At 46.8% G+C, this 72089-nt stretch overlaps 2 protein-coding genes across 3 annotated transcripts; one reads left to right on the top strand and one right to left on the bottom strand.

The window, feature by feature from the left end:
• Positions 1 to 17583: 17583 nt before the first annotated feature.
• LOC127584881 (zinc finger protein Gfi-1b-like) lies at positions 17584 to 39081 on the top strand. Its single transcript, XM_052041849.1, has 8 exons — positions 17584 to 17671; positions 18281 to 18535; positions 25125 to 25256; positions 27888 to 28145; positions 29352 to 29602; positions 32268 to 32411; positions 35176 to 35341; positions 38353 to 39081. The coding sequence occupies exons 1-8, from the start codon at positions 17584 to 17586 to the stop codon at positions 38541 to 38543; spliced, it is 1485 nt and encodes a 494-aa protein (XP_051897809.1). The 3' UTR covers positions 38544 to 39081.
• A 21567-nt stretch (positions 39082 to 60648) lies between these two features.
• Positions 60649 to 70898, bottom strand: trappc5 (trafficking protein particle complex subunit 5). 2 transcript variants are annotated; one of them, XM_052042246.1, is made up of 2 exons: positions 70742 to 70898; positions 60649 to 61566 (listed from the first exon to the last, which is right to left on the bottom strand). In XM_052042246.1, the coding sequence occupies exon 2, from the start codon at positions 61564 to 61566 to the stop codon at positions 60994 to 60996; it is 573 nt and encodes a 190-aa protein (XP_051898206.1). In that variant the 5' UTR covers positions 70742 to 70898; the 3' UTR covers positions 60649 to 60993. The 2 variants fall into 2 exon arrangements, with proteins under 2 accessions (XP_051898206.1, XP_051898205.1); XM_052042245.1 differs by lacking the exon at positions 70742 to 70898 and adding an exon at positions 64772 to 64890.
• Between the last annotated feature and the right edge of the window lie 1191 nt (positions 70899 to 72089).

Below are 72089 nucleotides of genomic sequence, written 5' to 3'. Positions count from 1 at the left end.
GATTCACCAGGACAGCAAGGTTCGGGTGGAACCATCCCAATGGAACAGCTCTTTCCTCCCTAGTACTGGTTCCAGCGTCCCATGAACCAGAACCCACTTCTCCCACACCAGGTTTTGAGTCACACATTTACCTCCCTAATCCTATTTACCCTTTGCCAATTTGCATGTGTCTCAGGTAATAATCTGGAGATTATCACCCTTGTGGCTCTGCTTTTTTAATTTTGCCCTGAGCTCCTCATAACCCTTCAGCAGAACCTCATTCCTCATCCTAACTGTCGGTAATGCCTACATGGACCACGACCACTGGATCCCACCCCTCCCATTCCCAGTTCTTCTCCAGTCCACAAGAGACGTCCTTAACCCCAGCACCAGGCAGGCAACACAGCCTTCGGGGACTCTCTGCTGTAGAGAACAGTATCTGTTCCCCTAACCACGCTGTCCACTGTGATACAACATTTCTACTTCCTCCCCCCAACTTGAACGGCCTCCTGCGTGATTGTGCTCTGGAGAGATAAGGACAGATAAAATCCTATGGAAAAGTTTGGAAACCGACAACACAATGAAGGACTTCACAGAAGAACCGTTGGTTGAAGTTGGCGATGCAGTTTACAAGGACAGAAAGACCAAGCGCTTGATTTCTTTAACTCTTCCTTAGCTGATTATTAGATGCTCTTAGCTTACAGAAAGGTTCTTGTTTACATTTTATTTGTCTCAGTACTTACAAGTTGGCTTTTTATCATCCCATCTTATGACTTTGGTTTGGAATTGAGCAAAGTGATCCTGGAAAAAGAATTTGTTGATGACACCAAAACAAGAGACTTGGAAAGCAGTGGTGGGATGGGGAGTTGGGGGGTCAGGGTAACTGGAACTGACCAGCAGGATTTGGACAAGTTGATCGACCGGCTAGGGCAGGAGGCAGACCTGGTTTCAATGCAATCTCATTGTCTGATTCATCCACTCTGTAGGTTACCCATGAAACCATTCACAGATCCAGCAAGCATGCTTGCAGCTGGTTTTAGGGAGTCGATCCCAAACCCATGAGGGGCACCTGCCCATAACTGAGCATTCTGGAACCTTCTGCCACATTCTTCCCTCCAAAACCAGAACATTAATTTCTCCTTTATGAAAGCAAGAGTAAAAGAACCTTGGCAAATATCTCTCATCCATATTCTCTGTTTTATTGACCATAACTGATTAAAATTGAACGTGGATCAGTGTTCAACACGCTTGAATCCATCTCTGAGACTGTGCACTCACTGCACTGACACCTCCAGAGTGTTTGTGATGCTTGATTGTTTGATAAAGGTTTGAACATCGGGTAATGTGATGGATCAAAATGAAAAATACCATGTATACTGTTTATTCTGTGAGCTTCACACGGGCAAGGAATTTCTTTGCACGCTGGTGTATATGACAATAAACAAATCTAATCTAATCTACATCACTATGAACTTTTGTTAAACCTCCAGGGAGTCACAGGGAGCCCTTCCTGCTGACTACAACAAACAAGTTGGCATTTCCAGACCGTAAGGCTGCTCCCTCTCACTTGTGAAGATGAAAGATGTCTTGTGACGGGCACCCGTGGTGAGCTGTTGCTCTGGAAGGGTGGACTTCCAACCGTAGCATGCCATGGGATTGGCTGCATCCTGGGTCAGCTGACCAAGGCAAGAGGCAAAGACATGGCCTGGAAAGCAGTGGTGACGTTGTAAAGGAGGAGAGCATTTCTGCACTCTGCAGGAACTGTGGAGCCCTCCGGGGATTGGGCAGATGATGGGCCATGAGTCCACTCTGACCACGTAGACACCGCGGTCAAGAAAGCTGACCAGCACCTCTGCTTCCTCAGGAGGCTAAAAGGATTTGGCATGTCCCTGTCGACCCTCACCAATTTTTATCGATGCACCACAGAAAGCGTCCTATCCGGATACATGGCTTGGTACAGCAACTGCTCTGCTTTCTCCGCAAGAAACTGTAGAGAGTTGTGGAGACAGCTCAGCACATCACGGAAACCAGCCTCCCCTCCATGGACTCTGTCTACACTTCTTGCTGCCTTGGTGAAGCAGTCAGTATAATCAAAGACCCCACCCACCCCAGACTTTCTCTCTTCTCCCTTCTCCCATCGGGTAGAAGATACAAACGCCTGAAAGCACATACCACCAGGCTCAAGGACAGCTTCTAATCTGCTGATAAGAGACTATTGAATAGTCCCCTAGTATGATAAAATGGAGTCTTGACCTCACAATCTACCTCATTATGACCTTGCACCTCACTGACTACCTGCACTGCACTTTCTCTGTAACTGTAACACTCTATTCCCTTTTTCCCTTGTACTACCTCAATGCACTGTGTAATGAATTGATCTGTGTGAACAGTATGCAAGACAAATTTTTCACTATACCTCAGAACAAGTGACAATAATAAACCAATTCCAATTCCATATTGTGCAGCTGCTGAATTCAGAAGTCCACCCTCCAGGGCAGGGCCAACACTTGGACTCTCCCTCAGGTGATGTCACACAACAGCTTTTCTTTATCTCTTGCACAACTGCAGCCCAGAATTGCTGGATTCCTTCCTTGTGAAATATTCCCTTCATTGTCACAGTGTCAGCTCTGCGCTGTGCTTTGTGAGGACGACGCAGAATCCTCGTCTTCATTAAACTCCTCCTCTGCACTTTGCCGCCTTCTCACAAAGAGTCATACAGCACGGAAATAGGCCCTTTGGCCCAACTTGTCCATGCCAACCAAAATGCCCCATCCAAGCTAGTCCCATTTGCCAGTGTTTAGCCAATAACCTTCTAAACCTTTCCAATCCATGTACCTGTCCGACTGTCTTTTAAATGTTGTTATTGTATCTGCCTCGACCACTTCTTCTGGCACCTCATTAGTTGTTTCTCAAGTTCCAATTAAAATCTCACCCCCCTCACCTTAAACCTATGCCCTCTTGTTCTTGATTGCCCAACTCTGGGAAAAAGACTGAGTGCATTCACCCTATCTATGCCCCTCATGATTTTATACAACTCTTTAAGATCATCTCTTAGTCTCCTACACTCCAAGGAATAAAGTCCTAGCCTGTCCGACCTCTCCCTATAAGTCCTGACAACATCCTTGTAAATCTTTTCTGCACTCTTTCCAGTTTAGTAACGTATTTCCAACAGCAGGGTGACCAAAACCGAACACAGTAGTCCCACTGGAGGCATTGGCACTGAATGGAGTGTGTTGTGCAAGTCTCTCCAGACAGCCTGCAATGTTAAAGACCAAAACAGCCTGATTATGCCACATGGGTGGGTCTTTATGTGGAAAGGGCTGGCACACATGCAGTTAGATTCAGACAGAACAGTCAGGTGAACTAGTTTCATGGATCATACGTATATGGTCTTATGGGAGGCAATTGACAAGGTTCCACATAAGGTCAGAGGGCAGGATGCTACTTACCCACTTAATTCTATTCTTTCATAGACCATTTGTGACACTAGTTCCATTTCCCTGTCTTTATCCCACATTCCTTATCACCTTTAATATTTTTAATTAATTATTTTGAGTTTTAAACAATTGGCTCAGTATCAGTTAATATCTGATGCTGTGTGCCTGTGATGCTGTTGCAAGTTTTTCATTGCACCTGTGTACACATGTACTTGCACAGATGGAAACAAACCCGACTTTGACTCTGACTTTGACAATTGCCATTTGCAGAGTTCCAAACACCTTCCACCCTTTACGTGCCGGGGTGTTCCCAGAGGGTTGGGTATTTATGGTGACTGTACAGTAACAGAACTGGACTAGTAGTCGAGCAATAAAAGCAGAAAATGCTGGGAACACTCAGCAGGTCAGGCAGCAGCTGTGGGAAGAGAAACAGGGTTAATGTTTCAGGTCGAAGACCCTCCGTCAGACTGGGAAGGAGACAAAAGAAAGTCGTCAAGCTGCAGGGAGGGTGGGAGGTAAAGCTGGGGTGACCATGTGAATAAGCTATAAACAACACTACCAGGTCAATGAGTGAGTGGGAGCAGTTGGAGAGTGAGAACATGAACAAATGAATGTAGGAGTCGTGAAATGCAGAGCAGGGAGACGTGCCTGGCAGGTCAGGGTGGGCAGGTCCTCCACTCTCAGAGGAAAAGAAGAACAAGTTGAGCCAATATTACAGAAAGGCAACTGAATCAGGCTGAGAAATCAAGTTACCTGGTATTGGTATTGGTTTATTCTTGTCACTTGTACTGAGGTACAGTGAAAAACTTTTCTTAGAAACCGATCGTACAGGTCAATTCATTACACAGTGCAGTTACATTTAGCACAGAAGTTGTACCTGAATCTGCCACCTATGATATTAGTTCAACTTGTTGTTTTCCCCTCTGAGAGTGGAGGATGTGCCCACCCTGACCTGCCCGGCACATCTCCCTGCTCTGCATTTTACAACTCCTACATTCCTTTGTCCTTGTTCTCACTCTCTCCACTCACTGACCAGATAACCTTGTCTGCAGCGTATCCCCAAGGTCAGCCCGGTTTTACCGCACCAGAGACACCCCCTCCTCTCCCACCCTCCCTGCAGATTAACCATAGAGCCATAGAACCATACAGCACAAAACAGGCCCTTCGGCCCACCATGTTGTGCCGTCCATCAAACCACCCTCACACTACCTAACCCTTTCCTCCCGCATATCCCTCTATCTCACGTTCCTCCATATGCCTATCCAACAAACTCTTGAACCTGTCCAATGTATCTGCCTCCACCACTACCCCAGGCAGTGCATTCCATGCACCAACCACTCTCTGGGTGAAAAACCTCCCCCTGACATTTCCCCTGAACCTCCCACCCATAACCTTAAAGCCATGCCCTCTCGTCTTGAGCATTGGTGCCCTGGGAAGGAGGCGCTGACTGTCTACTCTATCCATTCCTCTCAATATTTTATATACCTCTATCATGTTTCCTCTCATCCTCCTCCTTTCCAGTGAATAAAGCCCTAGCACCTTAAGCCTCTCCTCATATTCCATACGCTCTAATCCAGGCAGCATCCTAGTAAATCTCCTCTGCACCCTCTCCAACGCCTCCACATCCTTCCTATAATGCGGCAACCAGAACTGAACACAGTACTCTAAGTGTGGTCTAACTACAGTTTTGTAAAGCTGCATCATTACTTCGCGGCTCTTAAACTCAATCCCATGATTTATGAAAGCTAACATCCCATAGGCCTTCTTAACTGCTCTATCCACCTGTGAGGCAACTTTCAGTGAACTGTGAATATGAACCCCCCAGATCCCTCTGCTCCTCCACACTGCCAAGTACCTTGCCGTTTACCCTGTACTCTGCCCTGGAGTTTGTCCTTCCAAAGTGTACCACCTCACACTTCTCCGGATTGAACTCCATCTGCCACTTGTCAGCCCAGCTCTGCATCCTATCAATATCCCTCTGTAAGCTCCGACATCCTTCCACACTATCCACAACACCGCCGGTCTTAGTGTCGTTGGCAAACTTGCTAACCCAGCCCTCCACCCCCTCATCTAAGTCATCTATAAATATCACAAAAACTAGAGGTCCTAGAACCGATCCCTGCAGGACACCACTAGTCACTGCCCTCCAACATCTTTGTCTCCTTCCCAGTTCTGATGTTCTTTGACCTGTAACTTTGACTCTGTTTCTCTTCCCACAGGTGCAGCCTGATCTGCTGAGCATTCCCCACATATCCTGTTCTTGTTTCAGATTTCCAGCATCTGCCGTTGTCTTGATTTTCACTCAGTCTCGATTGCAGATCAGAAACCATGATGGTACCTGGAAAATTTAAATTCACTTGTAAAGAGCTAACAGCAGTTACAGTGACTTCGAATGTATTAGTTTGTTGTTGTAAAATCCCAGCTGGTTCACTAATATCACTTCAGGGAAGGAAGTCTGCCCTTCTCTGGCTGGATGTGACTCTACTCCGACACTAATGTGCTTCACTCCTAACTGCCTCCTGAAATGCTTTGCAAGTGGCTGGGTTGAAAGGCAAGTAGGCATGGGCAATAAAGGCTGCCCTGTGCCAGTTCTTTGTTTTGTGTTGCCGCCCGCCTCTCTATCTGTCTATTTCTTTTGGCCCACTGAACTCTTTTCCCTTGGGGATTTGGTTCCATATCACATTAACTTCTTAACTGAAGACCTCTCATTGTCATTTTACCCATTAGCAGGTCTCTCCATTCATCACACTGCAGGTTGCTTTACCCAAATATAGAACCTGATCAGTTGTTCACATTTTCCCCTTTCAGTCTTCACTGAACTTGGTCAAATCAAGATCCTTATCAGAGAGCTGTTTGCAGAATGTTGGGCTAGGAACTAATCTGTATCATTACTCATTCTGAAATCTAATGATGCATCCTCCAGGCTGGGTCTAGAATGCAATGTCACAGGAAACTATCTGAACATAATTGAGTTGGATTGGATTGGATTGGATTGGATTGGATTGGATTGGATTGGATTGGATTGGATTGGATTGATTAGATTGGAATTGGTTAGGAGGGAGGGATGAGAGCCAGGATAATGCTCCGATCAGCAGGGTTTGTCCAGAGGTATAACATGTGGTGAGGCTGACACCGAAATTTGCTGGTGATGTCAGTGTAGGTGGCTCAGTCAAAACTGTATATTGCAGCAAGAAGTTGCAGGATGACTGGGGTGAATGTTTGAAGCTGTTAAGGTGGGGGTGGGGAAATGGAAATGTCACGGCTGCACTTGACATTTTTTTTGCTGGATGAGCTCATCAAAAGACAAGGACCTATATATAAGATACATCAGCTGTCATCTCGCTGCATGATGGAAAGACCTTGAGGGGCTGAATGGCCTCCTCCTGTTCCAACCAGTTTGTAAGCTTCATGTTGACGTCACCGGATCTGGGACAGGTGCCACTCTTCAGCGGGTTTTGGGCTTCGGGGGATCAAAGAATAAGCTCTCGAAGCAGAGCATTAAAGTCAATTTCATGCAAATGAAACCACAATTAATTTTTTAAAAGGAAGAAAGCAAGGCAGAGAGACGAAGTGAGGGGAAAGAATGAGCTCTGCTAATCTGTGAGCTTTGTTTTGTGGTTACAGCGTACCACAAATGATTTTAAGTCTGCCTACATCCTACCACAGCTATATCTAAACAGATCAAACGAGTTGAGTCATTGGGAGGTATGTCAGCATACAGATCTCACCGATCTTAATCACCTCATTTTATTTTTGATAAATCAGTGTCACGAACATGAATCTGTGCAAAAACAAGCCCCAGGAAGCTGGAGAGAGTCGGTGAATGCTGAGAATGTCTCGGTGACATGTAGAAATTCAATCAGAAAATGTCATGGATAATGAGCTGGATATCAGTGAATAAATTAAACCCCACAGACTCGTTCAGTCCTAAAAGATAAACCTCACCACTTGTCACAGTCCTCCAGAAATGTCTCTTTTTCTCCCCCTGGACATCACACAGATGGTATTTATAGCTCGTTCTACTTTCAAACACTTTATTGTGTTCAGAAAATGAGAATATCCAGTTTACGCATTGCAGAACCCCAGCTCGCCCATTGGGACACTTCCCCACTCCCTTCCATCTGTGACTGAAACCTGGCTTCCTGATTCATTCTTGTTAAGGCTCATTCCCACTGACTCCACCTCTAAGGCCCATTTCCTGTTTTCCTGATGGAACCCAACTCCTGCTGACTTCGTTCTCCCACCAATGACCACCCCCAGTGCTCTCTCTCTCTCCCATCACTGGCTATTCCCAGTGCTCTCTCTCTCCCATTAATATCCACACACACACACACACACACACACACACACACACACACACACACACTCTCTCTCTCTCTCCCTCTCCCCTCTCTCTCTCCCTCTCCTTCTCACTCACCCCCCTCCCCCTCTCTCTCTCTCCCCTCCCTCCCTCTCCCCTCTCCCCTCTCCCCTCTCTCCTCTCTCTCTCCCTCCCTCTCTCTCCCTCTCTCTCCCTCTCCCTCTCCTTCTCTCTCTCCCCCTCTCCCCTTTCTCCTCTCTTTCTCTCCCTCCCTCTCTCTCCCTCTCTCTCTCTCTCTCCGTCCCTCTCTCTCTCTCTCTTTCTCCCTCCCATGAAAGCCAACTCCCATGGTGCCTTAAGCAATGTGGTTATGCAGGACTCATTACTTCTCATGGAATAGAAATAGGTTGGGCTCAGATGAGGAGCCACGCTGAGGAAGTTTGCCACAAGACTGGTGGTGTGGTTCATAGTGAGGAAGCAAACTCTTGGCTGCAGGAAGATGCCAGCTAGACATAAAAGTGGCAAATGGAATTCAGTCCAGAGATGGTGCATTTGGAGAGGGCAATCAAGGCAAGGAACGGCACAATAAGTATGAGTTTGCGAGGAGGGTGTGGCGAAAGATGCAGGGGTCCTTGTCACGTTTCATCCCCAGCAGCAGTGTAACAGAGGATTCTCTGATCTACGGGCTGTTCCCAGGGACACACACAGAGACGGACATCAACTGCTGCTGGAAGGTCATCAACTCGGTGAAAGACGCCCTTTGGTCTGCCCGAAAATTGTTGGTCTCCCAGCACTGCGAGATGTCCGTAGGGGAATGCTGCCGGCTGGCACATTCCAGGCTGCAGGGCTACGTGCTGAGGGACGCACTGAAGCTGGGTGCACCCAGCGCTAGGGCTTGGTGGAGAAGGATGACAGTTTAGGGTTCTTCTGCCACAGGAGAAGGAGGGGCAGGGGCAAGCGAGGAAGCCCCTCAAATGTTGTAAATATGGGTTTGGGGTATCATCCCAGGATGGCACACATGTGGCATCGGTGCTGTGTTTTATATGTAAAAAGGTAACACTAAGAATTGAACTGTACACGAATGTAAAGGTTTGAACAGTTTTATTATTGTATATAGTTTCTTTTATTATGAATAAAGTTTATTTTGATAAAAAAAGTGTTGGAACAGGACAACCTCGGTATACTGCTCATAGATCCCCGAGGGGAACAGCGTGGGTCAATAAAGTGGTTCAGAAGCCAGACAGAATACCGGCCATTATCACCTGTTGCATGAAATGGAAGAGCAGGGAGGTCCTGCTGGGACTTTACACAATGCCAAGCCCCAGGTACAGAACAGTCCAAGAAGGATGTGACAAGACTGGGCAGAGTACAGAGGAGGTTTACAATGATGTTGCCAGGTCTGGAGAGTTTTAGCTATGAGGAAGCTGTCCAGGCTGGAGTTTACTTTGGTCACAGGAAGCTGAGGGGAGACTCGATTGACATGTAGAAAATTATATCAAGCTAATAGGATGAACAGGACTGACCTATTTCCTTTGGCAGAGAGGTGAGTAACAAGGGGGTACCGATTTAAGGTAATTCATCAAAGGATTAGATGGGGCTTGAGGGATCTGGACCTGTGAAAGGATGTGGAGAAGAAATCCTGAGCATGTTTAACACGGACCTGGACAAGTACTTGAAAAGCCGTCACCAGCAGAGATGCAAACCCAAGAACCAGCATGGTTGAATTACCGAACTAGTAACCCAGAGGACCAAACTAATTCAGAGACCCAAGTTCAAATCTCACCACGGCAACCTTCTGTTCGGTTAATAATTTGGACTTTGTAAAAATTATTAGGAATGTTGACCATAAAACAACCAGGTTGTTATAAAAACCCATAATGTCCACTCATGTCCTTCTGAGGTGGAAGTCCACCATCCTTACTCACTCTGGCCTGCTGGTGACTCCAAATCCATTGATGTGGTTGCTCTCTGAAATGACTGAGCAAGTCAGTCAGCTTAAGGGCATTTCAGGATGGGCAGCAATGCTCCAATCACAAAAAACAGAAAGCATTTAACAGTGGCAATGGAATGAAATAAAAGTCCACTTTTGAAGGAAGATCTGTGTGTGCGTGTGCGTGTGTGTGTGTGTGTGTGCGTGTGTGTGTGTGTGTGTGTGCGTGTGTGCGTGTGTGCGTGTGTGTGTGTGTGTGTGTGTTTAGTTCAACGTAAATGGTGATACAGAATACAATTGTGGTTAAAATAGTGTATGGGATCCTGGGTTTATAGATAGAGGCAAGGAGAACAAGAATAAGGAAGTTGTGGTGAACCTTCGTAAAACATTGGTCCTGGAGTATTGTGTTCAGTTCTGGGCACCGCACGTTGGGAAAGGTGTGAAAGCTTTAGAGATGCTGCTGAAATGATTCCAGGGGTAGGGGACCAGTTCTGTGGATGAACTGGAGAGGGTAGGGTTGTTCGCCTGGAACAGGAGGTTGGGAGAAGACACAGAGGTATTTAACACCATGAAGGGTTTGGTCAGAGTGGAGAGAGCCTGTTTCTGCCGCAGGAGGGTCAGGAATTAGTGGATGTAGAATGAAAGTGATTGACAAAAGAACCACAAGTGATGTTCTGGGGGTTCAAATGTAGCATTCAAAAAAGGAGCTGGATAAAATTATCTGAAGAGAAACCTTGCAGAGCCATAGGGAGAGGGTGGGGAGTGGGAGGAGGTGGACTGCTCCTAGACTGGCTTGTTGGGCCAAATGGCCTCCTTCCACTAAACTCATCCTGTAAACCGCAGCCTGTCCAACCCTCCCCACATCTCACACATTCCCACCCTGGCAACATCCTTGTCTCCTCCGTCAGTGCCCTCTCTACTGCCACCACATCTCGGCTGCAGTGCAGCAGCCAGAACCGTGCACTGTGCTGGGCTGTAGGCTCACCAGCAGAGTCGGCAATTCCAGTGCAACCTCCCGGCTCAAGTACCCCACTGCTTGGTTAATAAGGAAAGCACCCGACGAGCCTTTATAACCACCTTGGCTACTTTGACTTTTCCTTTAAGGACCTGTCCACATGAACTCCCAACATCCCTCAATCCCTCCACATTGCTTAGGGTGTTCCCCTGCACGGAGACTCTCTCGCCCTGTTGCACCTCAGTAATGGTGTAGCGACAGGGGACGGTGCAGTGTCAGTCTCTGTTGGGGGGACAGTTGCCGGATTAGATTCGGGGGTAGTTGTGTGGGGTAGCAACACAGTCAGCAACACCCTCCTCAGATTCAACCACCCATGGAAAGTGTTCTGCACCTTCTGTTGTTGCACGATGGTGTGCAGGCCGTGATGTCAACGACACCAGACTATCAAACAAGACTGGGTCACACTTCTCATACTTCTTGCTCTCTGTACCTCACCTTCAACAAACTTCCCATGGGAGTGGTACTAACCTTCAGAACCAACGGGAAGACGTTCACCCTACACCAGAACCAAAACCACCTGAATCCCTGTGGTCGAGCCTCAGAACGCAGGTGACGCTTTCATTTGTGCGCATTCAGTGTCACCAGCTCATTCCCTGAAGTGTGCAACAGGGACGTCCTCACACCCAACACACACAAGACCAAGGTCCTCCGCCAACCTGCCCCCGCTGCACCGCGCTGTGCTGGGTCGTTCATACTGCAGCTCCAACACAGGGGTTCGGGTCAAATTAGTAATCACCATGGGCTGTACAGCTTCCCATTGGTTCTGAAGATTAGCTCGTGTTGCTGGAAAGCACGGTAGTGGTTAGCGTAACGCTTTACAGCGCCAGCGACCTGGGTTCAATTCCGGCTGCCGTCTGTAAGGAGTTTGTACGTTCTCCCTGTGTCTGCGTGGGTTTCCTCCGGGTGCTCCGGTTTCCTCCCACATTCCAAAGATGGACGGGTTAGGAAGTTGTGGGCATGCTATGCTGGCGCCGGAAATGTGACGACACGCGGGCTGCCCCCAGAACACTCTACACAAAAGATGCATTTCACTGTGTGTTTCAATGTACATGTGACTAATAAAGAAATCTTATCTATATTTCCTCAGGGTGTTGCTGCTACTTTGGAAGGGGCTGGGCCTGTGGGAGAGGATTATAACCTGGACGAAGAGGTGCTGGAGTCATAGAGTCATACAGCACAGGCCCTTCGGCCCACCATATCCATGCTGACCCTTTTGCCCATCTACACTGATCCAATTTGCCCAAATTAGGACCGTATCCTTCATGCTTTGCCTATCCAAGTGTTGTGTCTAAATGCCTTTAAATGTTGTTGTTGTATCTGATTCCACTACATCCTCTGGCAGAGCGTTCCAGATATCAACCGCCCATTGTGTAAACAAAACTTTCTCCTCAGAGCTGCTTTAAAACCCCTTCCTCTCACTTTAAACCTTTGCCGTCTTATTTTTGATACCGCTGCCATGGGAAACAGATCTTGACTACCTACCCTACTGATGCCTCTAATGATCTTATACACCTCAATCAGGTCACCCCTCAACCTCCTTCGCTCCAGGGAAAACTAGCCCAGCCTGTCCAATCTCTCCCCATAACTAACGTCCTCCAATCCAGGCAACATCCCAGTGAATCTCCCCCACCCCCCACCCTCTCCAGTGCATTCCCATCCTTCCTATAGTGTGGCGACCAGAACTGCACACAAGACTTCAGGTGCGGTCTAACCACTGCTGTGTAAAGTTACATCAGCTGTAGAGCAGCTTTGGGGGAGTTGAGGTAGTCGGAAGGTGTGTACTGCATTGGAGGGATGTTGATGAATTAGGTAGAGTTGGGAGATTGAGGCAGAGTTCGAGTGTTGCTGCCACATTGGAGGCAAGACAGGGCAGTATTGATTCAGATTTGGAGGGATCAGAGCAGTGTTGTGTTGGAGGGTGTCCGTGTGTTGCTGGTCGAAGGCAAGTAGATCAGGCTCGTGCTGTGGTGGGGTGTTGTGGCCATGCTGGATGGGGTTGAAGCAACACCAGGGGGTGGGAGCCCTGTGGGTGAGGTCAGTCCAGTGATGGAGCAGAGTTGAAGAGTGCTGGACCAGTTTTATGTTGGGACAATGTAGGTGTGTTGTGGATGGATCCAGGTGGAGTTCAAAGTCTAGTTTATTGTCACGTGCACAAGTCCATGGGTGCACAGGTGCAATGAAAAACTTACTTGCGGCAGCATCACAGGCACATAGCATCAGATAAGCAGCATTCACAAGAAAAACATAAATTAAACATAAATTATACACAATTTTACAAGAAAGAACACAATTAGAACAAAAAATACAAAGTCCACTTTAGTGCAAAATAATCAAAGTGGTCATGGTGTTGCTAAACTGCAGTGATTAGGGTTGTGCCGGTTGGTTCAAGAACCGAATGGTTGAAGGGAAGTAGCTGTTCCTGAACCTGGTGGTGTGGGACTTCAGGCTTCTGTACCTCCTGCCTGATGGGAGCTGTGAGAAGATGGCATGGCCCAATGTTGGGGGTCTCTGATGATAGATGTTGCCTTCTTGAGGCAACGCCTCCTGTAGCTACCATCGACGGTGGGGAGGGATGTGCCCGTGATGTGTTGGGTTGGTGTCGCAGTGGGGTGTTGAAACAGCATTAAGTTTGCAGATGATACTACTGTTGTAGGCCGTATCTCAAACAGCGATGAATTGGAGTACAGGAAGGAGACAGAGAGCTTAGTGGAATGGTGTCATGACAACAACCTTTCCCTCAATGTCAACAAAACTGAAGAGCTGGTCATTGACTTCAGGAAAGGGGGCGGTGTACATGCACCTGTCTACATCAATGGTGCTGAGGTCGAGAGGGTTGACAGCTTCAAGTTCCTGGGAGTGAACATCACCAACAACCTGTACTGGACAAACCACGTGGATGCCATGGCCAAGAAAGCTCACCAGTGCCTCTACTTCCTCAGGAGGCTAAAGAAATTTGGTTTGTCCCCTTTGACTCTCACCAACTTTTACCGATGCACCATAGAAAGCATCCTATCTGGATGTATCACGGCTTGGTATGGAACTGCTCTGCCCAAGACCGCAAGAAGCTGCAGAGAGTTGTGGACACAGCCCAGTGCATCATGGACACCAGTCAGTCTCCCCTCCTTGAACTCTGTCTTTACCTCTCGTTGTCTTGGTGTAGCAGCCAGCATAATCAAAGACCCACCCACCCGGGACATTCTCTCTTCTCTACTCTTCCATCGGGTAGAAGATACATGTGCCTGAGGGCATGTACCACCAGACTTAAGGACAGCTTCTACCCCACTGTGATAAGACTATTGAACGGTTCCCTTATACAATCAGATGGACTATGACCTATGAGCTCAGGACCTCACGATCTACCTTGTTGTGACCTTGCACCTTATTGCACCGCATTTTCTCTGTAGCTGTGACACTTTACTCTGTACTGTTATTTTTTTTCCCTGTACTACCTCAATGCACTCTGTACTAACTTGATGTAACTGCACTGTGCAATGAATTGACCTGTATGATCTGTTTGTAAGACAAGTTTTTCACTGTACCTCGGTACGAGTGACAATAATAAACAAATACCAATACCAATGATGTTGCTGGTATGTTGGATGGACTCAGAACAGGGTTGGGGTGGGGGGAAGGTTATGTAGTATTAGGGGCGGGGCTATTGGTGTGTTGGTGAAGGAATTTGAGTTGTGTGATGGGGGAATTGTCATAGCATTGAGGGAGTTGGTGTTGGGGTGGGGTCACTGCAGTGCTGGGGGAGCTGGAGTCGTGCTGGGGGTGGGGATGTTGGTGTGGTGTTGAGGGAGGGGTCAGTGCTGTGTGGGGGCTCGGTGTACTGGGGGGAGTAGATGCCGTGATGTACTTGGGCCCACACCCTCTGAGCTGGGAGTCTGACTGCATGACGAGGCAAGAGGCCACGGATTGGGGACGTGGTACCTTCTCACATACAGCAGTCTGTCACGATGCATCAAACACTTTGGTTACACAATTTGAAATAAAACCACTGAGTTTTGTCCCTCTTCTGATGTAGCGAGTGTAAGGAAACACAGTAGTAACCAGCCAACTTTGCCTGGTAGGTGCAGGGTCCCAGACGCGGAGGCTGCTCTGTCTGTCACTCTGCTGCTCCCCTCCCTCACAGAGGCAGGTCACAGGTTGTAACACGTCTAACATAGGAATCTGTGATTACAGAGTTAAGCTGAAATATCTCTTCCAGAGCCAGAGGAGCCGCCGACTGTGAGTCAGAATGAATTGGTTTCTAACTGAATGCACGTCAACAGGAAATGGTGTCAGGAGAACCCAGCCATCTGCAGCTTCAGAACATTTTCTTTGTTTTCTCTTGGCTTTGTGTCTGCAGCACTGTCTTACCAACCTCGCCAGTTCCTTACCCCTGTCTCCCACTGCCCACCTTCTTTCCCTGATGTCCTCATCAGTTCCCAGGACCCTGGTTCCACCACCTCATCAATTTGCCACTCCCGTCACCGAGCTTCCCTTCGTTCCCTTTCCAGCCTCCTAATCCTCAACAATCTGCCCGAATTTCCTCAACTATCCCCTACTCTCTCTCTGCCCTCTCGACCAACTCCCACCTCAGATCATCTCCCTCCTCCGCAATTCCCTGCTCCTTCCAACCTGCTCATTAATTCTTTGCCTCCATCATTCTAAACCAAATCCCTACTCTAGCAATCTTAGCACTTCCCCAATTCCCTTCTGTCTCTGTCTCCGACCTGTATACTCGCCAGCCTCCTCGCCAATTCCCTACAATTCTGTCCGCCCTTGTGCCAGAGGCATCGCCTCTTGTGGTCACTCCTCGAGTGGAGTCAATCACAAACAGGCTGAAGTGGTGGCAGCTGAACTTCCCCCGGCTCCTGAGTTTGCGAGTGTGTCTTGGGGTCTAGACGGGTGCCCTAGGTCTCTGAGGGGGCTTTAAGCTGAACAGTTTGGCCCAGTCGTGGATGTTGTATTCTTGAGCCTGCAGGGAGCGGCAGTTGATAGGGTGGCAGGGAACGTTTGAGAACTAAATGTGAACGGGAAGGAAAAATGGAGAAAGGGAAAGGGAGTGAAGACTGGATTAAAAGCTGCAGAAGAAATACTAAAAGAGAAGATGGACTGAATTTAAACTTATCACTTCTAGTAGGGATGACTCAACAGTTTAATTTGTTCCTGGACCACACTGATTAACTGGAGTTGCATTAATGCTAAGGTGGTTGTATAAAAAATTATTTGCGCTGTTAACTTCCAGCCCTAAACTTTTGTGGTGAGTTTAATGGGAACTTGAAGCAGGTCTCCAGTGTTCGATCTGTGACACCAAGGGCAGACTGGTGTTAATCAGCAGGCAGGGTCTGGAGATTCACAGCTCTCAGTTGATCTCACTGGAAAGCTGCAGAGACTTTAACACAGACGTGGTTGTGGGCTGTGAACTTACCAGCACTTTCCCAGCGAGATTTTCCCCAGCACATTAACTCTGGGTATCGGTGTTAGGTCAGCTGACTCAGAACGCCAGAACCTCCAGCAGCTGCCCACCACTGCAGCCTCTTGGTGTGAGATAAACTAACTCAAAATGTCAGTTTAATGCTCAGGGTTAGAGCCGCAAAGTGTTGAGGCCTGTGCTAATTTGGTTCTGATTTTGTGGGGGTGAGTTTCGCTGTATAAACAGCCCCTCCTCTGCGTGATGCTGTTCTGTTGGCCCACTGTGGCTGGTTGAGAAGGGAAACTGTGGTTTCAGAGAGGGCCGGGTGCTGGGAGCAGCAGCCTTTACACTCTCCTCGCTTGCAGAGCTCGGCTCGGCGACCCCGCTCCATCTCCTCTCCACAACCACCATGTTCCAGCAGGACTCCCTCTCTCTCCTAAGATGAACATCGTTCCCTTTCACTGTGAGTAGACGTACACGTGGAAATTTGTTTGATGTCTGAAGTGTTCTGAGACTTGGTGCAAATGTGGCAAGCTGTGTTATTTATGATCCGCTCCAGCTCGGACAGAGCAGGCTGTTTGCTCGGCGATCAGGCTAGTGACAGCAACAGGGATAGTGCAAAGGTTCTCACTGGGGCCCGGTGCATGGTCACTGACACTCACACAGTCACTGATCCTCACTGGGGTGCAGTGCACGGTCACTGATCCTCACTGGGGTGCAGTGCACGGTCACTGATCCTCACTGGGGTGCAGTGCACCGTCACTGATCCTCACTGGGGTGCAGTGCACCGTCACTGATCCTCACTGGGGCACAATACATGGATTCTGACATTCACCAGGGGACTGACTCTCACTGAGACACTGTACACGGCCACTGACTCTCACTGGGACACTTGCTGCTGTAAGTAAGTTTCTCATTACAACTGTGCATACAGGTAGTCGTGTATATGAAAATAAACTCAACTTTGACTTTGATGTTGACTTTGTACACAGACACAGACTCTCACTGGGGTGTTCTAGGTAAGTCAGTGAGGATGTTACACATTTCTCGAGGAGACTGAGCTCTACCCCCTGGGAAGTCCCTCGCGGTGACTGGGACTGGAGTAGACTGCCCACTCCGGGCAGGTGGACGAAGGGGCCCATCCACTGGATGTGGGTCAGGGCTCAGGACAGGACAACCTTGGTCATACCTCTGCAGTGCCTTGGGGTGCCCACCATGGATTACCCAAGATCCAAAGCACATAGGCTACTGCTGCTGTGAGCTTGGCATTGGGGTCTTGGTATTTGAACTCCACTGGCCCCAGGATCTGAAGGTTGGAGGAGCAAGGGAGGCAAATGATGGATTTTGTGGTTGAAATCTGCCTTTGTAGAGGGGTGGATCCTGAGGAATGGAAAGCGATCCATGGGCTCTGGGGGGCTTTGTAGATCTCGATCCTTGGGGCACCTGTTGTAAGGCAGGGGGAGAACCTGCTGCCTTCTGAGTGTTTATTGCAAGGCCTGTCCTTCAGTGGAGGAGTCAACGATGTTGGAATTTGGTTTCCGTGTCTTGGCCTGGGTCAACGTGACCTTGGGTCTGCAGCTGGGTCTGGAGGTGACAGAGAACATAGAATGTAGAATTCAGCCCATGATGTTGTACCGAACTATATGAACACCTCCTCCATGATCAATCTAACCCTTCCCTCCTGCACAGCCCATAACCCTTCATTTTTCTTACATCCATGTGCCTATCTAAGAGCCTTTGAAATGCCCCTATTGTATCAGCCTCTACCACCACCTCCAGCAGTGCATTCCAGGCACCCATCACTCTCTGTGTAAAGAACCTACTCTGACAACCCCCCCCCCCCGAACTTTCCTCCACTGACCTTAAGAAGATGTCCTCTGGTATTGGCCATTGCCACCCTGGGGAAAAGGTGCTGGCTGTCCACTCTGTCTATGCCCCTCATAATCTTACACTACTCTATCAAGTTGTATCTCATCCTGTGTTGCTCCAAAGTGAAAAGCCCCAGCTCGCTCAATCTTTCCTCATAAGACATGTTCTCCAATCTAGGCAGCATCCTGGTAAATCTCCTCTGCACCCTCTCTAAAACTTCCACATCCTTCCTATAATGAGGTGACCAGAACTGAACACAATACTCCAAGTGTGGTCTAACCAGAGTTTTATAGAGCTGCAACATTCCCTAGCAGCTCAGAGGTTGAACGGTTCCCTGTCCATTCTGTAGATGAAGCGGGAGGAGGTGGGTTGCAGCACTGCAGTGACCACGACTGCAGAGAGTTTTGGTGCCCAGACACAGCCTTGTTTAATCCCAGTCTCCCCAGCAATGGACAAGTGGTGGACCTGCTGGTGAGGATCACAGTCTGTACACCAACGTGTAGTGAGTGCAGAATGGGAACGGAAATCAAATCTGAGCAAGATTACAGCTCCCCTCAGGTGGAGTTGAGGGCTTCAGTGGGGTTGATAAAGACCGTGCTGAGAGGTAGGTGATGCTCTCCACCATTTGTTGTATGTGGTGTGCAGTGAAGATCACATCATTGTCCCTCTTCCTGAGGGAACATGCGTTGGTGGCTCTGAGAGTACAGTTTACAGATGTGATTCCCACTGGAAAATGGTACACAGGCATTGATTCCCACAAGAAAATACTGCACAGGCATTGATTCCCACTGGAAAATGATAGCAAGCATTGCCTCACATGGGTCCAGTACACGTCACAGACACTGACTTTCACTGAGGTTCACCACTTGGACAGTGAATCTCACTGGGACTTATAAAGCTGGCAGGTGAACCGTAGCACTAAGTCATGCTGATACAGTACATGGACTGTGATGTTCATGAGTACTAACTCTCTTTTATTTAAAAAAAAATTACTTAATTCATAAAAAATATGTACAGGAAATGCAATGCAATTGGAACATGTCTCTCTACATTCATTGTCCCATCAAATCAATTCATTCACTTACAGTGCATCAATGCAACTCATGTCTCCTGTTAAATAATGCACCCATGACTTGGTCAAATACAGCATCGGGACAAGCTACAACCCCAAGCCTAAAGAGAAACTAAAAGATTTCACTGTGAAAGGTACAATGAAACGATCTGTGTATTGTCTCAGATTTCTACCTGGTACATCTGACTATAGTGGCAAACGTATGTACTATTACAACATTGCAAGCATACCGCATGCTCTTTAAAGACTAACGTTCGCTCTGCGGTGCAGGACATGGGCACAGAACCTGGATAATATTTCTCACTGGTGCAGAGTTCAGAGCTGGCTCTCAGTGGGATACAGTACATTGGCATTGAGTCTCACTGGGACACTGTCTTGCAGCAATGCTGAATTGACTATCTTTGCCACTATAAACTGATCAATGAGGCCTTTGTTCCTATAAACGCTGATCATTTGCAGGAATAGTTGTTTATCAGAGGATGCATTGCTTTCACTCTGTGCCAGAGATGGCTCTCCATCCCCCTCTGGAGTTAAGATGAGCACACTGCGGGATCCCAGGTTTATCTGAAGCAAGATTTCTGGCTAAAATGCTTCATATTACTAGCAATGCATACAAAATGCTGGAGGAACTCAGCAGGTCAGGCAGCATCTCTGGAGGGAAGTGAATTCGTTTCCCTCCATAGATGCTGCCTGACCTGCTGAGTTCCTCCAGCATTTTGTGTGTGTTGCTGCAGATTTCCAGCATCTGCAGAATCTCTTGTGTCTGTGTTTCAAATTACTGCTCAGTTCCACCAATCCTCTCCATTGACACGAGACCTCAGCACCCTCTCTTCCCCTTAGCTAAATGTCCACGGGGAAGCAGGAAGGTACTGAGGTCTTGTGTCAATCTTTCTCAGAGTTTGCTGATGTCACTTCAGGGGAAGTGTTGGGTGTTGGCTCAGTTTTACTTAGGACTTGCATACTCAAAAAAGCCACAAACCAAGGTGGGATCGTGGGTGGTGGTGGGGAGGGGGGAGGGGAGGTGGGGTGGGGTGCGGGTTAGATGTGAAGGGGCTTCAGGGGTTCAGGGACCAATTAAGGTGAGAACATGGCAGACAGAATATAAGGTGGAAAAATGTGGGCTCACCCATTCTGAAAGTAAAACAGAAAAGCAGAGCTTTTCTTAAATGGTGATGGATTGGGAAAGGTCGACGTTCAAAGGGAGTCGAGTTAGGGTACAAGATGACGTGACACAACTCAGTGACCGAACACACTTTTGGTGACGTAGTTACTGTACAAAATGGTCAGTTTACAGCAAGATTCCCAAACTTCGTGCTCGGGAGTCTGTGTGAAGATCAGAGCAGAGTACCACAGGCCAAAGCTGTTGTTGGTACTTCCATCTGTGTTTCAGCTCACACTCACAGCTCGTACAGTGTGATAACTAGTGTGCAACCCTTGTTTACACAACCCGAACGAGATTCTCATAACAATTACTTATATCAGTGAATATCTCACAATAATTTAATACACTATCTGCTTCAGGCTCATTTAGTGAGAATGGGATAAACAAGGTGCCCACAGTAGACCAGTGTTGGATTATTGGCTTTATTATAAAAGTCTTCCCAGGATTTAGGGTGGGAAGTTATTACAGGAGGACTTTTCCCAGAACTACGGACCAAACCCCCTGAGTGCACCATAGGAGACTGACTTGAACAAAGACCCTGCGCATTTTCGGCAGTTCCCAAAATGTTTGAAGATTAACTGAGTATTTCTGAAGTGGATACATTTTAGAATGATTTCGTGAAGGGGATCCAGTTGTACAGCTCTAAAATAAGGCACAACTGGAGCAGCAGGGATTAAAATATAAACTAGAAAGAGATTAACAGGTGAGGTGTCCCGAGACCCAGTTGTGAGTGTGTCCTGGGACCCAGGTGTGTACTTCCTGGGACCCAGACCTGTGTGACCCAAGGCTCAGACGTGAGTGTGCCCTGGGACCCAGGTGAGTGTGCCCCGGGACCCAGTTCATGTGTCCTCAGACCCAGGTGAGTGTGCCCTGGGACCCGGGTGTGTGTGTCCCGGGACCTGGCTGGGTGTCCTGTGTCTCTGCTTTTAGCCCCACAGTGTGTCCTAGTCCTGGACTTGGTGTGCTGGAGCCTCCAGGCAGTGGCTGTTGATAACTGCGCTGTCAGGGTACAGAGTGAATTACTGAGTGAGAACTGGAAAAGAAATGGAGAAAAGGGGAAGGAGATGCAATTAAACGGCTGCAGAAAAAAGATGGAAAAGAAAATTAAATTTGTTACTTCTAACAGGAATTATTCAACAGTTAATTTGTTCCTTTTCTTGGCCGCACTTATTATCTGGTGTTACATTAACTGGAAGGTGTTTTTAAAAAAGAAGTATTTGATCTGTTACTGTTAATTACCAGACTTAACCTTCTGCAGCAGTTTCCTAGAAATACCAGGGAGGTTGTCTCCAGTGTTCAGTCAGTGACACCAAGGGCAGACTGGTGTTAATCAGCAGGCAAGGTCTGGAGATTCACAGCTCTCAGTTGATCTCACTGGAAAACTGCAGAGACTTTAACACAGACGTGGTTGTGGGCCGTGAACTTACCAACACCTTCCCAGCGAGATTTTCCCCAGCACATTAACTCTGGGTATCGGTGTTAGGTCAGCTGACTCAGAACGCCAGAACCTCCAGCAGCTGCCCACCACTGCAGCCTCTTGGTGTGAGATAAACTAACTCAAAATGTCAGCTTAATGCTCAGGGTTAGAGCCGCAAAGTGTTGAGGCCTGTGCTAATTTGGTTCTGATTTTGTGGGGGTGAGTTTCGCTGTATAAACAGCCCCTCCTCTGCGTGATGCTGTTCTGTTGGTTGAGAAGGGAAATTGTGGTTTCAGTGAGGACCAGGCACTAGGACTACAACACGGTCACTTTGTACTTGGGGCTTTTGTTTGTCACAGGCCAAACATGTTGCTGTCTGTTCTCTGTGTGTGACACACTGGCTCACAGGGTCTGTTGGGTTGTTTGATGTCACTTGCCTAAAATTATACTCTACGTACAAGGACTTGAACAGAATGGGCCTCAGACACTAAATCAGGATGTACAGAGAGATTTGAGAGCTGCTTTGTATTAGTTTAAGGCCTGATTCTGACTGCTGTGCTGCTGGAGAGGCCACCAGTCCATTTTCCTGCAGGAAGCTGCATTCTCCAACAGTTTTCACTTTCCAGCCAACCCCAGCCAATGTCATCGCGTGCACCTTCCCCTTCCTCCTCAGATGCTCCACTCATTTCCTTTATTCTCAGCCTGTAGATCAATCCCCTCTATCACTGCCCCCCTCCAAATCTCAATCCTCTCTCTGATTCCCCAAAGCCCAGCTCACAGCCTCAAATTTCACTGCAATCTCCCCAAGCCCAAGGCCCCAGTCCTGGCTCCACCACACCCTGACTCCTCGCTCCACACCCCCATGCCACAGGTCTCACATATCCGTCCAACCGCATCCAGTGTATACTCACTACAGTGACTATCCACACCGTCACCATGGGAAATGCAGTCACTACAGTGACTAACTGTTTCTACACACAAAATTGTCACCGTACCAGCTATCATTGTAGACTACAATTCACAACAGCTTCACTTTGTTCAGCACAGTTAATTAAAGCAAAATGGTCTCGGTGTTCTAATAATTTTCCTTAATATGGCAACTGCACGGTGATTTTACACAATATGACCAATTTTTGCCACAGTCGTTATGTATAAATCATTATGTACAGCTCACGTTGTACAACAGCTCACGGGCACATTGACTTTACACAGCATGTTTATTATACCTTTAAACGTGACCGTAAACTACACAGCCACTGGTCAACCTGTTCACTTCGCAGCTTGATCACCATTCAGTGTAATCACAATACAAAAATGGTCACTACTCTCAATATGATCAACATGCCCAAGTCAACCACTTTGGCACCATGGTCACTACAGGCAGGGTGGTCAGCTCACACAATAATGTCAGCGGTTAACGTAGTTAGTTAAGATAACTCAGTTGTTATACAGCCTGGTCACCATGTGACATGCTCACTGTACGCAGAGCAGTCACAATCCATAAGCCGAGGGCAGCACAGTGGCCCAGACAGTAGAGCCACTTCCTCACAGACCCGGGTTCGATCCTGACCTCCGGTGCTGTCTGTGTGACGTTGGCACGTTCTCCCTGCGACTGCGTAGGTTTCCTCTGAGTGCTCCGGTTTCCTCCCACATCCCAGTTAGGTTAATTGGCTGCTGTAAATTACCCCTTGTGTGTAGGTGAAGGGTAGAATCTGGGGACGAACTGATGAGAACGTGGGGAGAATAAGAAAATGAGATTAATGTAAATGTGGATTGATGGTCAGTATAGACTTAATGGGCTGAAGGGTCTGTTTCCCTGCTGTATCTCTGTATGACTCTATGCACGTTATGCACAGTACAGACATTGTATACAATTACAATGCACACCACCATCAATGTTTCTACAGTTACTAGACGAGGTAACTATATATCATGATCACATATAAAAAAAATCATTGAATACAGTAAAAACATTATATCCTACATGGTCCATACATCAGAATCAGGTACAAAATGAGCACGAAGATTCTAGGATCTATAATGAAGGAAGTAATAACAGAACAACTTGGGGAAAGTAACAGCAGTGAGCAGAGTCAGTTTGGACCATGAAGGAAAAGTCATGCCTGACCTGTGGTGGAATTCCTGAAGGATGTGACTGGTAGAATAGATGAGAGGGAACCATGGACGTGATGTATTTTGATTTCTGAAAGGCTTCTGTAAGGTCCTGCACAAGAGGTTGGTTATCAAGGTTAGAGCACATTGTGACGTAGATCTACAGTTGGTTGTCAGGCTGTACCAGTGGGTGCCACTCGGATTGGTGTTTGGGCCTCAGCTATTCATCCTCTACGTCAGTGGTTTGGCCGAGGAGACCAAGCGTCATATTCCCAAGTTTTCTGACGATACTGAACTGGGATTGTGAGCACAAAGGATGTAAGGAGGCTTCAGGAGGATGTGGACAAGTTGACTGAATGGACAAGAGCAAGGCAGAGGGAATAAAGTGTGGAGAAATGTGAGGTCACCCACTCTGGCACATGTCACAGAAAAGTAGAGTGTCTGTAACATTGATGTCTGCAGGGACTTGGATGTGTCTGTACACGAGTCACTGGAGCCCAACATGTAGGGGCTGGAGCCAAATGGTACTTTTTACCAGAGGGTTTAGTTATAGGAGTGAGGAATCTTATTGCAATCATACAGGGGTTGGAGAGGCCACACCTGAAGTAGTGCGTGCAGTTTTGGTCTCCTGACATGGAGGGAATGCAGTGAAGATTTATCAGGGTGGTTCCAGGGCAATCGTGTATGCCTGTGAGGGGAAACTGAGCAAAGTGGGAATGTCTGTTTGGGAAGTTTAGGAGGAGGGAAGAAGATGACAGTGAATTTGACAAAATTCTTTCAAAGCTTCACAGGGAGAACGTTTCCCTGATGCAGGCAGATCCCAGAGTAAGGGGTGGGCTGCTTAAGACCTGGATGAAACGAAATTCCTCGGCTCAGAGGGTGGGGAATGTTGGGAATTCTGTCCCTGGGCAGCTGCGGAAAGTCAGTCATTGTGTGTATTCGGTACAGAGATGGAGGTATTTCTGGACTGAGGGAATCGAGTCATATGGGGATAACGCAGGGAAACGGAGAGGATCCTGAAGATCAGCCATGACTTTGAAGGATGGTGCAGCACGTTCAAGAGGATCGGGTGGACAATGCGACACATTCATTGCTCAGCACCATTGCTCTGCAGGTGTTCATTGCAAGACAGCACGCACACCCACTAAATGCGGCCAGTGTTTCCAATGATCAGTGCAATCTGTGCAGTGATCAGTGCTGTGTCCAGTGGTCAGTGCTCTGTGCCCAGTGGTCAGTGCCCTGTGTCCAGTGGTTGGTGCCCTGTATCCAGTGGTCAGTGTCCTGTGTCCAGTGGTCAGTGCCATGGATCCAGTGGTCAGTGCCCTGTGTCCAGTGGTCAGTGCCCTTATCATTCTACATTCGGTTCTTCCGATCGTCCTACCTGTTTATCAGCTCCAGCTCACGTTAACCTGATGTATTCACCTCTACAGGACGCAGTGACACGAGGTGGGACACTCTCAGGATGCCTCGCTCTTTCCTGGTGAGGAGTAAGCGGTTTACCAGTTACCAGGGCCAGCGGTTCAATGAAGATGATCACGTGATCGGTCTGACAAACCCTTCGGGTAAGGAGCTCCCAGCTACGCTACCTTTGCCTCATCCAGTGACGTAGGCCATTCCGCCCACCCTGCCGGCTCTGCCGCTTTCCTGCACCAACCACACGTCCCTCAATGTGCTTAATATCCAAACCAATTCAAGTCATGGAGTTATACAGCACGGAAACAGTCCCTTCGGCCCAACTCGCCCATGCTGACCAAGTACTGACCTCTGTTTTGGATGTACTCAGAGAACAAGTCTCCACAGCCCTTGTGGGAGGGGAATTCTGAGGATCCAGTGCCCTCTGGGTGATTCTCATCTCAGTGCCATGTCCCTAGGTTGTAGACACCCCAACAAGGGGAATCATCATCCTCCCATCTACCCTGTTGAGCCCCATAGTAACCTCTCATTATTCCAACCCCTAGAGGAGACTTGCCCAGTTCACTTAACCTGTCCCCGCAGGGGGATCTCCATCCCAGGAGTCAGTCTGATGAACCTTTGTTTCACTCCATCGATATTCCTTGCGCAGGGAGATCCGACCTGTGTTTGACATTCCAGCTGCCGCCTCCCCAGTGCACTGCATCATTGCAATAAGATGTCCGTCCCCTCAACCCCTGGTGCAGTAACGGTGCCACGGGAGACACAAAAGACTGCAGATGCTGGAATCTGGAGCAAAATAACAAACTCTGGGAGGAACTCAGGGGGTCGAGCAGCATCTGTGGAGGGGGGAGTGGAATTGTTGATGTTTCCGGCTGTGACTCAGAACCAGTCCTGAAGCAGGGCCTTGACTCAAAACGTTGACGGTTCCTTTTCCTCCGCAGATGCTGCTCGACCCACTGAGTCCCTCCAGCAAGTTGTTTCTTTGACATAGTGGTGGGGCGATTACATAGCAGGGAATCCAGAGGCCCGGTCTAACAAGCCAGGGGTCTGAGTTCAAACCCCACCACAGCCACTGTGGAATTTAAATTCCATTAATAATCTGGATTGTGGAAAAGTAATGATGACCACAAAAATGACCAGACTTTGATCTGTCACCCCTATCTGTAGCTTTAACCCAATGCCCTAAACAAGTCCAGCCCCCAGTTGTACTTGTCCTGTTCCCAGACAGGATGAAACAGGGTGCCACACTTCCATCGACCCAGCACTGAATTCACACCCAGCAAGTTCAGCCTTGTGAACTCTCCCTCATGAGTACGTGGGGACCAGTGGCTGAGGTGGCAGGGCTGCTTTTGAACGTTGAGGTGTGGGTCTTCGGGACTGGAACTTTCAGTCCAGATGAAGGTTTTCGACCCAAAACGTCAACTGTCTGTTTCCCTCCACAGATGCTGCCTGACCCGCTGAGTTCCTCCAGCATCTTGTGTATTGCTCTAGATCCTGTCGTGAGTGTGGCTGAGCTTATGTTCTGACCTTTACCCGGGGAACCTTATCCATAGAGAGGGTTATCCGCAGGAAATGAGGACCAGGGTCCTGCTCGGATACACTTCGGCCTTCTGCGTGGAGAGTATTCAAGGTCTCCTCACATCCACTCACTTGTGGCCTCGTCAGGAGCAGCCCACTCCTCTTCCAAATCCAAACCGTGCCTGCTGTCCCGGGATAACCCCAGCCTGCCCACCATCTCAGGATGGACCCAGGCCTGTCTGCTCTCCTGGGATGGCCCAGAATACTCAGTGGCGTGGCAGGTAGTGTTCCTGCCTCACAGCTTCAGAGACCAGGGTTCGATCCCAACCTCTGACACTGTCTGTGTGGAGTTTGCCCATTCTCCTTGTCACCCCATGGGTTTCCTCCCACATCCCAAAGACATACTGGATGGTAGGTTAACTGGCTGCTGTAAGTTGCCCCTAGTGTGTAGGGGGGAGCAGGAAAATCGGAGAGTGACATTGATAGGTTGAGAGAGAGAGTACGTTACATGGAAGCCATTTGTGTTCAGTTTTAGTCAGAGAAAAGAGTTGGAAAAGAGTTGATCTGGAAAGAGTGCAGAAGAGGTTTACTAGGATGTTGCCAGGACTCGCAGGATTGGGTTATAGGGAGAGGCTGGACAGGCTGGCACTTTTTATACGCCTCTATAAGATCTCCCCTCAGACTCCTTGGAATGTAGGAGACTAAGGGGAGATCTTATAGAGGTGTATAAAATCATGAGGGGCATAGATAGGGTGAATGCACTCAGTCTTTTTCCCAGGGCTGGGGAATCAAGAACTAGGGGGCATAGGTTTGGGGTGAGAGAGGAGAGATTCAATAAGAACATGAGGGGCAACATTTTTACACAGAGGGTGGTGCACATACAGAACAAGCTGCCAGAGGAAGTGGTTGAAGCAGGTACATTAACAACATTTAAAGGACATTTGGACAGGTACATGGATAGGAAAGGTTTTGCGGGATATGGGCCAAATGCGGGCAAATGGTAGCTCAGGTAAACAACTTAGTCAGCACTGATTAGTTAGGACAAAGGGCCTGCTTCCGTGCTGTATGCTGTATAACTCTATGACTCTATAACTAGGGCAATAGGACTTATGAGAATACTCTGAGATCCAGCATTGATCAGTGGCCTGAATGGCCTCCACCTGTCATAAGTAAATGTGTAAATACTAACGTGAGAGCTCCCTGTGCGATGATCCGGATGTACCTGCGGTGCCACAACTGACTTCCTTTTCTTCTTTCCGCAGTGGCTGGACAAGTGGAATCTGGACCTCAGGGAACGCCGTCTCTTTTGATTAAGTTGGAGGAGCCCTCGCGGAGTCTCAAACCCATTGAGAATTCCACCTCAGTCTGCGGCTCCCAGCCAAAGTGCTGGAGAGCTCCTCAGGCACACGCCAGCTCAGGAGAGGCAAGGGACGGCCTCCCAGCTTCTCGCGGAACAGACGAGGCAGTGTGCGAGAGAAGACCCAAGTGTGAGGATCTCTGGAGACCTCGCTCTCCATCAGGTGCGGCATCAAAGGTCGGGAAGTGTCCGTGGGTAGAGAGACAGGTTGATCGATAGTTGGAACCCCCCCCCCAAAATGTACAGAAGGACTCTGTGGCCCTCTCTCCGAAGGCTGGACCCAATAATCCATGTGTGGTCTCCAGAGCAGTAGAGAGCTACAATACTGATGTCATGTTCAGCTGGGGCCTTGACTGCTCTCTCAGGTATAAAGGATCTATTTGAAGAGGAGCGAAGGAGTTCTCCCCAGAGCTCTTGCTGATCTCTGTCCCTTAAACAACACAACCAAAATAAATGACCTGCACATTGCTGTTTATGGGATCTTAGAGTTTTAGAGTCATACAGCACAGAAACAGGCCCTTCGGCCCAACTAGTCCATGCCGACCAAGATTCCCATCTAAGCTAGTCCCATTTGCCTGCGTTTAGCCCATATCCCTCTAAACCTTTCCTATCCATGTACCTGTCCAAGTGTATTTTACAAGTGACTGCAGAATCTGGAATCTGGAACAACTAATCTGGAGCAGTCCTGATGCAGGGTTTCCACCTGAAATGTCGACAATTCCTCTCCTTCCACAGATGCTGCTCAACCCACTGAGTTCCTCCAGCAGATTGTTTAGTGCTGTCTTCTAAATGTTGTCAGTGTACCTGCCTCAACCACTTCCTCTGGCAGCTCATTCCATGAACTATGTAAAAATGTTGCCCCTCAAGTTCCTACTAAATCTCTCCCCTCTCACCCTAAACCTGTGCCCTCTAGTTCTTGATTCCCCAACCCCGGGAAAAAGCCTGTGCGCATTCACCCTGTCTATGCCCCTCATGATTTTATACACCTCTGTAAGATCGCCCCTCAGTCCTAGCCTGCCCAACCTCTCCCCATAACTCAGTACCTCGAGTGCTGGCAACTTCCTTGTAAATCTTGTCTGTTTAATAGCATCTTCCCTATAGAAAGATTCTGCTTTCTGTGCTCAGATCGAGGTATGGAGTGGTTGTGAAGTACCACTGTCCATTTCAGTGCAAGATAATCAAAGTGGTCATAGTGTTGCTATACTGAGGTAGTGATTAAGGTTGTACAGGTTGGTTCAAGAACTGAATGGTTGAAGGGAAGTAGCTGTTCTTGAACCTGGTGGTGTGGGACTTCAGGCTTCTGTACCTCCTGCCTGATGGTAGTTAAGATGACTTTATATTTTGAGTTGAATGATCTGATCTGTTTTAGGTTCAGACAAAGTGTTTCTCCCTTCGGAAGCTCCCGGGACACTGGGATTACGATGCAGGCCGTATCCCTGGACAGGATACTCCACAGTCAGACTCAAACACCTGGTTGAGGATTACCTGTCACCAGTGTTGGAGCCCAGAGCCAGTGTCCAGAAGCCGGACAGCGCACAAGACATTGAGGACAACAGCCACATCCTCTTCACTCAGAGAGGCAGGCACAGAGCTCCGTATGACTGCAGCAAATGTGACAAGGTAAATGCTCACACTTGGAGAGAGGCTCCCCAGGTACACACTCCCAGACACACTCAGACACACCCAGGTACACACACCCACACACACACCCAAGTACACACACCCAGATACACACCCAGGTACACTCTCAGACACACTGGATATACCCATGTACACATACTCAGACACACCCTGATACACACACATTCACAGAGGGAGAGGGAGGGGAGAAATAGAGAACCAAGCACAAGCTCACAGAGAGAGAGACAGACAGACAGACATAGACAGACAGACAGACAGAGACAGAGAGAGTGACAGCATCAGAGATAGACAGAGACAGACAGACAGACGGACAGGTAGAGACAGATGGAGGCTGCTTGTTGGAGAGCCTGAGGCAAACTCTCACTCACCAGAAACTCTGATTCAGAGGGAGTTAGTGAGAGCCCCAGGGACAGTAACTGACCCAGGGAGTGAGAGAGCCCCAGACACTGTGCCTGACCCAGGGAGTGAGAGAGCCCCAGGCAGACTTCGCTCACATCCAGGCGGACACAACTGTACTTACAGAGTGAGCGAGAGAATGGCCCTCGGGACCAAGTGCGACTCACTTCTACCCTCATTCTGTGGGTTCTGGGGGTGCTGATGAGGCCAGTGTGGGACCCACAGACTCGTCCACAGGTGGGGCAGGAGGTGTGTGACAGAGCAATGGGGTGGGGGTTGGTGTCTGGGGGGGGGGGGGGGGGGGGTGATATGCTCCTCCTCCTGTTTACACCGTGCATCCATACATTTCCCACAGACTCGGTTCTTGGTGACGTCCCAGCTGGGCCGGTCATGGGTCAGTGGGGGAGCAGCAGTTTTCACGGAGGACTTGAGAACATATTTGAACAGGTTCTGGTGCCCATCTGGACATCTCTTCCCAGGACAGAGCTCGGGGTAGACTGATTGTTTCAGGAATCCGGTGTCAGACCTGCCCGTCGGAGCCAGCTGAGTGTAATGAGGCCATTGCTAATGGAACCGTTGGCCTGGGAGAGAACACTGACATCAGTTCACTTCCCCTGCCAGTGGACTTAGAGGTTTGAGGGGAGTTAGTGTTGGTGAAATCCCAGGACTTTGGGAAGAGAAAGAGGGAGACAGACAGATAGGGAAAGAGAAATCACTCAAGGAAAGGCACACTCTGTCACACTTGCATTCAGTGTAACCCCCTACAAAGATATACCAGCCCCTTTCACGGCAATGCAGAGATATTCCTGGTCATACATTGGGGGGAGAACATCCAGCCATAACTGGGAGTACTGATGGTGACGTGGCTGGTCAGTGCCTATCGGAATCAGGTCAGTGAGACTTGGCTGGACAGTTGGAGAGTAGACTTTGATCTGTTGAATGTTAACTAGATGTGTGTGATGGGGCATGTACTGGTGAAGTGTTTGAATGGAGGGAATGATTGAGTTGTGAGGTTTGACCGCTCCCCAGTCTGGATAACTCTGGTGTTTGACCCACTGTGTGTGCCGATCCCCTCCTTGCAGTCCATTGTGAGCTAAAGTCACGGAGCCCAGGTCTGGCCCTGCTGCCCTTGCATCCATCCACCAAACCCATGGACCTTTCCACTCATTTTTAAATTTAAATTTTTAAATTTTATTTACAGTGTGGTAACAGGCCCTTCCGGCCCAATGAGTCCGCGCCGCCCATTTTTTAAACCCATATTAACCTACCCGTACATCTTTGGAATGTGGGAGGAAACCGAAGCACCCAGAGGAAACCCACACAGACACGAGAGAACATACAAACTCCTTACAGACAGCGACGGGAATCGAACCCCGATCGCTAGTGCTGTAATAGCGTCGCGCTAACCGCTACACTACCGTACTGTGATGGACACCTTGGCGAAATCCTGGACCAGTCCTTGAGCTGTGGGCCCAGCACAACTGCTGCACGTCAGGCTCTCGCCACCTTCGCTGTCCTGCAGCATTGCCCTCCCTTCCACATCAGCTCCTGACTGGGTGACACAGGTTCAGAGGTGGGTTCAGCCGGCTCGGGCTCTGCCGGCTTCTTCTGGGTCCCTGCAGGAGGGTGCTCAGTCACGTCCAGCTCATCTGCTCGCTGCTCCCTCCTCCCCCTCAAGGCTGAAAACTGAGGTCACCAGACCCGTTCTCCTGCAGTTCCTGTGGCCCAGGTCGCTGGGCGAAGGAGTCCGTGCAGCACCGATTGTTAGAGCAAAGCCTGAGATTCAATCCCAGCGCATCACCCCTGAAAAATTTAACAGACAGACTCGGTTCCCCGTCACCAGTCTCCTGTGGTCCAACTCAGCTCTGAATTTTACAGAAGTCAGCATACTGAGGCTCCTGACCCCAGCGCTGTCGGTGGGGAGTCTGCCCGTTCTCCCTGTGACTGTGTAGGTTCCTTCCTAGTGTTTCCATCCACATCCCAAAGATGTGCTGGTTGGTAGGTTAATCGACCATTGTAAATCCCCCCTAGTAGGTAGTGGAATGTGGGAGGAGTTGATGGGAATGTGGGGAGATTATAATGGATTCGGGTAGGACTGGTGTAAATCAGGTGCTTGATGGTCAGTGCGAGCTGAGTTGTATCTCTCTATGACTCTGTAAATTCCTCACTAGTGTGAGGCAGTCCCCAGATAACTAGAAGTATGCTGTCTGACCAAACAGTGGCTTCATCATGAATACGTCTTACATAGGGCTTTTCAACTCCACATGGGTTGGAGGTTCATGTCCGAAGATCGCACAGTGGCAGCCAGCTCTTCACCTGTGAGATGTGCGGGAAAGCCTTTGGCCACTCCGCCAGTCTGGAACAGCACCGAGCCACACACACCCAGACCAAGGTAAGGGCCCAATGTCCACACGCTCCTGGCTGGGAACCCAAACGCCGCAGAGACAAGGCCCAGTGATCCATTTGAACTCAGTGAAGGTGCTGGAATACAGGATGCGAAGCTGAGAAGGTGGGAAGGTGGGGTACAGTGAGGGACGGAGTGCTGCTTTTAGACTTTAACACTTATTGTGAGGAGTAAGCTGTAAGCAGTAGTGAGCAGTAACACTGTTCAGAAAGGATATCGGTCGGTGAAGGGTCCAATCATTGTGGTCTATCCGAGGAACAACAAGATGGGAAAGAGACAGGGGATCCTGCTGGGAGAGATCCAGGAACAAGAAGTGAGTTACAGAACAGACCTCAGGAGGGTTCTTCCATGGTAGTGTCTCCAATTTAGATCATAAGACCATAAGGTATAGGAGCAGAATTAAGCCATTTGACCCATTGAGTCTGCTCCGCCATTCAATCATGCCTGATCGTTGTTTAACCCCATTCTCCCACCTTCTCCCCATAACCCTCAACCCCTTTACCAATCAAGAACCTATCAATCGCTGCCTTAAATACACCCAATGACTTGGCTTCCACAGCCGTCTGTGGCAACGAATTCCACAGATTCACCACCCTCTGACTGAAGAAATTCCTCCTCATCTCGGTTCTAAAGGGAAGTCCTTTTATTCTGAGGCTGTGTCCTTGGATCCCAGACTCTCCTACTAATGGAAACATCTTCTCCACGTCCGTCCTATCCAGGCCTTTCAGTATCTGGTAGGTTTCAATGAGATCCCCCCTCATCCTTCTGAACTCCATCGAGTACAGGTCCAGAGACGTCAAACACTCCACATACGTTAAGCCTTTCATTCCCGGGATCGTTCTTGTGAACCTCCTCTGGACCTTCCCCAGGGCCAGCACATCCTTCCTTAGATATGGGGCCCAAAATTGCTCACAATTTTCAAAATGCAGTCTGACCAACACCTTATAAAGTTTAGTGGGTTAGACGTGAGCCAGTGTGGGTCCTAACATTGGGCAGGAGATGCTCAGTGGGGTGGGCCAATAGGCAATTTGAGAGGCAGTGGCTCCTTCTGCCATTTACTCTGGCCTTCTATGTGTGGACTCAAGGTTCCCCGTACCATCCCAAGTTCTCCCCCACCATGTTGAGTGCCCTGGTGGGATCCCCACAGATCACTGGGGAAGTTGCTCCTTTCCAAGAAGACATTGAGAACATCCTTGAATCTTTTGCTCTGTCCACCTGGTCTTCTCTTGTTGCCATGGAGCTTAGAGTACGCGTCTGGGATCAGCCAGTGGGATTCCAATAAAACTCCGAAAATCCGGCATCTGCTTGTTGAGAAATCCTGACGTTTGGCATCTGGCTCATCTCATTAGTCCAGAATGTGAGGTGGGGGCTCAGGGTACAAGTGGGCTGTGAGGCTGGGGCTGGGTCTGGGGTCTGCACCGTGAGCGTCACTGCGGTCTGGAACATCAGGATGGTGCGGGGGTTTGCAGCCGGGGTCTGGAGTCCCAGTATATTTACTGCTTCTTTTACACTGGGTTCAATGGAAAAGTTATCATACAATATTGTAACATGTAGAAATAGTGAAATGAAAGTGTGTTGGGGTATTAATAAGAATAACATCCAATAGTCCGGAAAATCTACCAGTCTGGCATTGCCAGAGGCCCAGGGATGCTGGATTATCGCAGTGGTAAATTAAATTTGTTTTATTATTGTCACATGTACCGAGGTACAGTGAAAATCTTGTCTTGCATACCGGTCACACAGATCAATTTATTACACAGTGCATTGAGGTAGTACAGGGTAAAACAATAACAGAATGCACAACAAAGTGTTACCGTTACAGAGAAAGTGCAGTGCAGGTAGACAATAAGGTGCAAGGTCATAACGAGGTAGATTGTGAGGTCAAGAGTCCATTTTATTGCACTAGGGGATTGTTCATTAGTCATAACAGCGGGATAGAAGCTGTCCTTGAACCCGGTGGTACGTGCTCTCAGGCTTTTGTATCTTCTGCACAGAATATCTGGGGTGGGAGGGGTCTTTGATTATTTTGGCTGCTTTATTGAGGCAGCAAGAAGTGTAGACAGAGTCCATGGAGGGGAGGCTGGTTTCCGTGATGTGCTGAGCTGCGTCCACAGCTCTCTGCAGTTTCTTGCGGTCACAGGTGGAGCAGTTGCTGTACCAAGCCGTGATGCATCAGGATAGGATGCTTTCTATGGTACTTATGTAGTTACTGTAGTTTGGATTGACGCAGAACTATGGAGAGATGCGAGTGCTTTGGGATTATGGGGGAAGGACCAGGCAGTGGGATTAGTTTGGGATTGGCCAATGGGATAATTTTGAGATTGATGCAGGGTTATGGAGAGAAGGGGCAGTGGTGTTAGTCTGAGATTAATGAACGGCAATGGGGCAGGAGGATTCGTTAGAGATTGTCAGAAATGTACAGAGAGTGGAGCAGTGTGTTTGTTTTGGATTGGTCCAGGGCTTTGGCGAGAGAAGGGTTCAGTGGGAGTTGTTTCTGGTTGATATTTAATTATGGAGAGACAGCTGGATGTTAATTGGGTTGAATAAAAAACTATGGGGATTAAACTGGACCTGTAATGTGATGTTCCCATGGTTGAATAGTTTCTGGTGCTCCACCTTTATCCCCACGGGATACCGGGGCGAGGATTGGTCACCGGAGACCTGGAATGTGACCTTGTAGAAGTCGGTTCCTGCAGAAGGGGAACCAGCTGAGAGACAATAACTTTGCTTAGTACTCTTTCTGTTTCTGCAGGAAAAGAGTTTCAACTGCAAGATCTGTGGGAAGAATTTTAAACGTTCCTCCACACTGTCCACGCACCTACTGATCCACTCAGATACCCGGCCCTATCCGTGCCAGTACTGTGGGAAGTGCTTCCATCAGAAGTCTGACATGAAGAAACACACCTTCATCCACACAGGTAACGAACCTGCTCCAGCACACTCCCTGCAGCTACTGGGATCTGCTCCAGCACACTCTCCGCAGCTACTGGGATCTGCTCCAGCACACTCCCAGGAGCTACTGGGACCTACTCCAGCACACTCACCACAGCTACTGGGATCTGCTCCAGTACACTCCTCGCAGCTACTGGGGACTACTCCAGGACACTCCCCACAGCTACTGGAATCTACTCCAACACATTCCCCATAGCTACTGGGATCTGCTCCAGTACACTCCATCCCTGCGTACTGGGATCCACTCCAGCACAATCCCCTGGGCTATTGGGATGCACTCCAGTACACCCCAGTTTGATACCCCTGCTAGTACTGTGGGAAATGCTTCCATCAGAAGAAACACAGCATCTGAATCCACTCCAGCACACTCCCCTTAGCTACTGGGATCTACTCCACTACATTCCCCTTGGGTACCAGGATTGGCTCCAGTACACTCCCCGCAGCTACTGGGACTCATTCCAACACACCGCCTCGGGTACTGGGGGCTATTTTTCACACTCCTGACGTATATTGGTACAGAAGCCAACACACTGACCCCAGGTATCGGGAGTGACCCTGGAACATTGCACGGATACTGGGAAGGGTTCCATCACTGTGATACTGGATATTTCCCTGTGTTTGCCCGTGTGCCTTTAAGTCTCCCTGGCCTCCCACTGTGCACGTTAATGCAGGACCTTGAACCATGGAAGCCGATCTCTGGGGAGAGGGACTGCAATAGACCCACATTTTCTGGTGGTTCAAAGATTGAGAGGTGATATTGAAATGTATAATTCAACAGAGTAGATTTGGAGAGTCCTTTCTCCAACCACCCAGCTGAAAAGTCTGGAGTGAGAGGGCAGAGGTGGACCTTCATTGGAGAGATGAGGGGAAACTTCTTTGCTCAGAAGGCTGTGAAATTTTGAAATTCTTCATGGATTTTGGATGCTCAGCTGATGATTACATTTGTAACTGAGATGAATAGACTTCTTGGCCTCCAAAGGAGTTGAGAGTTGATGTAAAGTTCAGCCTTGATCTAATTGGATGTTGGCACAGGTTAAAGAGGCTTCAGGATCTGTTCTGGCTCTCTCCACCTGTATAGGAAAGACCAGGAAAACATCAGGAGAGGATCACCAACATCAGTCCTTAACTCATTTTCTCTCTCAACTTTTGAAGTCGAGTTTATTGTCATCTGCACAAGTACATGTGTGCACAGGTGAAATGAAAAACTTACTTGCAGCAGTATCACAGGCACACAGCATCAGATAAGCAGCATTCACAAGAAAAATATAAATTAAACATAAATTATACACAATTTTTACAAGAAATAACACAATTAGAACAAAAAATACTAAGTCCATTTTAGTGCAAAGTGATCGAAGTGGTCATAATGTTGCTAAACTGTAGTGTGTCGGTTGGTTCAGGAATCGAATGGTTGAAGGGAAGTAGATGTTCTTGAACCTGGAGGTGTGGGACTTCAGGCTTCTGTACCTCCTGCCCAATGATAGCTCAGGGTTCCTCAGGGTATTTACTTCCCTGAGCAACTTGCTATGACAACAGCATAGCTGATCTCTGTTTAGTACATCAAACACCTACCCTCAACGATCCTCCTTGGTAGCTCCTCAAAAAGGCCAGCATAGTGGCACAGCTAGTAGAGCCACTGCCTCACAGCTCCAGTGACCCGGGTTCAGTCCCGACCTCCTGTGCTGTCTGTGTGGAGTTTGCATGTTCTCCCCGTGACTGAGCAGGCTTCCCCCGGGTGCTCTGGTTTCATCCCACATCCCAAAGACGTGCTGTAGGTCAATTGGCTGATGTAAATTTGCCCTCATGTGTAGGTGAGGGGTAGACTCTGGAGGGGGGGGGGAGTTGATGGGGATGTGGGGGGAGAATAAAATGGGATTAGTGTAGGATTAGCATTGATGAGTCAGTGTCAAGTTGGTGTGTCAAAGGATCTCTTTCTGTGCTGTATGATGCTGAGTCTATATGAAAAGCACAATCAAGTTAGGCAAATGCCACCTTCTCTTACCAAACCCATGCTGATTTTGGTTAATCTACATCAATCCAAATGCTATTTATATTGTCCATTCAAATTTTTCCCAGTTCTTTACCTACCATTGATCTTAGCCTGACTGTGCTTTCAGTACTCAGTTTGTCCCTCCCTTTTCATACAATGGCATCGTGTTAGCAACCTTCCAGACTTCTTAGACTAGAAGCTGATGGTCAGAACCTCTTCCATTTCCTCCCTGGGCCCAAAGGTTTATCTAATCATCTGAAACTAAGTTCAAACCTGTCCTTCCTCTTGTCAAGTTTACACATTGATTTCAAAAGTTATGCTAACTGTATTCTAAGAATTCCACTCCCTTTATACAATTTCTATCCACTCACTGATAGATTTACCATCCTGTCCTTGCATTTCTCTGATGTTTGCCTTACAATTTGCTTCTCTATCTCCATCAGACAGAGTTGGAGCCAGTAACACACTCTACGCGATGTGAGCTGTCCTCTTCCAATCCAAGTTGTTCTCCCTTCATTTTGGCTTTTCTGCTCCTGTTATATTTATGTTTTGATTCCACATTCCATACTTCCTTATGATATAAAGGAGGCCATTCAGCCCATTGAGTCTATGCCAGCTCACAGAGAAATCCCATCACCCCACTAATTTTCCCTATAACCTATTCTACCCATATTCCCATCAATGCTACCATCTACCCACACACTAGGAGTAATACAGAGTGGACAATTAACCTACCAACTTGCACGTCTTTGGGATGTGGAAAGAAATCGGAGTACCCCAGGGAAATCCAGACAGTGACAGGGAGAATGTGTGAACTACGCATGGACATTACCGGAGGTCAGGATTGAACCTGGGTCTCCAGAGCTGTGGGTACTAACTGCAGCACCCTGTCACCCATCTACAGCACGAGGAGATGAACTGAAGGTGCGATTGTTATTGAAAGTTTATTGTGAGAGGATTAATATTATCACTGATGTCCTGTTACAGGTGAGAAGCCTCACAAGTGTCAGGTGTGTGGGAAAGCCTTCAGTCAGAGCTCCAACCTCATCACCCACAGCAGGAAGCACACAGGCTTCAAACCTTTCATTTGTACTGTCTGTGGGAAAGGATTTCAGCGGAAAGTCGACTTGCGGAGGCATCAAGAGACACATATTGATTTTAATTCAGCTGGTTTATAGGTCCCTGCTGCTGAAGCTCTCCAGCTGAGCCAATGAACAGTGTCGTCTATTTCAGCCAATAAGCAACAATCCAGCTCTCCAATTCAACTAATGAGTGATGTTCCTGCTCTGAGATTAAACCAATGAATGGTGAATCAGCTCTTAATACAACCAATGAACAGCGTCCTAGCTCTCCAGTTCAATCAGAAATACTACATCATCATCCTGCTCTCCAAATGAACCAAAGAGACATTGTTGCTACCCAACCAGAATCAATGAGCTGTTCCAGATCCTTTTGGAATTGGTGCAGGGATGGTCTGCCAATGGGTGCAAGGGAAGTAGTTCCTTCATTCTGGTCCAGATGGAAAACCAGCAAAACAACGTCCCTGCAAAGTTTTTTTTTAACGTATTTTCCAAAAATGTTAAGTTGTAACATTGTGCCTTAACCTGGAAACCAAGTAGCGGAATTGGAGCTGGTCAGAATTTTCTCTGAACCTCAGAGGGCAATGACAAAGGTCTACGTGCTTTCATGGGGAGACATTATTCTCTCTATAGCTCAAGCCTGAGCTCAGTGCAACAGCATTTCGTAACCACCGTCCTGATAGGGTGGGGAAATTGATGCATTTCAGGTTTTCTTAGTTGTATAAATGCTTGTATGATATATTTTTAATTAATAATAAAGAAATCCCCATTTACAATGGGTGCATTACAATGTAGGATAGGGGTCAGTGTCACTGTCGGTACCAAGTTTGCTGGGGGATCTGCAACATCCTTGGGCTCTGTGGTTCAACTGCTTACTGACACAGGAAACAGAGACAGAGCTACCCACAGGACATCCATTATTGAAGGCAGTCAACACACAACCACCCACAGTGGCAGGCACTACAACGTAGCGGAAGTTACTCTACATGACACACTCAGTGCTTAAAGGTGTACTAATCCTCATATGTACTGCTTCCCCTTTCAAAAACCCATACAAACTATCAACTATTTACATACATAAAATAAAAGCATCGGTTACAGATACAAAATTATACAGTCAACTAATTATTTACTATATTATATACAGTAAAGGCCTGGTTATGTAGTACCTTTCACCATTGACATGCTCTGGTAATGGTAACTTAAAATCTTTTAATTAAGCAGTTAATAACCATGATTTACTCAGGAGAGCTCCTTGGGCTTTTCAGAGGGGTCAAGATGGTGATCCCAAGGAAGTGCAGCAAGATCCCAGGTAAATGCAATAGGACATAAGGGACATGCAAACTAAACATCTGCATTAGACATTTAATTAACTAGTAATTGTCATGTCTAGTGTGTGCTGGGTAACTGTGTTCTTTTAGATCTCAACAAGCATGCACATATCTAGTCTTCTCAACTGCAAACTCTCCACGCGACAGCTTTACTTAAAACCATGGAAAACTTACAACACAGCAAGAGGCTGTTCGGTTATCGGGAGGATGCTGTCCAGGCTGATCCCACTTTGGAGCGCTGGGTCTGTAACCCTGCCTGTCATAGTTCCAGGGACACATAGAACATTACTGCACAGTACAGGCCCTTCGGCCCACAACGTTGTGCCGACATCTTATCCTGTTCTAAGATGCAACATAGCCTTCCATTTCTCTATCTAAGAGTGTCTATGTGTATATGTGCCAGCTATATGTGTCTATCTAAGAGTCTCTTAAATGTCCCTAATGTATCTGCCCCCACAACCTCTGCTGGCAGTGCGTTCCATGCACCCGCCACTCTCTGTGTAAAAAAACTTAGCCCTGACATCCCCCCATACCTTCCTCCAATCACCTTAAAATTATGCCCCCTTGTGTTAGCCATTTTCGGTATTTTCCAAGTATTTTCCACACAGGGTGAGTGTTGCTGCTTCCACTACCTGTTCAGGCAGTCACCTCCAGATCCCCTGCATCCATTTTCCTTCTAATCCTCCTACCATTTACTATAACCCCTGCTCTTTGACCCTTCAGCTCAGGGAAACAAGCCCTTCCTATTGGCTGTATCCAGGCAACAGAAAGCATCCACCCCAGATGCTTGTAATCCCAATGGCTCACTTCTCCGGTAAGGTCTATACACCCGAGTTTACATCCTGCAGACTGGTACCTTGCTTGGGGCTCAGGGTGCACTCCCAGGAGAGTGCTAATGGAATCAGTGGTGATAGGGACCAACCCATCGAGATGTGGTACTGATGGCACTGCTGCGCTGGGAACCTGACGCAAATCCCGGCACTCGTGCAGCAAGGAGGTTCCCCCGTGGCTTGGAGACTCCCTGTGGAGGCTGGTGTTAGAGGGGGCCAGGGATGAGCAGTGCGGTCACTGGGCACTGAGAGGTGGGGCTCAGGTGCGCACTGGCCGGCATGGCGAGTGTGGGGCATTGCTGGGGTCTGGCAGCACCTGCTCCGTGTGTGCAGACTGTCTGATCCATTGGTCTTCCTGGATGCGATGAGGGCTGCTCTCTCCCACTTCTTTGTTTGCCTGCACAGCCCTCCCCAGCCCAGAGATTTCTCCAGGGTAACAAGGTCAAAGGCCAGCGACCACCGTTGAGGCTGTTACTGTCCAGAGGTCAGAAGCCAAGGAAATGGTGTCAGAGAGTCGTACAGCACAGAAACAGGCCCTATGGCCCAGCACATCCATGCTAACCTTTTCGCCCACCTACACTAATCCCATTTGCCTACATTAGGAGTTATATCTTACCTGTCTCAATGCCTCTTAAACATGGTTATTGTATCTGATTCCACTCCCTCCATTGGCAGCACATTCCAGATATCAACCACTCTCTGTGTATAAAAAAAATTTACCCCTCAGATCCCCCTTAAAACTCCTTCCTCTCACCTTAAGCCTGTGCCTCTTGTTCTTGATGCCCCTACCATGGGAAAAAGAATTCATCAATGTCCAGTAGCATTGCGAAGCGTGTGACATTGATATTAATTGTCCACTCCCTTGTTTCTGTGAGGTGTTGAGGGGCTTCCCTGTGAATTGCAGTGGTCCGTGTAGTGAAGGTGCTCCCGAGGTGCAGTCAAGACAACAGCATTGATGGGACAGTGACACACATTCCAGTGAGGAAGGTGTGTGGCTTGAAGGGAGTGGTGTTTCCACCTTCTATTCCTTGGGGATAAAGGTTACAAGACTGGGAGGTTCTCTGCAGAAAGGTGTGGTGAGTTACTGGAATGTGTCCTACAGACTGTACACAGTGCAACTGTTGCACTGGTACTGGAGGGGTGCATACTGACAGCAAGAATAGACAGTGACCAAGGGAAGTATGTGGCACTGAGGGTCACACTGGCTGCATCCATCATCCAGTCCTTCAGATTCCTGATGAGCCTTGTAAAATTGCCATCCCTCTGCCCGGCTCCTGTAGTCATAGGTTTTTAACCTTGAATTAAGTTTGAGCCCTGTGATAAATGGCCTTCAATAAATGAGGCTTTCTTTCCCTGCTCAGACCTGACTCCAACCAGTTGTGGATCTTTCCTTTGACTCCAATGACAGTTTTACTGAGGCTTGGGACACTTGGTCAAAGGGCAGCCACTCCTCAGGCAGTACCTTCTTGTGCCCAAGTCTGGATCACAGATCTGATGGCACCATTGACGACTCCGATCAATTTATTGGTGATTGGAAAGAAGCTGACAGGGCGGTAAATGACCAGCTTAAACTGGTTCTGCATTGCGGGCATGTTATCCTTAAACACTGCCAGCTTGATACTTGAGCCTTCCTGCATCAACTTAGTCAGGAGCAACACACACAAAATGCTGGAGGAACTCAGCAGGTCAGGCAGCATCTATGGAGGGAAATGAGCAGTGGATGTTTTGGTCCGAGCCCCTTCATCAGGAATAGGACGAAAGAGGGGAGAAGCCAGAATAAAAGGGTGGGAGGAGGGGGAGGAGCATGAACTGGCGGGTGATAGGTGTCCAGGTGAGAGGGGGAAGGTAGGTAGGTGGGGGTGGGGGGTGGGGGGAGGAGTGGGAATGATGTGGGAAGCTGGGAGATGATAGGTGGAAGAGGCAAAGGGCTGAAAAAGATGGAGTCTGATAGGAGAGGACAGTGGACCAGGGGGAAGGAGGTGGGGAACCGGACAGAGGTGATGGGCAGGACATGGGGGTGGGGGAGAGGAAAGAGAAGGGGTATTGGGGCCACAGCAATATGGGAAAACAAAGGGGGGGGGGAACAGAGGGGAGTGGTTACAGGAAGTTTGAGAAATCGATGTTGATGCCATCAGGTTGGAGACTACCAAGACGGAATATGAGATGTTGTTCCTCTAATCTACGTCCTTTACATGTGAATCCACTGGTGTCATTTATTGCGTCTGGTGCTCCTGGTGCGGCCTCCTCTACATCGGTGAGACCTGACGCAGGTTGGGGGATCACTTCGTTGAGCACCTCTGCTCTGTCCGCAAGGATCTCCCGGTGGCCAGCCATTTTAATTCCGCTTCTCATTCCCACACTGACATGTCTGTCCACAGCCGCCTCTACTGCCAAGCTGAGACTAGACGCAGATTAGAGGAACAGCACCTTATATTCCGTCTTGGTAGTCTCCAACCTGACAGCATCAACATCGATTTCTCTAACTTCTGGTAACCACTCTGTTTGCCACCCCCCCCACCCCCCACCACATTGTTTTCCCTTATCTCTCTAGCCCCATTACCCCTTCTCTTTCCCCTCCTCTGCCCTCACATCCTGCCCATCATCCATACCTTCCTCCCGCTGGTTCCCCACCCCTTTATTCCATGCTCTACTGTCCTCTCCTTCTTCAGCCCTTTGCCTCTCCCACCTATCACCTCCCAGCTTCTCACATCACTCCCATTTCCCCCCCCCCCCCACCCACCTACCTTCCCCCTCTCACCTGGATTCACCTATCACCCGCCAGCTCGTGCTCCTCCCCCTCCCCATCCCTTTTATTCTGGCTTCTGCCCTCTTTCTTTCCAGTCCTGATGAAGGGTCTCGGCTCGAAATGTTGACTGTTCATTTCCCTCCATAGATGCTGCCTGACCCGCTGAGCTCCTCCAGCATTTTGTGTGTGTAGCTCCAGATTTCCAGCATCTGCAGTCTCTTGTGCCGACCACTCATCTATGCTGCCGCAGTAACAGTCTCACATACCAACACACCCAATCCTAGCCCACAGACCACACAAACTCTTGGCAGAGCCACAACACAGACAAAAGGCAAAGGATAAAACAATTGCAAGAGTCCTTTCCCACTCTCTTTATAAGATTGAAACTGCTCCAGGAGTTCAAATTAAACACATTCATGTATCCAGCAGTCCATGGCATGATAGTGAGAATTCATAACTTGAGGAATACCTGTACATATTCGTATTAAAGCAAGAGTTTGCAACATTAAAATAGATTTTGTTGCATTACCTGTTCTGGCATTGGGTAGGGAATGATGACGCAGGAATGTTTATCGAGATCAAGTGCGGCAAATGTGATCCAGCCAACCCTGGCCAGTATTTATCTCTCCCCCAAAGAGACCCAAAGGAGAGAGATTAGGCTCCACCAATGTGGGGTCCTCTCCAATGTGTCTGTTTCTCAACCTCAAGCTGGGTTTCTAAATTGGTAAATTGGTTTATCATTGCCACATGTACCGAGGTACAGTGAAAAACTTTGTTTTGCATGCCATCCATACAGAAAATTTCATTACAACAGTGCATTGAAAACAATAACAGAATGCAGAATAAAGTGTTACAGTTACAGAGAAAGTTCAGGCAGACAATAAGGTGCAAGGCCATGACAAGGTAGATTGTAACATCAAGGGACCGTTCAATAGTCTTATAACAGTGGGGTAGAAGCTGTCCTTGAGCCTGGTGGTACGTGCTTTCAGGCTTTTGTATCTTCTGCCCAATGGGAGTGGACAAGAAGAGAGAATGTCTGGGGTGGGAGGGGTCTTTGGTTATGCTGGCTGCTTTACTGAGGCAGCGAGAGGTGTAAACAGAGTCCATGGAGTGTTTCTACCACTAATTATACTGAAAGCTTTGACGAGGGAGGTTTTAAGTAAACAATGACTTTTTCTCTTCAGATAAATTATTGATAAAAAGGCATTGAAGTTTAATTCGCTCTTTAAAACCTGTTGTTTTGTTCCGATGGACCCGACAGTCTGAGCAGACATCGCCCCTGTGCCTGTGGCTGAGAGCAGTTACATTCTCACAGCCTTCAGCTCAGCTCAAGTCTCGGCCTCTTCTCCCACCGCTCCTTTCCCCGTTTGGTCATAAGACTCGACCTCACCTGGTGGGGAGAAAATCAAAGGGCTGAGAGAGGAGAAATCCCTTTACTCGGGGCGGGGTGAACCTACAAACAGCAGAGTTAGTTTCCTCTCTCCACTTCTAGTAATTGTTCTTTCTTATCAGTCTTGTGTGCTTGTGATACCCTTCATTACAATACTGTGGAGGTATGACTACCATATCAAATAATTTATTTGTGTAGTTTCAGACTTACGGACAAAATCGACTTATGGACATCTGTAAAAATGGAACCCGTTCATTATCTGGAGATGGCGTGAATAGCTTCGATTCAATCAGTCAGCAGGTCAGGCAGCATCTATGGAGTGAGAAACACAGTCAACGGTTCAGGTCGATGACCCGTCTTCTTTTGCATTGCCTGAGCAGTTGAGTTTCTGCAGCTCAGATCCATGTGGCTCCCAGCAGTTTCACCTCGGATCTGGAGGAAAGGAGTGCAGATAAAGGAGAAATTGTTCAACGTGAGAACAAGGTCAGCCAAGGTTACCATTTGACTGGGTAAGCCAGAGAATCCAAATGTATGATCAGAGATTCCCAGCGGACTGTGCTGGTGAGACCCAAGGCTGTGAGGAGGATGAGTGGCACCACCACAGAAGAATTGAAATTGGAATTGGTTTATTATTGTCACAGGTACCGAGACACAGTGAAAAGCTTTCATTTTGTGTGCCGTCCAGACAGATCATGCCATACATAAGTACATCAAGGTAGTAAAAAGGAAATCAGAATGCAGAACATAGTGTTCCAGTTACAGAGAAAGTGCAGTGCAGGTAGACAAATAAAGTGCAAGGGCCACGACGAGGTAGATTGGGAGATCAAAGAGTCCATCATCTTTAGTGTATGAGAAGTCTGTTCAAGAGTCTGATAACAGCAGGATAGAAGCTGTCCTTGAGCCTGGTGATACATGGTCTCAAGCTTTTGTATCTTCTGGCCCATGGGAGGGGGGCAGAAGAGAGAATGACTGGGGTGGGAGGAGCCCTTGATTACGTTGGCTGCTTTACCGAGGCAGTGGGAAGTGTAGACAGAGTCAATGGAGGGGAGGTTGGTTTGCATGATGGACTGGGCTGCATTCACAACTCTCTTCAATTTCTCACAGTCTTGGGCAGAGCAGTTGCCATACCAAGCTGTGATGCATCCGGATAGATGCTTTCTACGGTGCATCTATAAAAATGAGTAAGAGTTATCTGGGATATGCCAAATTTCCTCAGCCTTCTAAGGAAGTAGAGGTGTCGGTGTGCTTTCTCAGCCATAGCGTCCATGTGGCTACTAGGAACTTGAAGTCCCCAACCATCATTCAACTGTGGGAATTGGAGAGTCTACGGTGGTGTACACAACAGTCAGGAGATGGATCCTGCTCTCTGCACCACGGCTGGGGGTTTACGAAGGTGGTGTGGCCTGCTCTCCTTGAAGCTGGAGATGAACTTTTCAGAGAGGGAGGATGCCATTATCGTGGTCCATGCAGGATCCAAGGGTAGGGGAGAATGAGGAATGAAGTCCAGCTGAAGGAAAGAGTAATTAAAACTTAGAAGCCCAAGGTGTTGGTGCAGTGGTTAAGTTACTAAACTATCAATCCAGACTTCCGAGTTCAAATCCCACCAAAGCAGCTGTGGACTTTAAATTCAGCTCATGATTTGGATGTTTTTTTAATAAAACATCTAACCTCATTATTATGTCCATAAAAACTAAAGGGTTGTTGTAAAACCCATCCGCCACACTGATCCCTTCAGTCCTAACCTGGACTCCACTCTACCAACCAATGTGGTTGTCTCATAGTTGAAGGGCAACTAGGGATGGGCAATAACTGCTGGCCTTGCCATTGATGCCAACATCCCAATAAAAAAAATAAAAATCTCTAGATTATTACCTGATCCATGCACAGATCAGCACGGGGTTTGAAGGATCAGGGATGAATGGCTCAAAAGCATAGATGGTAAGAGTGGACCATTCAGCCTTCTCAGCCTGCTCCGCCATTCATATAGTCAAAGCCACAGTTTCCTTTTCTATTCCACCAGTTACATCCTCAAAAAACTCCAGTAGGTTTGTTAAATGTGGTTTCCCTTTTAGAAATCCATGTTGACTTTGTCAAATCTGTTGCTACTGTTGCTATCAAGCACCCTGTTGTCAACTCCCTTCTAATAAACCCTGCCATTCTTCCTACTACATCAGGCTAACCAGTCGGTCGTTAGTGTGGGTATGCGGTCACATTTGTGGACTGCTTGCAGCCGTAATGGGAGAGCTATTACCATGGGATAAGCTCCACTTAAATTGGGCCAGATCTAGGTCTAGTGTCCTGTCAAATCCTGGCTAAATACTTTACGATGTTCTGAAGCAAAGAGACGATAGAAGGGTAGATTCTACATTTCAATTGTGCCTTTCATGACAAGACTTCTGAAAGCAATTATCAGTGAAGAAGTACCTGGGTGTGTCGTTATGGCAGCAACCTGCAACTAGTGATTAGAGTTTGGAACACACTAAGACTGCAGAGGGAACCATAAATGTAGTGGAAGTACAGGGTAGCCGAGAGTGTAATGTCTGTGAGGAACTTCAATCAATATTCCCCAGTTGAGTATTGAAGAAACCAAGAGGATCACAAACAGACAAGTCTCCTGCATAAAAAAAAAGGTGGCTACATAGATAGAGCAAGCCGTAGCGAAGATCTTCCAGTGTTTCCTGCATTTCACAACAGTACTAGTAGACTGAATGGTGATAAGTGTAACATGGGTATTTGAGAGGGTATTAAGTTAGAGAATATAGATCAGTTAACCTGACATCTGTTGTCACCAAAATGTTATAATCTATCAAGGCCATCACAATAGGGTGTTTAGAAAATTATAGCATAATTAGGCAGAGTCAATACAGCTTAATGAATGGGAAATAAGTGTTTGACAAACCTGAGGCTAGAACAGGCAGAGTGAAGGGGAGCTGGCAGGGGTAACATATTTGTATTTTCAGAACTAGTTTATAAGGTATCACACAAAATATTGTTATGCATGTTGGAAATAATCAGCAGATCAGGCGGCATCCATAGAAAGAGAAGCAGGAACGCCAGCACGTAAAGACGTTTTGCCCCTCTCTCCAACAGGATGTTTATCTGTCTCTCCATCAAGTTTCTCCTTCCACAGATGCTGCTTGACCTGCTGAGTGTTTTCAGCATTTTCTGTCTTTACTTTAGATTTCCAACATCTGCAATTTTTTGGATTATCGGTTATTGTTAAATTAGGGTTCACAAGAACTTGGGGTGATCTATTAAAGCCGATGGAGAATTAAAGGATTGAAAGAAGAGTAGGAATAAACAGGACACCCAAGAGATTGCAGATGCTGGAATCTGGAGCAAATAAATGAGTTGCTGGACGTCCAGATGAAGGGTCTCGACCAGAAGGTCAACTGTCCGTTTCCCTCTACAGATGCTGCCTAAGCTGCTGATTTCCCCTAGCTTGTTTTTTTGCTAGGAATAAACAGGCCATTTTTAGGTCTTTTACTAGAGGGATGCTGCAGTGATTAGTGCTATTCCCAGTTTAATGAGAGATAAATAGAGTGTAAGCATTAAACGTTAATGATAATACAAAACATTGTAGAAAAATGAGCTGTGAGAAGCTACATAAAGTTATAGAGTTAAGCAAGTGGGCAACATGGCAGCTTTGGGAAAATGACCTGTAAAGATGTGCCGTTGTTCACTTTGGGAAGGAAGAACAGAAAGACGAAGCTTCTTAAACAGCGAGAAACTCTGAAATCTAGGTATAGCTGGATCTTGGTGAGTTGGTTCATCAGTTGCAGGATGTGGATACAGCAAAGAATTAGGATGGTAAATGGCATGTTGGTTGCTGTCATAAGGGGGTTGGAGCACAATAAGTAAGTCTTACTGAAATTGTGCAGAACTTCAGTGAGTCCACATCCAGAGCCCTGGGTGCATTCAGTCTCAGAATATGGAAAAACTGAAGACTTGAGTGGAATGGAGGAGGGGTTTAAGAGCAATGGGACTCATTTCACACAGTCAGTGCACTCAATGCACTCAGTCTTTTTTCCTGGGTTGGGGAATCAAGAACTAGAGGGCATAGGTTTAAGGTGAGAGAGGAGAAATTTAATAGGAAACCGAGGGTCAACTTTCTCACCCAGAGGGTGGTCTGTATGTAGAACAAGCTGCTGGAGGAAGTGGTTGAGGCAGGTACATTAACAATATTTAAAAGACGCTTGGACAGGTACATGGATAGGAAAGATTTAGAGGGATATGGGCCAAATGCCGGCAAATGGGACTAGCTTAGATGGACATCTTGGATGGCATGGACTAGTTAGGCCAAAGGGCCTGTTTCCGTGCTGTATGACTCTATGACTCTATTTCAGAGTGAACCATATCAGCAGGAAGCCCCTGCCACACATCAGCACAGCAGTCCAACACTATTAAACAATGTCTGAAATGACAGAAGAATTTCATGGGATAAATACTTACTGTTTCCTCTGAGAGGTTCAGATATTTACAAGGATAGATGGCATAAATTTGGCTTGTCTTCCCTTCAGATAGTTGAAAGGATGAGCTAGATAAACAGTTTAAAATGATGATCAGATGCACAAGCAAAGTGTAACTATGTCCTCTGATGAGGAAGCTAGAACACAAGCGTGCAACAATTCAATCAAAACCACTTTTACTTGAAAAGGCTCTGAATGCTGGATGAACACATTGACATTTTCATGATGGAGATCAGTGGCTATTTGTTGGGCAAGGATGTCCAGAGATATAGACAATGATGGAGAAAGAATTAAGGTTCAGAGCAAACATGAGCTAATGAAGTTGGAGCAGGGTAGAGATCCTGAATGGTGTCCTCGTCCACGTCCACTCACCTCTGAATACACATCCTCCCCATTGAGAAACACATCCCGAGCCATCATCAGTTAACTCGAAATTACACCTTTCTCTGTGGAATATTACAAAGCTTCACCCGCAATGCACCTCCGCAATCCGCCACCTCCAATACACCCCTCTGCACCACAACTGGACTGTTAAATGGTTCTCAAGACAGAACCGTGGTGAGAGTGCTCAAGCTGGCCCCAGTATCTTAAGAACTGGCTGCCACTCATGGCCTATTCTACAATCTACACTGTGGTCTGCATTCATATAGCCCTTTAACCTGGTAAAACATCCATGCGTGACTCACAGGAGCACAATCAAAAACTGGCACTGAGCTACAAGATGTCATCAACAGCCTGGTCAAGCAATTGGATTTTAAAGAGGAACAAGATAGAGGCAGAAAGTTTTAGCTGAGAAGTGAAGGTGGGAATACTGCTGCCATTGTTAGAGTCAGAAGACAAGCTCTTAGAAGGTTTATAGAACTGGAAGCAACCAAGATAGTGAAGGGTGATAATCAGAGATGGATTTTAAAATTAAGATTTTAAAATTAATATTAGCACCTAAGGCTCTTGCAACTCATTCAAGTCATGAGTACTTGAATGAGGCACAAGAGGGCAGCCACAGAACAGTACCCAGCAACTATCAAAGGCAGAACAAACTAGTGGAACGTTTCCCTTTGACATAGCTGAAGCTGTATTGTAGTTCCTTTATATATCGGTATGAATACTTTTGAAATAAAAAATGTAGCCCTGCCTGGAATTATCCAGTGTCAGTAACTGTAGGATTGGAATGTAGATGTGAGTTTAGGACTACAAATTGTACAACACATAAACCCTTTTCTTTAGTTTCTTCTTTGGTAATGTTAACAAACCCTATGTGCTGGGGCCATGGCAGGAACATTGCAACATATAACCCACCCCATCATTCTACTGTCGTGCATTGATACAACTGGTCAGCGTTGGTCTACCATACAAAGTACAACGTCAAAAAAATCATTTGTAGGTTCCAAACAATTTCTCTTCAAGAGTGATTTGCTCTAAGTTGCAAATGGTGTGAATCGAAGTGAAACAGGATTTATATGGAGAAAAAAGTGACATCAAAATGTGATCAGGTCAGACACTTGGGTCCAGCATCTTCGGCATCAGCCTCAGATCAGTGTTCCCTCCGTACTTTTTCCAATGATATGATATCCCAAGGCCCTGCCTGCATTCTCACGTGGGTGAGATCACATGGCAGAACTTGAAAAGTGGGGAAGTGGTGGGTGGGGGGGAAAGGAATTTGCTTTCCAGGATGGAATTTATTCTTCCACTTACACCTATGTCCTGGATTCAGGTTACTTGGCTATTACCACATTGTTATTTCTGCCACCTTGCTGAAGATAAGTTATTTGTCATTAGAATAGACATTAAAGACAAGGTGCAAAAAATTGCCGGAGGAACTCAGCAAATCAGGCACCACATTCAAAGACTCAGCGGCCAGCCGAGGTGAGTATGTCACCACCATCACGGACTTTATCAGCAAGTGTGTTGAGGACTGTGTATCGAAGAGGACAATCCAGGTGTTCCCAAACCAGAAACCATGGATGCACCAGGAGATGCACCCCCTACTGAAGTCTAGGACTGCAGCATTCAAATCAGGTGACCCTGACCTTTACAAGAAATCGAGAAACGACCTCCGTAAAGCTATCAGAGACGCCAAGGGACAATACCAGTCCAAAATCGAGTCCCAGACCAGCCATCAGTTGTGACAGGGCGTACATGCTATAGCAAGCTACAAGTGAAGTCGGGCAACATCGCTAACAACAGCGCATCCTTTCCCGATGAGCTTAATGCATTCTATGCACGCTTTGAACAGAAGGGGATTGGTTTGTCACCACCCACCCCGACAGCCTCCAATGCACCTGAACCCACAGTCACCATTGTGGACATAAGATCAGTCTTTCGCAGAGTGAACACATGGAAAGCATCTGGCCTGGATGATGTCCCTGGCTGTGTCCTTAGATCCTGTGCAGATCAGCTAGCGGGGGTATTTGCACACATTTTTAACCACTCTCTGCTTCAATTTGAGGTTTCCCACCTGCTTTAAGAAGACCACTATCTTCCCGGTACCTAAGAAAAAGAAGGTAACATGACTTAATGACTACTGTCTGGTAGCTCTGACATCCACCATCATGAAGAGCTTCAAGAGGCTGGTCATGGCACGCATTAACTCCAGCCTCCCGGTAAACCGTGACCCAGTGCAATTGGTCTACCGCCGAAACAGGTCTATGGCGGATGCCATCTCCCCGGCCCAACACTCATCTATGGAGCATCTGGACAGTAAAGACACCTACATTAGACTATTGTTTATTGACTACAGCTCAGCTTTCAATACTATAATTCCAAGCAAACTCATCACCAAACTCCGAGACCTGGAACTCAACATATCCCTTTGCAACTGGATCCATGACTTCCTGACCAACAGACCGCAATCAGTGAGGACAGGCAGCAACACCTCCGGCACGATTATTCTCAACACTGGTGCTCCACAAGGCTGCGTCCTCAGCCCTCTACTCTACTCCCTATACACTCATGACTGCATGGCCAGATTCTGCTCTAACTCCATCTACAAGTTTGCAGATGATACCACCTTAGTGGGCCGTACCTCAAATAACAATGAGTCTGAGTACAGGAAGGAGATAGGGAGCTTAGTGACATGGTGTCATGACAACAACCTTTCCCTCAATGTCAGCAAAACAAAAGAGCTGGTCATTCACTCAGGATGAGGGGCAGGGCGGTGCACATGCTCCTATCTATGTTGACAGTGTTGAGGTCAAGAGGGTTGAGAGCTTCATGTTTCTAGAAGTAAACATCACCATAGCCTGTCCTGGTCCAATCACGTAAATGCCATGGCCAAGAAAACTCACCAGCACCTCTACTTTCTCAGGAGGCTAAAGAAATTGGCATGTCCCCCTTTGACACCAACCAACTTTTATCAATGCACCATAGAAAGCATCCTATCCGGATACATCATGGCTTAGTACGGCAACTGCTCTGCCTGTGACCGCAAGAAACTGCAGAAAGTTGTGGACACAACTCAGCACATCACAGAAATCAGCCTTCCCTCCATGGACTCTTTCTATACTTCTCACTGCCTTGGTAAAGCAGCCAGCATAATCAAATACCCCACCTACCCCGGACATTCTCTCTTCTCCCACATCCCATTGTGCAGAAGATACAAAAGTTTGAAAGCGTGTACCACCAGGCTTAAGGACAGCTTCTATCCTGCTGCTATAAGACTATTGAACAGTTCTCTAGTACACTCAGATGGACTCTTGACCTCACAACCTACCTCATTATGACCTTGCAACCTTACGACTACCTGCACTGCACTTTCTCTGTATCAGTGACATTTTATTTGGAAACTCTGTATTGTTTCACCTTGTACTACCTCAGTGTACTGTGTAATGAATTGATCTGCATGAACAGTATATGCAAGACAAGTTTTTCACTTAATAAACCAATTCCAATTATCTGTGAAGGCAAAGGGATGGTTGACGTTTTAGGTTAGGACCCTGAATCAGGATTATCCCCTTTGCCTACGCAGATGCTGCTCAGCCCGCTGAGTTCCTCCAGCAGCTTGTTTTATTTTGCTCCAGATTCCAGCATCTGTAGTCTCTTGTCTCCATTAAAGACAAGGTACTTCACTGGTGAGCATTCTTAAGTTGTGAAAGTTACTGTTTTTGTTTGAAGTTCAGTTCAGAATGGTCAATGAGGTTGCACAATGGTGGGTTTAGGTGAGGAAGGGATCCAGCTCCCCTCACCTTCAGTATGTGGGATCATGTGTTCCAAGGTTATGGAAGGTTACCTCATTCAGTTTCCTCATGGGAGGCTAATGGCCCCTCACCACCAACGATCCTCACTTACAACAATTAAACCATTATGCAGTTCAAGGAACATCCATTGTACTGTAACAAGGTTTTGCCAAATAAATATTTCTGTAACATAGTATTTATATTAGAGTGTTGCATAGGAAGAGGGCCTCTAGTAGCCTTTGTCCTTTTAGGCTACAGAGAAGAGAGATTGTTGACAATGGTAAAAAGTGCAGAAGAAAGAGGTGAGTTATAATTACCACTAAATAAACTTCCACCTCTGTAGGATGGGCAAAAAAAACACTGTAACAGGACAAATATCCCTGCCCTATTAAACAAGCGGTTTCTGTGATTGAATTAACGGGCTTGACAGTATGAATAACAACAGCCCACTGGAGTGTCCTCTTACAGATAATATCCCTCTGCTTTCAATTGGGATACAACAGATGGAGATAGAACAAAGACTTAATTGACCTATTGCCTCCAAAAGGGCAGGCTATGGAATCATTAAAGGATGGAAAAAAGAGAAAGGGGCCTATGCTTGTTCCTAAAACCAATCTCTGCAGGAATGCACAGAGCAGTGATGGGCTTGTGAACACAAATGAGAACCAGAGGAAATGTGGCTTCTGACACAGGCCTGTTGGGTACAGATAACCTTTGGAGATTGATTGAGATGTTTTGTTATGAATGGACACTGACCAGAGGCAGGGGTCTCATCTCAAGTTGGTCAAGAAGTAATAGTTAAATGTTTGCAATGTTAAATGTTGTATATGGTGAAATGTTGGTCAAAAAAATGCACATTTATAATGTGCAACGTTAGTAATAGGCTAATATAGGTCATGCATATTTATGCTTAGGGTATAATAATCACTATGATTTTAAGTCATCCTGGAATACTGTATCTCAGCTCTTTGCTTGCAAATACTTGAATAAACCAGTGAAAAAAGGAACTTGAATTCCAGCTGATCACTACGGCCGCAGAGGGTGACTGAACTCCCACAACAATTACCGGTTGTAGGATTTGCAGGACCCACTCCCAGGTGGAGCAATGCTCCAGTGGGTATTATTTGTTTGAAAATATTCCCAATAAACAGTTGGTGTTGAACAAGAAGGGTGGGAAAGAAAACAAGTTCAGACAGGCTTCAAGTAGGATCATTCCTGCAGGACAAGAGCCCCGACTGCACGGAAAAGCCAAGTGAGAATTAGAACTCAGGTTGTCAAGGAAATGATGTCTTCACACCTCACTCATAAACATAGGAAAATGATGCTACAGATGGAAAAATTAGAGTGGCAAATGATTGCATCACTATAGTGATCTAATGTGACCGTAGAGGGACACTAGGATAGAATAGGTCAAATACCCACGTATAATGGACTGACAGTGCCCCCACCCACAAATCAAACAGTGACTAAACATATTGGGGTTGGTAATACAGTTGTCGTGCCCTTTGCAACAAGAGAGAGTTAGGTGCTATATGAGGAATTATTCATACACAGGAAGTGGTGATATTACTTTGTGGTGAGAAAGTGGGAGATGTGGGGATGTTTTGTTGTATACTGTTTGCATGATTAACTTCCAACATTCCTTTGTTCTAAAACCTTCAAGATCAAGTTTTCTTGAACTGATAGGATTGTGATTTAAGCAACCTTGTCCAATTAACCTTTGACCAATTCATATTTTGTTTCTGAATAGTAGAAAGGGTTGGGGGGGGGGGGGGAGAGAGAAGAGAGAAATCTATGCTAAGTGGACGTTTGAAATAATCCTACATTGCATCTTGGTGTTTGTCAAGTAAGAGGTAGTATCTCTCTCAGAAACTACACAATATGAGAGTGTGGTTCACTGTAATGCTGAGAGCTGGAAGTTATCAGCCCTTTATAGTCGTGTCTTTGTTGGAAGTGTCCGTTTTATCTTTCTTCTGCAAGGATGATAATATTTTCTTTCTAATTGTTATTTAGTTTTATTCCAGTCAACTGAAGAAAGAACAGCAAGTTGTATTTTAATTCACAAACACATGCTGTCTGTCTACCTTTCTTTCATGACTTTTCGGTTAATAAGTATCAACCTAAATCAACATTAAATAGAATAAGACCCAAATTCCACAATGATCATGTGCAGTTCAGGTTAACATTGAGAGTTATGCAAGAATCTCCAATTCCAGATATGAGACTCTCATCTATTAAGAACTGGCATTTAGGGAACTATTTGAATTGTCTTCCTTAATGAAGGTTTTCTTCCATTAGATTCACAAAGATATTAATTGCAATTTCTTATGTTCTATTTGATTTTGGATTCTTAACGTAGACTTCGTACGATTTCTCAAATTCATAAAGGATTATAAAAGAATGAGTTTACTGTTATCTAACACAAACTCCATAAATTGAAATGTTGCCAGATTTGATAAATGAGAACTTAACCCTTTCCACAGGCAGCTGTTTTATTCAAGTTGTTTAATTTTAAATGGATGACTAAAAGCCTAGGCTCTTAAGGTGAACCACAATGGATTCTTTTCTCCTTAAGCAGGTAATGACAACTTTCACACTGCAAGAGGTCTAGCAGTTTCTAGAATTTAAGCACTTGTCTGCTAAATTGCAGCACTGCAACACATTGAACTTCACACTTTTCCTTGCACATTTCTGGTGGTTTGGTATTTTCTGAGACAGGTGCATAAAAAGAAATTTACCTCAAGTCTAAGTGAATGATCAAACCTTCATGGCAGTGGTTTTTTTTAAAAGAAAGAGAGCACGTTCTGGGATTTTGCTGTATATTAAAGGAATAAAGAATTGATTCAGGAAACAAAGCTGAACTTTAACAAAACCTGTCAGTTCAACAAAAAGTTGTTTAAGAATGTGAAAAATGAACAATGGCACAACACATAGATGTTTTAAGATTTAAATAATCAAAGATTGTGCCAGTAACAATACTTGAAGACAACAGACTGCAGATGCTGGAATCTGGAGCAACATACAAGGCACTGGAGGAACTCAGCGGGTCAGGCAGCACCTATGGAAGGAAATGGACAGTTAATGTTTCGGGTCAAGGGCCTTCATCTGGAGTATATTTAACAGGTTTATCTGGACCCTTCATATGGGTAATCTTTTAACAGGTTTTATGGAAACGCTGTATAGGACAGTAAAGGTTTTCCAGAGCTCCTGAATAAGACAAAAATTATCACTTCAAAGCAGATAGGAAGTCACTGCATCAAATGGCAAGTTGTCAAAAGCATGAAAGAGATTTAATTACCTGAATTTCTGGGGATAATTCATGAATTTAAAACCAGAATGTTGACTGTTAAAGTCAGGAAAGGTGTAATGAAGTACAACTAATTATCCTCTTTCTTGAAGTCCATCTCCAACCACTTTAAAAGAACTGCATATGATAACCATCAAAAAATAGAAAATGCTTGAAACACTCAGGTCAGTTGGCATCTGTGGGAAGAGAATACTTCAGGTTGGAGACCCTACATCAGAACTAGGAAGGAGAAAACAAAAGCTTGTGAACTGCATGGAGAGTGGGAAAGGGGTGATGTCTGAGAGGGTAAAAACCACGAGAGCTGTTAGACAAAAGAATGTGGGAGTTGCAAAATGCAGAGCAGGATGAATTGCCCAACAAGGTCCGGCTGGGCACATTCTCCTAGAGGGGGAGAAAAAGTAAAACAAACAAGCTGAACCAATATTACAGTTTGGCAACTGATACAGACAATTGCTTTAAGTTGTAGAATCCAGCATCGACTCCAGAAGCCAGCAGCGTGCCCAGATGGAAAATGAGGTGATGTTCCTCAAGCTGATGTTGGGCCTCACTATGACAATCCAGGGGGAGACAAACCGATGTCAGAGTGGGGGTAGGATGGAGAATGAAAGGAGCAGGCAACAGGAAGCTCAAGGTCACCCCTCCAGACTGAACGGAGTTGCTCTGCAAAATGGTCACCCAATCTGCATTTGGTTTCTCCTATGTAGAGGAGAGCACATTGTGAACATTGAATGCAGTACACTGGATTAGAAGTTAATACCATACCCACAGCCTGAGACATGGAGAGAAAAGTCTACATCTCCATACCTTCTGTGTTTTCGGAAGAGAAACGGGAAGCCAAAGATGGATGATATATGTGGCGTGATGCTGGGATGCCACAGTGAGTGTGCACCATGTGATTGGTTGCTGCAAGACTCAAAAGCAATAAAAAAGGGGCTACAGGCTTATTCTCCAAACAATCTCTGCAGGAATACATAGAGGTAACAGGTTTATGGACACAGATGGCAGCAGAGGAAACATAGCTACTGAAAGTAGGCCTGTTGAGTACAAGTTGTCTTTGGAGAGACAGGACATTGACTAATTAAATCCAAGGAGATTTATTATAATTGGATACTGGCTGGGACAATGGCCTTGTCTCAGATTGGTCAAGAAAATACTCCGCTCTACTGTGTATTCTTAGAATCAGATGATACAGGTCACATGTAATTATGCTTATGTAGCCGCACACAACGTGCTACTAAAGGAACACACAGAGGCAGAGAGTGCTGAACTCAAAAACCCTTTACTGATTCAAAATCGCGCGCTTAAATCTCCCATCCCACAGGCCCCCACGACCCGCGAGGCGGACGTGATGTCCGACTGTGCCCGGAGGGTCCGCCCCAAGCGGGTAGTTCCAAACGCGCTACCGTGTGTCTGCCCGTGGCTCCCGATGGCGGTTCAAGTCCCACGTGTGCGGGCTGCCACACTTAGGCTACTTAAAAAAAAATCACAACTTATACAGTGATTATTAAGTCATCTGAACTCTACCTGAGTGGCTTCTTTGCATATGCCCAAAAAACAGAACCAGTGGACAAGGGAAGTTGAGTTTCAACCAGTTACTGTGGGGTGCAGAGGGCAAGTTGCACAACAAGTTCCCTCCACCTGTGCTAGATATTGGTGAAAGGGCCAGTTAGTCAGCACCTCTGTAACTGAGCCTACACAAAAATGCTAGTGGTTGAGTCCACCTGTCCAAAGATAAGTTATCACGTTTCTATTCAGATATATCTCCTTATTGTGACAAATGCAATAATGGAGAGGCTTCCTTAATCCATATGTTTTGGTCATGTCCGAGTTTGGAAAAATTCTGGATGGAGGTATTTCAAACATTTTCCGTACTTTTTAAAATAAATTTTAAGCCAAATCCTTTAACTGCATTATTCAGGATTGTTGGAGAAAAAGATATAATTCTGGAGACTTCCAACTTACACATATTGGCCTTCATTTCTCTTATAGCCAGGAGTGCTGTATTGCTTAAATGGAAGGAAACTATTCCCCCCACTCATGCTCAATGGTTACGGGATGTTATGTCATATCTAAATTTAGAGAAGATCCGTTGCTCTATTTCTGGATCTATGCTGAACTTTCAAATATTATGGGGACCTTTTTCGAACTACTTTCAAAACCACTGATTTGGTGCTAAATGTACAGATATTGGCCAATACTACTATGTCTTTAGGATGTTACTAAACAGCTTTGGTTTTGGTAGTGGGGTTAGATTTTTTTTTATGTAATAAAATTATTCCAATTTATCAATATCAATTGATTTTTTTTAATCAATATGAAGCATTGTGATTTCTTGTGTGATTCAATATAATCTATTTTGTAACATTTTCTTTTTTTCCTTTGTTTCATGCATTTTTTACTTCTTATTTGAAATTAATAAAAATATTGACAAAGAAGATAAATGCTAGACATTGTGAAGAGAGAAACAGAATTAATGTTTCTAGTCAATGACTTGTCATCAGAACAGGGACAAAATATTTTTTATTTAAATCTAAGTTGCAAAGGAGGGATGGTAGGAACAAGGGTAATGTCTATGATAGAGTGGAGATTTAGAGACGGACCAAATTAAGAAAGTACTGCTGGTGCCAACTGAGACAGGTTGGTGAAGGCTTGTTCATCGCAGCCAATCTGTCTGGAGGTGCAAGAGATGAACGAGACAGAGGAGTGAGAAAAAATGCTGGAACTCTGACATAAAGGTGAAAGCTGAAAATACACTGCAGGTCAAGCAGCATCTGTGGAGAAAAAAAATTAATTCAATGTTACAGCTTGATGACCTTTCTTCAGAACCAGCCAGTTCTGATCCAAACTGGAAAGGTTGGTTATCTGATGTTGCTGAATGCAATGTTAGGTCTTGAAAGCTGCTATGTGCCGAGACAGAAGATGAGATACTATTCCTTGAGCTTACGCAAGGCTTCATTGGAACAGTTTAAGAGGCCAAAGTGGACTGGATCAGAGAATTAAAGTTACAGGCAGCTGGAGGTTCAGTTTCACCCTTGTGGACTGAACAGAGTGTTTTGCAACCCTCTGCTATTGGTTTCACCAGGGAAGAGGAGACCACAGTCTGAGCATCAAGTGGAAGAAATGCAATTGAATTGTTGTTTCACCTGAAGGGAGTGTTGGAATCCTTGGATGGTAAAAGAGGAAAAAGAGGGAAAAGGGTAGGTGTTCCATCTCCTGCAGTCTCACAGAAGGGTGCTGCAAGGGGAGTGGCTGCGATGAAGGGAGCCTCAGAGGAAATGGTTCCTCCTGAATGCCGATAGCTTGCTCTCCCTTCTGCTTTTATTTCAGATTTCTGGTACCTATAGTTACTGGTCTTGCCACAAGTTAGCGCCTTCATGAGATGACCAAGCGCACTGTGCAGAGAGTGACAATAGAGTAAAAATGTCTGATTATGTCATTGTTGAATCATCTGTGAAGGAGTCTCTGTCCAGTAGATACAACAGAAACAGAAGCAAGTCAGGTAGCTGCATACTGGATGCACAATTCATCACAATTCTTAATCATTCCATTAATTTTACAGAAATTAATTCTGCAATAGTTTTATTAGAACAAAATACAACTGCTCCTAGACTCACTTTTACTGCAGATGGGCTCAGGTGAAAGAATCAAATAAATTAACTGATTTCGACAGAGTGCAAACAAAAACTCCCCAACTCTGGCACAAAATATCTGTGAAGTTCTTTTAAAAACTTGTGGTCAAATATGAATGATTTCCAGTGTAAAGGTTGGGCACAGCACAGCACAGCTTATATTATCCCAACCATACCACTTTCCAAACTGTCCTGGGGGACCCCCCTCACTGAAAATCACAATGAGTTCAAGCAGAACTCTCAGAACCAGACAAGGACTGCCTACAACTCAAACATACATATATGGAATCACCACCAACCGGAGAGCTCATCACCACCAACACAGCAACCTGGGGTTTTGTAAATGTTTTATATGCAATTCTAATTTCCACACACAACAGATAATTAATACCAGATGTGAAAGAATCCATCCTTATTTAGATTTCCTAAAGCAATAAAGTCCCAGAACACCAGAAGACTGGTACAGGCAGAATTAGGGATACAGTTAACAGAAAAACATTCACACTTGGAATGGTCAATGGTCCACAATTTGAAACAGGAAGGCAGATGGAGACAAATTTATCTTAACACTGCACGTAGTTACAGTCTTGACATCTTAGGGTAGAAGGTCAGTGAGAAATGCGATAGAGGGAGTGCACCCAGGCGTGTTTGAGTGACGGGCATAAACTGCACACCTTATCGTCCATCCAAAGTCTTGTCACGAGCAATGACAGACTCGTCAAACTTGATCATAAGGGTGGTGCCCTTGTGCCAGTGGGCTGTCACCTTGGCAGGGAAGCCACTATAAGAGAGGATGGCCTCTACAATGCCTGCCGTGAAGGAGGCACAGTTGAGTGTGCTGTTCTCCTTGGGCACTGAGATGTATGCATTGATGAGTGGTTCTTTCTCGATGATGTAATAGGTCTTGTCGTCATCATTGGCTTGCTCCAACTTGTCTGCCTCCTTGCCGAACAGGGCCTTCCACACACTGACCTTGATAAAGAGCAGCACGTTGATGACCTTGGTCTCACGCTTGCCGTTCTTTTCTCGCATTACCAGCACGTCCAAGATCCGTGCCCCCACCTGCTGGCCCAGCTCCGACAGCTTGTTCTGCAGTTCTGATACAGAGTAGACGCGGTTCTGACAGTATTGCACGATCTCAGAGAACAGCAGAGCAAAGGCACTCAGGCTGACCTCAGACTTGGGGCGAGTGAGCGATCGCTCCAAGATGGCTGACTTGCCCCTGGTGAACCGCGTATCCATGGCCATCTTTAGGAAGACAAAAAGAAAAATCAGGAAACATGGCAAGATCAAAGACAATGAAGCAGCATGGCAGAGTCATCCAGAGATTCCAGCCCCCCATCATTGCATCATAGAATTGTACAGCAAAGAAACAGGCCTGTTCGTTCCACCTTGTCCATGCTGACCATAAGGCCTAACTACACTACATTTGCCACATTAGGCCCATATCTCTCTACACCCTTCCTATGCAAGTACTTGTCCAAATGCCTTTTAAATATTGTAAATGTATATGCCTTCACCGCTTCCCCTGGCTGCTTGTTCCAGATATTCACCAACTCCATGCCAAAAATCTGCCTTTCAGATCTCCATTAACTTTCTCCCCTCTCATCTTAAACCTATGCCCCCTAATTCTAGACTGCCCTGAGAAAAAGGTTCTATCTATCCTACGCATGTCGCTCGGTTTTATAAACCTTTAAGCTCACCCCTCAGCCTCCTACGTCCCAGTGAGAATAAATCCAGCCTATCCAGTTTCTCCTGATAACTACAGCCCTCCATTTCAGGCGACATCCTGGTGAACCTCTTCTGCACTCTCTCTATTGCCACCACATCCTTCCTGTAAATGTGGCGACCAGAACCAAACACAACAATGTCTTGTACAGCTGTAGCATGATGCCCCAATTCTTATACTCAATGCCTTGGCCTATGACGGCAAGCATTTCAAATGCCTTTTTTACTTCCCTAAGTCACCACTTTCAGGGAGCTATGGTCTTGTACCCTAAGATCTCTCAGTGCATCAATGCTCCCACAGTCCCTGCCATTTACTCTACATGTCCTACCAAGATTTGACTTCCCAAATGGCATTACCTTACACTGGCTGGATTTAATTCCAGCTGATGCACATCCCACTGTATCCTTAGACAACTCTTCACCATGTATAACTCCACCAATTTTCATGTTGTCTGCAAACTTACTAATCAAACCACCTACATTCTCATCCAAGTTATTTATATGCATATAACAATAAAGGTCCCTGTAGTACACCGCTTGTTATACACTTCCAGTCAGAAAAACACCCATACACCACTAACCTGTGCCTCCTATCACCAAGCCAATTTTTGATCCAGTTTGTCAACATGCCTCAGACTTCTGGACCAGCTACCATGCAAGACCTTGTCAAAAGCCTCACTAAAATCCATGTAAACACATCTACTGCTCTGCCTTCATCAATTTTCTTGGTTACCTCAAGGGTTTCAAAATTATCAGCCTTGTTTTCAAATTCTGCCCTTGAACTACAATCTCCAATGGCCTCTCTTCTCAAGTCTTCCATATGAATCGACTGAGGACGACCCCCTCAGGAGCACGCAAGAGACTCCACATCACTGTAACAAGGGAAATAACTCACCCAATATCCAATGCATTTTTCACTCATTAAAATAAGTGATCCAATTATTTATCTTATTGCTGTTTGTAGGAAGTTGCTAATGCACATATAATGCACATACAGCAGTTCCCAAATTCCATTGGTAATAGGAGAAATAATAGGACAAAAGCTGGAAATCCTCAGCAAGTCAGGGAGGATCTGTGGCAGGAGAAACACATTTAACTTTAGGTCAAAGGCTCTCAGGTCTAACAGTTTGATTAACGTTAAACTTTCTCTTTCCACAGATGCTGCTTGAACTGCTAAGTTCTTCCAGCTTTTATTTCATATTTCCAGTATTTGCAGATTTTTTGGATTTTCGGCCAAAGAATTCTTCACAAGTAATCGGTGCCTTTTCGACAATGCACACTACAGCAACAGTGGTGAAGGGACTGAACATCTGGGCTGGTGGATGGTTCACCATTCCTGAAAGTTGCTTTTTCTTGAATGATGGCAAGTTTCAAAGCGTGGCAGGTGCTGCACTCATCCAGGCAAGTGGAGAGTATTCCAATATATTCCTGACTTTTGCTTTGTAAATGATAAAAAGGATTGTGGCATCACGAGGAGTATCACTTGCATAATTTACACAAGCTCTAACACAGAAGGATACCTTTCAGCCAATCAGGTCCATGCCAACTTTCAGAGCATCCCACCTGTGCCTTTGCCCCATTTACCTTCCTGTAACCTATTCTTTCTCAGACGCTCATCAACTCCCCCACATTCTCCTGCACTAGGGGTAATTTAACTTAGCAACCCATAGATTTTTGGGTCTTCAGAGGAAACCCACAGAGTCACAGGGAGAACGTGTAAACTCCACACAGCCAGCACCCAAGGTCAAGATTGAACCCAGGTCTCTGACACTGTGAGACAGCAGCACTAACTGCTGCACCTCTGGGCAAACCAGGTCACTCAGCCTCTGACTACTTTCAAGCACAGTATTTGCATGGCTAATCCAGTTAGTCCTTTGCTTAATGATCACCCTCAGGATGCCAGTGACGGAGGACTCAGCAATAACAATGCCGATGCATGTCAAGGGTCAGTCATTGGACTCCCTGTTAGGGTTGGTCATTGCCTGGTATTTACATAACACAGCTGATACCCATCACCCAGGACTTAAGGCTTGCTAAGTCACAGGCACAAACTTCATTATCCGAGGACTTCTAAATGGAACAAAACAAATGTGCATTCCTTTGAAACATTGACCTTTTGGGGGAGAAGTATAAAGGGGCAGAGCAGCTGAAGGTGGTTTGGCTTGGGACAGCACACTGAAGAACACCACCAGTTTGTCCACGGACAAACACATCATCATCCTTAATGAGTACATAATTATGCAATGAGTCCAGTCGGTGAAGACCTTTCCCTGCTGCCTCACTGGGCACAAAGCTGCCTTGATGTCAATGGCAGTCGCTGCAACAGCTGATTCAAGGTGGCAACAAACACCAGATTGGCCCTTGAATCATGGTCAACCCCTGTATCAGTGCAAACACGATGGTAAGTCCTCCCCCCACCCCGCTACCACCCCCATCCCTCCCAGTAGATCCAGACCCCGGTACCCGCCCCCCCCCCGGACCGGGCACCCTCTCCCGGTACCTCTCACCCCCCTCTGTTACCAGCTCCATCCCCAGGCCCCCACTGCCACCACAGTGAGTCCGGGAGGCCCCCCCCACCGTTACCCGCTCCGTCCCCGGGCTCCGCTCCCCGGTACCTCTCCCCCTCCCCGGCTCCCCGGTACCTCTCCCTCTCCCCCTCCCCGGCTCCCCCCCCGGTTACCCGCTCCCCGGTACCTCTCCCCCTCCCCGGCTCCCCCCCGGTTACCCGCTCCGCTCCCTGGATCCGCTCCTCCTCCCGGCCCGTGCCGTCTACATCCGGGTCACTGCCGCTTCACCCCTTCCATCCGCCGTCACCCGGGCAACCCCGCCCCGCCCGGGTTCTTCCCCCGGTACCCGCCCCTTCCCCCCCCCTCCGACCACCGCCCGGTAACGGATAAACTCCCCGGGCCGGCCCCAGGCGGTCCGTGTCCCCTCGGGGGCCTGGGCGGGGCGCGCCCTCGGCCCGTGTCCCGGGGGGGCCGCTCAGACAGCCGGCTTCATAGTTGAAGCTTCAGCAATGGGAAAGATGCAGCGTTAATCGTGGGGGCCGGTGACCTCTCCAAGGCTGCAGATCGGTGTTGGTTTATTATTGTCACTTGAGGAGAGGCTTAAGGTGCTAGGGCTTTATTCACTGGAAAGGAGGAGGATGAGAGGAGACATGATAGAGGTATATAAAATATTGAGAGGAATAGATAGAGTAGACAGTCAGCGCCTCCTTCCCAGGGCACCAATGCTCAAGACGAGAGGTCATGGCTTTAAGGTTATGGGTGGGAGGTTCAGGGGAGATGTCAGAGGGAGGTTTTTCACCCAGAGAGTGGTTGGTGCATGGAATGCACTGCCTGGGGTGGTGGTGGAGGCAGATACATTGAACAGGTTCAAGAGCTTGTTGGATAGGCATATGGAGGAGTGTGGGATGGGGGGATATGCGGGAGGAAGGGGTTAGGTAGTGTGAGGGTGGTTTGATGGAGGGCACAACATGGTGGGCCGAAGGGCCTGTTTTGTGCTGTATGGTTCTATGGTTTTTTTCTATGGTTTTACGGAGGTTCAGTGAAAAACTTGTCCTGCAAACCGATGGTACAGGTCAGATCATTACACAGTGCAGTTGCATTGAGTTGGTACCGAGTCCAGATCTGGTTCAGGTCCGAAATACTTTGCCTCCTGATTCCTCCGGCCCTCCGTCTCCTTCCCCTTTGGTGTTTCCAGCTCTTGTGGGATTCAACTCCTCCAGCCGTGGTACAACTCTGGGTACCTTCTCCGTGTCCCCCCCCCCCCCCCCCCCGCAGCCTTCCTGGGACGCAGTGCCCAGAATTACCCACAGTATCCCCGATGGGGTTTTATTCATGTTTTGTAAAAATTTAGGAATCTTCTTGGGTTTTGTGCTTTTTACTAAAAATGCTCTTTTTTTAAGTTATAGAGCACAGAAACGGGCTCTTTGGCCCAACTTGTCCATGCTGACCAATTTCCCTACCTGAGGTAGTCCATTTAAGACAAGACAAGACAAGATTTCTTTATTAGTCATGTCTACATTGAAACACACAGTGAAATGCATCTTTTGTGTTGAGTGTTCTGGGGGCAGCCTGCAAATGTCACCATGTTTCTGGTGCCAACCTAGCATGCCCACAACTTCCTAACCCGTACGTCTTTGGAATGTGGGAGGAAATTGGAGCACCCGGAGGAAACCCATGCAGTCACAGGGAGAACATAGAAACTCTTTACAGACAGTGGCCAGAATTGAACCTGGGTCTCTGGCGCTATAATAGCATTACGCTAACCGCTACACTATCGTGCCTGCCTGTGTTTGACCCATATCCCTCTAAACCTTTCCTCTCCGTGTGCCTGTCTAAATGTCATCTAAATGTTGTAATTGTACCTGCCTCTACCAACTCCTCTGGAAGCTTGTACTCACAAGACAAAGGAGCAGAAGTAGGCCATTTGGCCCATCGAGTCTGCTCTGCCAGTTCACCATGAGCTAAACTATTCTACCATCTAGCCCCAATTTCCAGGCCTTTTACCATATCCCTTGGTACCCTGACTAATTAGATACCTACCAATCTCCTGCAATGATGGGGCCTCCACAGCTGTAGATGGCAAAAAATTCCATAAATCCATGACCTCCTGGCTAAAGAAATTTCTCCGCATCTCTGTTTTAAATGGGTACCCTCTAATTCTAAGACTGTGCCCTCTTGTCCCGGACTCACCTACCATGGGAAACAACTTCACCACATCTACCCTGTTCAGTCATTTCAATATTCAAAATGTTTCTATGAGGTCCCCTCTCATTCTTCTGTACTCCAAAGAATACAGTCCAAGAGCCAACAAACGCTCCTCATATGTCAGCCTTTCATTCCATCTTTGTAAATCTTCTCTGAACCCTCTCCAACATCAGTACATCGTTTCTAAGGTAAGGGGCCCAAAACTGCACACAGTATTCCAAATGAGGTCTCACCAGTGCCCCATCGAGCCTCATCAACACATCCTTTTATACACTATTCCACTTGAAATGAATGCCAATATAGCATTCGCTTTCTTTACCGCCGACCCAACCTGAAGGATAACTTTTAGGGTATCCTGCACGAGGACCCCCAAGTCCCTTTGTGCTTCCGAATTTTGAATTTTCTCCCCACCTAGATAATAATCTGCCCGTTTATTTCTTCTTCCAGTGTAAAACCGCGCATTTCTCAACATTGTATCTCATCTGCCAGTTTTTTGCCCATTCTCCTAAACTATCCAAGTCTCTCTGCAACCTATCTGTTTCTTCAACACTTCCTGCTCCTCCACCTATCTTGGTGTCATCTGCAAACTTAGCCACAAAACCACTTATTCCATAATCTAAATCACTGATATACAGTGTAAAAAGAAGTGGACCCAACACCGACCCCTGCGGAACACCACTAGTAACTGGCAGCCAACCAGAACAGGATCCCTTTATTCCCACCCTTTGCTTTCTGCCTATCAGCCAATGCTCTACCCATTCTAATATCCTTCCTGTAATTCCATGGGCTCTCATCTTATTAAGCAACCTCTTGTGCGGCACCTTATCAAAGGCCTTTTGAAAATCCAAATACACAACATCCACTGCTTCTCCCTTGTCCATCCTACTTGAGATTACCTCAAAAATTTCCGATAGGTTGGTCAGGCAGGATATTCCCTTAAGGAAACCATGATGGCTTGGACCTATATTGTCGTGCACCTCTAGATATTCCGTAACCTCGTCCTTGACGATCAACTCCAATAACTTTCCAACCTCCAATGTCAGACTAATAGGCCTGTAATTTCCCTTTTGCTGCCTCCCTCCTTTCTTAAACAGCGGAACTACATTTGCGACCTTCCAGTCCTCCGGAACCATGCCAGAGTCTATTGATTCCTGGAAAATCATCTCCAATGCCTCCACGATCTCTAAAGCCACCTCCTTCAGAACCCGAGGATGCACCTCATCCAGTCCGGGAGACTTATCTGTCCTTAGTCTATTCAACTTCCTGAGCACCTTCTCTCTAGTAATCTTGATTGTACTCAATTCTATTCCCTGAGACCCCTGACTATCAGGTATATTGCTGATGTCTTCCACAGTGAAGAGTGATGCAAAATACTCATTTAGTTCCTCTGCCATCTCTTTGTTACCCATTATAATCTCTCCAGCACCGTTTTCAATCGGTCCTATATCTACCCGTGGCTGTCGTTTACTCTTCATATATTTTAAAAAACTCTTCTAAAAAGTATCCTTTTGTGTGTTATTTGCCAACTTCCTTTCATAATTCATCTTTTCCTTCCTAATGACTTTCTCAGTTTCTTTCTGTAAGTTTTAAAAAGTTTCCCAGTCTTCTGTTTTCCCACTAATTTTTGTTTCCTTGTATGCCCTCCCTTTTACTTTTATTTTAGCCTTAACCTCTCTCGTTATCCACATTTGTGTCATTTTTCCATTCATAATTTTCTTCTTTCTTGGAATATATCTATCCTGCACTTTCCTCCTTTCTTGTAGAAATTTCATCCACTTCTGCTCTGCCGTCCCTCCATCTAGCTTACTTTTCCAATCAATTTGGGCCAATTCGTCTCTCATGCCACTGTAATTTCCTTTGTTCCACTGAAATATTGATGCACCTGCTATCAGCTTCTCCTTTTCAAATTTGAAACTGAACTCAATCATATTGTGATCACTACTTCCTAAGGGTTCCTTTACCTTTAGTTTCCTAATCACCTCAGGTTCGTCACACAGCACCCAGTCCGAAACAGCCGATCCCCTAGCTGCTCCAAAAAGCCATCCAGAAGGCATTCCACAAACTCTCTCTCCTGAGATCCACTACTTTACTGGCTTTCCCAATCCACCTTCATGTTAAAATGCCCCATAATTATCTTGACATTGTCTTTCTGACATGCTTTTTCTACTTCCAGCTGTAACTTGTATTCCACATCCTGGCTGCTGCTTGGGGGCCTGTGTATATGTAACTGCTATTAGGGTCCTTTTACTGTTGCCATTTCTTAATTCAACCCATAAGGATTCTACCTCTTCTGATCCTATGTCCCTTCTTTCTAGTGATTTAATATCGTTGCTTACAATCAGGGCCACTCCACCCCCTCTGCCTACCCGCCTATCTTTCCTACACACTGTGTACCCTTGGACATTCAACTCCCAATCACATCCATCATTAAGCCATGACTTGGTGATGGCCACAATGTCATATCTTTTAATCTGTAGCTGTACTACAAGGTCATCCACCTTACTTCTAATGCTACGTGCATTTAAGTACAGTACATTCAGACCAGTATCTGCTACTGATTTCACTGTATTTCTATTGCACAGCACATTATCCTGTCTTTTCACCTGCCCGTCCTTCTTGCCATCTTTGCTGCACACTATCTTTGACTTGTTTCTATTTTCCTCTTCTTCAACCCTAATATCCTGGTTTCCTTCCCCCTGCCAAATTAGTTTAAACCCTCCCTAACAGCTATGTTAAACATTCCCGCCAGGATACTGGTACCCTTTGAGTTCAGGTGTAACCCATACTTTTTGTATAGGTCATACCTCCCCCAAAATAGATCCCAATGATCCAAGAATTTGAAGCCCTGCCCCCTGCTCCAGTTGCTCAGCCACGCATTCATCTGCCTGATCCTGCTCTTCTTGCCTTCATTAGCACGTGGCATAGGCAGTAATCCTGAGATTACTACCCTGGAGGTCCTGCTTCTCAACTTTCTTCCTAACTCCCTGTAATCTTCCTTCAGGACCTCCTCCCTTTTTCTACTTGTGTCATTGGTACCAACATGTACCAAGACTTCTGGCTGCTCGCCCTCTCCCCTCAGAATACTCTGGACCCGATCTGAGGCATCCTGTACCCTGGCACCAGGGAGGCAACATACCATCTGGGTTTCCTTATCAGGCTTGCAGAATCTCCTGTCTGTTCCCCTCACTATGGAATCCCCTATAACTACTTCATTCCTCCTTGCTCGCTGGACCACGGCACCAGGCACTGTGCCAGAGTCCTGATCACCGTGGTCTTCCTCTGTCAGATCATCCTCTCCAACAGTATCTAAAACGATATACTGATTTCTGAGGGGGACTGCCACAGAAGTGCTCTCTACTATCTCTCTATAGCTCCTGTCAATCACCTCCTCACTTTCCCTGATTAACCGAAGGTCATCAAGCTGCAGCTCCAGATCCCTAACATGGTCCCTAAGAAGCCACATCTCCATGCACCTGACATAGATGTAGGCCTCGGGGAGGCTGCAAGTCTCCCAGGGTCCCCACATCTGGCACTCCAAGCACAAAACTAATCCTACAGGCATACTGCTAATGCTACTAAATAAATAAACCAGTGACTTACCCCCTTACTATAACTCTCGCCTCTTACCTGTTCTCGCCGAAGCCTGTTGAGCCGAAGCCTGTTGAACCAAAGCCTTACCACTCCGACGACGACTGCTTCCCGACTACCACTCCGCTAGTCAATGCCTCTCTTCTACAGTGAAGGTAAGTTGCTCCTGCTCCTCCAGGCTGTTCACTCGCACTCCGACACTCCGAGTGGAGCCTCAGAACTGTACCTGATTTACAGCACTCCAAAGCTCCAGCCCTTAATACTCCTTCCCTGATGTGTAACTACTGTGATGTTGTAACCCTTCCACCTTTGCCCTCTGCACTGGGGGATCTGGGCCCGCCGACCCCAGGCAAAGCACCTTCACACCGACTGAAGACACCCACGGTAACGCTCACCTTCCCTGCGGCACAGGCTGGGCCTGAATGCTGGAGCAGACCGGGGATGGAGGGCCGGGGGGTGATCCGGGGGCTGCCGCAGGCCGGAGTGGCGTCTCTAAGTAAGAGCCAGTAACAGAGGGATAACCCGCTGCTCCTCGGTCCGCCACGGTTCCCCCCACAAAACGAAACACAAACAGTGGCGGCGGAGCCTCGCACGGGGCGGCGCTAACCGTGGCTGGAAGTTGTGCAACCGTGACCAAATCCGGAACAGCCAGCAACTTCCCACAATATCACAAGGTCGCACAAGGTACACAAAAGTCACAATGTCACTATGCCTAGTACCTGCTGTGTGGAAAAAGTTGCCTCTCAGATCCCCTTTAAGTCTTTCCCCTCTCACCTTAAACCTATGCCCTCTAGTTTTAACCTCCTCTATCCATGAGAAAAGACTGTGACCATCCACCTTATTTAATGTCCCTCATGATTTCGTATACCTCTGTAAAGTCAACCCTCCACCTTCTTGGCTCCAGGGAAAAAAAGCCCCAGCCTGTACAGTCTCCCCTTATAGCTCAAGTCCTCCAGTCCCGGTAACATCCGTGTGAATGTTTTCTGCACCCTTTTTAGCTTAATGACATCCTTCCTATAGCTAGGTGACCAGAACTGCAGACAATACTCCCAAGTGCAGTCTCACTGACGTCTTGTACAGCTGTAATGTGACATTTCAACTTCCCCTTCTCAATTTGCCCTGCCAGTTTTAAAGTGTATGAAGCCTTTCATTTTCTATACCATTTTTAAAAATGAACCATTTGGTTTATACAATTTTCTGACCAAAAACTATTACTTTACAATTTCTGTCCATTCTACCAATCTTACAGTACTTATTCTCATACATCAAACCTCCCTCTAGTCCAGCTATTCTCCAATGCTGTTTTAAGGCTAATAGATATTTCAATCTCCATCCTACAAAGCCTCCAACTTACCTAAAAGTTTGCATCTGTAGTGAATGGTTCCACCTTCGTAGCCTGTGTAATAGGCCTCCTGAAGTCCTTTGCTAGCCAGGCAAAAGTACAACTGAAAGAATTAAAGGAACAAGAAACAATAGGCCATCGAGGCTGACCCTTCTTGACAGATCTCTAATCCACCTACCTTGGCCCAATATCCCTTAAACCTCCCAAGTCAACATCTTGCCCGACCAAATTAACTGCAGCCATCTTACTGCAGGTCCTGGCACTCACCAGCAGCACTGCCACATTAATCCAAAGCAAAGAGCAGAAAAAATAAGAATGAGAAGCAGTTGTAGGCCATTCAGCTCCTCTTTCATGCTGTACCATAAGAATAGGAGCAACAGTAGGCCACTCGGCCCCTCAAT

Source organism: Pristis pectinata, chromosome 31, assembly GCF_009764475.1.
Source record: "Pristis pectinata isolate sPriPec2 chromosome 31, sPriPec2.1.pri, whole genome shotgun sequence".
In the NCBI taxonomy this organism is placed as follows: Eukaryota; Metazoa; Chordata; class Chondrichthyes; order Rhinopristiformes; family Pristidae; genus Pristis; species Pristis pectinata.
The sequence above is the reverse complement of the archived record's forward strand: the minus strand, read 5'-3'. Positions and strand labels throughout refer to the sequence as shown.

Bases quoted from the DNA above. Each gene is read 5' to 3' on its own strand.
- LOC127584881 (XM_052041849.1), top strand. From the start codon at position 17,584: ATGTTGGAATTTGGTTTCCGTGTCTTGGCCTGGGTCAACGTGACCTTG. The intron at 17,672-18,280 runs GTAGAATTCAGC...TCCATTCTGTAG, and splicing joins GGTGACAGAGAACATAGAAT to ATGAAGCGGGAGGAGGTGGG. The intron at 32,412-35,175 runs GTAAGGGCCCAA...CTGTTTCTGCAG, and splicing joins CCACACACACCCAGACCAAG to GAAAAGAGTTTCAACTGCAA.
- trappc5 (XM_052042246.1), bottom strand. From the start codon at position 61,566: ATGGCCATGGATACGCGGTTCACCAGGGGCAAGTCAGCCATCTTGGAG.